The sequence below is a fragment of the Ptychodera flava genome, chromosome 9, assembly GCF_041260155.1.
Source record: "Ptychodera flava strain L36383 chromosome 9, AS_Pfla_20210202, whole genome shotgun sequence".
Classification (NCBI taxonomy): domain Eukaryota; kingdom Metazoa; phylum Hemichordata; class Enteropneusta; family Ptychoderidae; genus Ptychodera; species Ptychodera flava.
This window is the reverse complement of record NC_091936.1, coordinates 20,387,815-20,459,903: the sequence shown is the minus strand read 5'-3', so window position 1 is coordinate 20,459,903 and position 72,089 is coordinate 20,387,815. Positions and strand designations below refer to the sequence as shown.

Sequence of the window (72,089 nt, the reverse complement as noted above, 5' to 3'; positions counted from 1 at the left end):
TAATTTGGCAAATAATCTCCCCATCCAACCTCACAAAGCCTCGAAAAATCCTGCCAGCCTGTCATTTGTGGGTTACATGACTGTCCAGAAACTGAGTAACACATACCTAAACGACATGTGCATCTGTAGCTTGAAGCCGGCATTTACTTTATCATAGATGTTAGGCCCCCCAAAATAAATTGTGCTGCTCCGAAGCAAACAGTAATGTTTTTCTCAATTCCCTTGACCAATACTACCTCCTTATCCACTATAAAAAGAGAAAAGCGTTTCAGTACGCTCTGGATAGATATGAGTTAAACGGATAAACATCCGGCAAGATTTGTAAGAGGTGGTTGTGCAACATACATGTCCAAACGTTGCATTTCTATTGCAAAAATATATCATTCAAATCGACAGGCAGTACGTGGAAATGGCGTACATCATATGTTTTCCTTCTCTGTGTATGAACATTGCAGTCAACGAACAAACGATCAACGTGACTGGTCTAGGAGGGCGGCACTGAGAAAACGCCTGAACATGACAGTAACAGTAGACCCTTCTGTTCATATGATTGTATACATGTAGACTCACGCATTAAATGAAAATACACAAATCATGACCCTTGCAGTGAGAATACAATTTGTGAAGTAAAAGAGGCCTATCATATATACACAAGTATGTAGCGAAAGTCTTAAGAAAGCTTCCTTAAACTGACACCTTGTTAATGGAGATGAACGTCGACAGAACGGCACCGTTGATGAGACACGATACTTATTGAGGCTGTCACAGTGTTATGCATGGGAGTAAATGGAACGTAAATGTCAGCGGGTCAATATATCTGCCGGAAGAATCTTGTTAGTAATGGCTTAAGTACACCGAAAAGGAACTTATTTAGAGATATAGATTATTAGGTTAACTACTCGGGGCCGTATAACTTGCATTTTTCGGTCAATGGGTGGTCAATAAATCTCTTTTTTCCTGACTAATCACATATTACTTTTAGCCTTATTAGGGCTTATTAGGGATACTGTGTCCCGTAGCGCTTTATTTATCACAATGATGTTAAGGTGATATATCCTACAAGGTTGCCTTAAATCGAACGTGGCTTGGAGCGGATCAGGCGTGACAGTATTATTACGATTCTTAATACGTCGGCCCGAAGCTAAGACGTTGTCGATTAAAAACAGATTTCTTTTCCAATGTTTACAGCTTCACTGAACACTGATGGCATGTTTATAAGACGCCTGTAAGCTTAACCAAAAACTCTATTTTGTTCGTCTCGATTCAGTACAATCGATTGATTATCACACTCAAGGATAAGGCAGCCTGATTTTTTTCGGCAGTTTCACGTTGTAAAAGTCACAGTGACTTCACAATGGACATAGTTACTTAAATGCACAATGGTGCCATAAAGAAATACTATGTTAATGGCTCATATGGAATTTCGATCAAAATCACGTATCATTTTTCATACTCAAAAAGTAATGACAGAAGCTTAAGTGTTCTTGATATTGCTCAGTGCCTTTGCTGGAGGTCTGTTTAAGACGTTAATTATTCTGTTTCTGTAAGTATCATACGCAGGCGAACGGATACGATATATCTGTTCATCTTACAATTCCAAATGTTATCAATGACAGTGTACATGAAGCATACCAATTTTTAGCTCACGTGTTCACATACGTGGGCTAATGTCATAGCGATGTCTGTCTGTCTGTCCGTGTCTGTCTGTCTGTCTGTCTGTCTGTCTGTCTGTCTGTTTACATGATAACTCAAAAACGCCTGAACAGATTCAAGTCAGATTTGGTAGAAAGGTACCATATACCTACTTGCAAGAACTGATTAGATTTTTGTTAGTGTGGCTTACATATTAATGAAGTTATGCAATATCATTTTTTTCCGTACAATGGTTTCCCTATGGAGACGGTAATGACAGTGTAGACATGCATCAAGAAATACTGCACAAAATTTCATGAAACCTTTCACAGATGACAATCTCAGAACATCATGATGTCATGTCAATTATTTACTCATTTGCATACTTAATGAACTTTTGTTATTAGTGACATAACTCGGAAACTCCTGCACCAAACTTGATGATACGTACAATAAATATTGATCTGATATATATCTAATTATACTTAGAAGCATTGGGCAGTGTCAAGTTAGTAAATAGCTCATTTGCATATTTTATGAAGTTTTGTAATTAGTCATATAACTCCGATATAACTGCACCAAATGTTATGAAATCTGCTGCAGATACTAATTCGACTGATATCTAACTGTGGTGTAAAGCATTTAGTAGTGTAAAGTTAATTAAGGGTTCATTTGCATATTTAATGGACTTATTAATTAGTGATGTTACTCCAAAATTACAGCATTAAATTTGATGAAACTTGCTCCAGATGTTGATCTGATAGATATCTAATTGTACTGAAAAGCATTGAGCAGTGTCAACTTAATAAATAGCTCATTTGCATATTTTATGAAGTTTTATAATTAGTCATATAACTCCGAAATAACTCCATCAAATGTGATGAAATCTGCTGCATATACTGATCCGACAGATATCTGACTGTTTTGTAAAGCATTTAGTAGTGTGAAGTTAATTAAGGGTTCATTTGAATATTTAATTAACTTTGTAATTAGGTATCTAACTCTGAATTACGGCACCAAATTTGGTGAAACCTGCTTCAGATATTGATCTGATAAATATTTAATTGTGCTATGAAACATTGAACAGTGTCAAGTTAATTAAGGGCTCATATTTAATGAACTTTGTAATTAGTGATATTACTCTAAAATTACACCATTAAATTTAATGAAACGTGCTACAAATGTCTGATGGATATCTAATTATCCCATGACGCATTGAGCAGTGTCAAGTTACATTTCACTTGTAATTTTAGATACATTTTACCATGATAATTGACGATACTACGATCAAATCTAATTGTAGGAGGCACAGCGTCGAATACTTCAGATCGAGCACTGAGATTGTCAGAAATTCCTATTCTTTTTTGCACCTTAACATTCGATCATTGCCAAAACATAACGATGATTATGTATCATTCCTGGATGTCTTACAATATCATTTTTCATTCTTGGGTCTTTAAGAAACATGGTTGAACTCAAACGATACAAATCTTTTCAATTTACCCTCTTATAATTTGCTTACTCGCTACAGAGAAGAGTCTCAAGGTGGAGGGGTAGCACTGTACATTCATGACTCGGTTTCTTACACTTGCATTAACACCTCCAAAATTATGCACTGTGAATCTATCTTTGTTGATAGCCTCATTAATGACAAAAAAGTACTAATAGGTGTTATCTATAGAAAACCAAATACACCCTACAATGAATTTATTGACAGTTTCGAGGCTAGCCTCCACCAGCTGTCAGCCAAAGGTCAGGATTGTGTTATCCTAGGTGATTTGAATATCGATATGTCAGCGGATGCTCCTCCATCTTCTAATTACTTTACACTTGTGAATTCTTATAATTTCTCCCAAATCATCAACACACCAACGAGAGTCACAAATCAAGCCAGTACTATTATTGATCATTTTCTTACCAATATTACAAATTATTTCATTGAATTTGGTACAATTCAAACAGATATTAGTGATCATTATCCAATTTTTGGCGTCCTTAAACAATTTAGTCATGTTTTCAATTCCAACTCAAATACTTATAAATATGACTTCAGGAGTTATAACCAGAACGCATTCTTACACGATTTAAATAATGCTTCTTGGCTGCCCATGTATCATAGCTCAGATCCTAATGAGGCATATGAGATATTTAATAACATTTTTCTCGAAGTCATGAATAAACGTGTTCAAATTAGATTAGTTAAGAACAATTCTAAATCCATCCGCGAGCCCTGGCTTTCTTCTGGCCTAATAAAATCAATAAGGACAAAACGCAATTTATTCACGAAAGTCAAAAACAACCCACAAAATGTCGAATTAAAGCACAAGTATAATATATATAGAAACGTCCTCACAAAACTCCTGAAGTCAGCCAAGAAGAAATATTTTGCAGTTTCAATGATCAATGCCGAAGGGAACACAAATAAAACTTGGGAAGTGATCAGATAAATTCCTAACAAAAGTCAGAAAAAAAATATTCCCCACTACTTTAAATCGCTACGATCCCGACAAAACGCCCCTCTCAAATAGTATTGACATAGCAGAAGAATTTAATGATTATTTCACCAATATTGGTCCAAACCTTGCTGCTAAAATCAAAGCGAATGTTGACTTTCACCACTATTTACATGCAGATTATACAAACTCGTATTTCTTTCAGCCTGTCAGTAAACACGAAATCATCAGCGAAATTGGACGTCTTGACCCCAAAAAATCAATAGGTCATGACAAGATTAACTCAAAAATTTTCAACATGCTGCACCTGTTATTAGTCTCATCCACTCGCTCATATGATCAATTGTTCATTTGGCCATGGAATTTTCCCCGACCAGTTAAAATAGCGAAAGTGATTCCGGTCTACAAAAAACTATCGCCCCTTTTCCATTCTACCCATTTTCAGTAAAATCCTTGAGTCAATTGTTAACATTAGCAGCTCATCAATTACCTTGACAGACATGATATTCTTTCAAAATGTCAATATGGATTCCGTAAGAAACACAACACAAAACTTGCTATAGCAGATCTTATCTCTGATATTGCTGAAAAACTAGACAATGGTCTGATAACCTTCGGTATTTCATTGATCTTCGCAAGGCATTTGACACTTTAAATCACAGCATTCTTCTTCAAAAGCTTGAACACTATGGAATTAGAGGTTTACCACTTCTTTGGTTTAAGAGTTACTTGTCAAATCGTCAGCAAACAGTCTCCATCGGTAACAAGTCCTCCTCGAACAAGCCAATCAAATGCGGAGTCCCACAAGGGTCAATTTTAGGGCCTATTCTTTTCTTGTTGTACATAAATGATATTGTGAATTCAACTAGTAACCTTCACTTTAGACTGTTTGCTGATGACACCAACTTATTTAAATATCTCAACAACTCTGTCATAGACATTGATGATATAGATATTGATTTTCAGAAGGTTTGTAAGTGGTGCAATGCTAATAAGTTAACTATTAACTCAGATTAGACAAATTATATGATAATTACGTGAGCTAGGAAATCTGTACTTAGTGTTGGAAAGTTGAGTGTTGACGGATCCCCAATTCAAGGCGTCTTATCAACCAGCTACTTAGAAGTTTCCATATATCACCACATGACGTGGAAAACACATATTGATAAAGTTAGCAAATCCATCGCGCCCCTTGTAGGTGTTATTTCACAAATTCGTCATTTTGTTCTATGTCAACTCTCATCCTACTTTACAACTCAATGATTCTTCCTCGAATTTGCTATTGCATTGAAATATGGGGAAACACATACTCAACTTTTCTCCAACCCATTCTCAGTTTACAAAAAAAGTTGGTACGACTTATTACCTTTTCAGATTTCCGTACTCATACTGTCCCCCTTTTCCAGAAACTCAACATTCTTGACATCAACAAGCAATGTAAATTAAATACTTGCTTATTAATTTTTGACTTAAAGAAAAATCGCTTTGTTCATGATGAGTATCACTACCTCGACAGATTGCCCCACAATTACCCAACACGGCTTGCAAGGAACGACAATTTCTACATCCCTAAAGTAAACCTCTCTATAAATCAGCACAGTCTCAAATATGCTGCAACTAAGCATTGGAATTCGCTACCTGACTCATTGAAAAAATTGATAATAGAACCTCCTTTAAGATACAATTGAAGCAATATCTTCTTTCTACTTGATCTGTTTATTCATTCTGTTCTGTCACCTTACTTTCACCGTTTTGATGTATATTTATTTATTTCGTATTTAAACTTCAATTGTCAGCCTGATGCAAGTGCAACGCATTTCACGCAGAGCTTCGTTTTGGGGCCACAAGTTCGACTAGTTCATAAGAACTATTTTTGTGGCTCCAGCCAGAATCAGGTTCTTTCTTGAGTTGAAAAGCAAACATTGTGAATGTTTTGTTGTTTCTGGCGAATAAAGATTATTATTATTATTATTATTAATTAACAGCTCATTTGCATATTAAATAAAGTTTTGTAATTAGTGATTAAACTCTGAGAGTACTGTGCGAAGTTGATAAAACCTGCTACATATAGTGATATAACAGATATCTGATTGTTCTGTGAAGCATACTACAATTTAGGAACCTGTTGTAAAACACATGAGCACATTCAGTTCACATTTGATGTGAGCCGATTGCATGTGGGGGTAGTAAAAGCTCAATCTTTTCAAATCACCCGACACCACTTCTTGATTTATATCAATATACATTTCTTTCATGATGGATTTGACTTTTGATCTCGTAAACAATCTCAAATTTCAAAAGTAACACAAAACATAAAGAGTGAAATGATCATGAATGTTGATTTTTATAATTAACATTCTTTCCAAAATTCTTGCAGCAGTCATCGTAGACTTCCATAAAGTCTGTGTGTTTTAGTAATATGTCGTATATTTGTTATGTTCCTATGGAAACGTTTGTGTGCTGTGCACGTAATTGTCCTCAAAGTCGATTATAACTATGGACGGGTTTATCCAGCTGTACCGCGGAGACGCTACTTCAGATTCGTTCCCTGTGCTTTGATGATGAACTGCGAATAAACTTTCGCTCACCAAGGTCAAATAGCTGGAGATGAAAAAGGGAAGACATACGGTAAAACTATTCAAGTGACTTCTTTCCCCTCTATCTATTTGAACATATGGCCTATGTAAACACAGCTTGAAGAACGAGGTACAAGTCACAGCTTGAAGCATGTCTTTACATTTTATTGACATAATTTGCTCCGAAGCATGATAGTATTGCTTCGCAGGGCATGGAAATAACGACACTAAATAGAAGGGCTAGGCGCTGTAATTCTATGGTGGACATTATTGATCGGTAAGACGACGATTGACAAAAGCGGGACTTTTTATTGCACATTATTTGTTCAGAGTTTTCAGCCACAGTGAGACATGAAATGAATGTAGCGCTAACAGTCACGTGGTCGCACAGATATAGGAACTCAAGATTTATTCAACGCCGAGCAGGATTCTTGTACATAGCGAATATTTGCCTGATGTCATAAGGTAATCATATCTTGAGGCACATATCAATTGGGTCATAAATAATTGTACGTACTGTCTGTGGCCGCTATACTTCTTTTATAATATTACGCCGCCGTAGGCTGTATCGCTTACTTCAAGGCGAACTGTCCCAATTTAAAAGTTTTCAAGTTATATTTAATTTCTGATTTTAAGGTCGTGACTTGAACGTTCTTTTGATAAACAAAAAGTAAGGCAAGCATACAAGGTAGGAACTGAAGCAAACTTTATGGCGCCTTGCTTGCAGCGTTGCTTGGATAGTCGATCGAAGCACCCGGGATCGAAGGCCGTAGTGTGAGGCCGAAGGCAACTACCGTTCGTTAGTGGTAACTACCGAGGTTCGGCCTTCGGCCTCACACTACGGCCTTCGATCTCGGGCCTTCGATCGACCATCCAAGCAACACTGCATGCACCTGAGGTTTCGCTGAACATCTGAAACACATTATCTCTTAATAAAGTCTGGAAGATGGAAATATTTTGTATCTTTTTAAAAAAGTCTGTTGGTTGGAAATTCTAGTTTGCCATTCTAAAATGTAGAAGGCCGAGCGTTTTAGTATAACAGACGAGAAAGATAGCACAACCAGAGAGTCGATTTTAGGGGTAAAGTATTTTGTGGGAAATCGCGTTTTAAAGGTCTGAATTTTCCGCGTGATTAGCAGAAACTGGCATTGTAATAGTACTATACGATGTTTTAGATCTGAACACAGCAGTACTCGTGTACACTTTAGTAAATTCTTGTTCAGATTCCTACCCTCAACAAATGCATGCAAAATAATAAACTTTTTGGATAAACATTTTACGTAGCTATATTTCGCACAGCAGCATTCCAACAGCAGGGTTTTTCTTCCAGCCTCTCTCTGAAAACATTATAAATTTAACATAGATACTCACTCGAAACTCGCTCGGAATTAGTGTCCGACTTAAGGTGGTATGCGCCTCAAGAGTGAAATACTTAACTTGCTAAAATTTTCCCAATTGAAACGTCCGATCATTGCCTTACCGATTCAAGAATAAAAAACAGAGGCCATCGTGCAAACTTGGTTACTGGAGAAACAAATTATTACTCCGAAAGCTTTAAAATGAGTGCCCGCAAGCGGTAGACCAGAAAAAAGTACTGAAAATTGATAGGCGCATTGTAACTTTTTGTGTTTCTCTTTGCCTACTTTACATTTTATACGGACGTTCAAGGAGAATATGACGGCAACGCTACTATGAATTTGTGTTGCCCACAAGCTTTGCACCACCATCATCGTACAGTGAGCCTGTTTGCACAGTTTGACTTTGTGTAGAGGTGCATTTCAAGTTTCAGCTGAAATATTTCCCACTTATACTATATCTTTTTTTTTCTGATTTACGAATGGAAATCATTGCAATAGTTTTGAAAGACTTAACTTTTGCTTCAACTTTCCTCAATCGCTCTTTTCTATGACCAAACTTTGCACAAAAGAAACGCATTACCTAACATCTATCGATATTTCAAATTCAAAATGGCTGCCATCCTTCTGTTAACTCTATAGGAAAAGTACATTATCTTTACGTGATGACAACACTCAGTGTGTTGCCCGTTAGCGTTGTACCACCATCATACAGTGAGCCTGTGTTGTTGTTGTTGTTGTTGTTTCTTATTTCCTCCTTTGAAAAGAAGAGTTACAGCAACATAAAATTTACATTTTAAGAGTCATAACAGTTATATCAGAGAGAAAAATGAAACTAATTACGCAAAAATATTGTCTGAAAAAATTCCAGGGAACTTTTTACGAGAAACGTACTTTCCTCAGAGCTGAAATCGTTAATGATATATTCGTTTCCAAGCATTGCTGAAACAAAATAATCATCACTGAGGTCATTAAGGAAAACTGTAAAGTGCACACTTGTGTTGTTAATCAACTTAGACCAAAGATCGATCCTTTGTTGTTCTGTTTCTGTGCAGGCTACAGCAGAATGGATAAGCAAGTTATTCGTGTCTTCCTCACATTTTGGACAATGTATTATTTCGAAATTTGCAAGAATCTGTAAAATATACATCGCAGTATCTTTGAAGAAAGGAAACAATTTTGCAAAGCGCAATAAGAAAAGTGGTTCAATTTTTGGATGAACAGTATGAAAGAAATCAAATTCCCTTTTACTTTCAAGTCTACCCTTCCGCAAGACATTTTCTCTTTCATATACAGTGTCTTTAACTATTAATTTCCAGGTTGCTTTGTTAGGAAAGAATCCTGACAAATAGAATTCTTCCAGAAAACATAACAGGTCATACTTTGCTAAAATACGTAACACATCAGGAATAAAGCCTCTTTGACTTTCAATGACTGATAGTTTGAATTCAAAAAGACGATTTAGGAAGACCTTTTTGCACAAAGCAGAGTTACTAAGACGACACAATGTTCCAAAAAATCTCAATTTACATAAATCTAAGTGTGCTTCCATTGAGTACAGGCCAATCGTACTTATAGCAACGTCCGACGAAGTTCTTGTCGGTAAACCTTGTATTATTTTTGCAGCATATCGCTGGCACCGTTCTAACATTAACATTTCAGTATCAGAGACTGTCCAAAGTTCACATGTGTGGAAAGCTGCAGGCATACACATTTTTTTCCAAACCTCTGCACCAATGATAGGATTAATCCCATTTGGTCCAACACCAGAGCTACGCAGAGAATTAATAATGGATCTGGCTTTTTTACATGCAGAAACTGTCCTATCTAAAGATGACAAAGTACTATTGAATTGCATACCAACAGTGGTAATGAAGTCAGTTTCTTGTATTGCCTCGTTATTTAGAAACACAGCACAATGCATAGGTCTACTTTTATGTTCAGATTTCTTTTCTCCGAAATAATAGACGGCTCTTACTTGTTGAGAGTTTCAGTCTCCAAAGGGAACAAAAATTACTAACAATATTAACATGTTTTTGGCAACTGGAACGAGTAGGTGTCAAAATTGAAATATCATCAGCAAGTGCAGGTGCGCCTACAAACGATGAACCGATAAAACAACCGACTTTACTGGACTCAAGCTCAGTAAATAAATCATTGATGAAATAAGGAATAATGCAGTAGAGAGTACACTACCCTGTTGAATTACGTGCAGTATTGGGAAGTTTTCTGAAGTACATGTACCCACGACAATTTTGCAATGTTGACCATGAAACATAGTACGTAATATCCTCCAAAGTTTCGAGTTAATTCCTACATTAACATATAACTTTGTGAAAAGGCTATTCCACCACACAGAATCGAAGGCTTTGTGAATGTCCAGACTGCACATGTACACTTTGCTATGGCGTTCAATGTGATGAAGGATGGTTTCCTGAATACAAAACGCTGTAGTGATATTACTTAGACCAGGTTGGTAGCCTGAGTGAAGTGGGTGGGAATCTGTCTTTTCAAAAGCCATGGTTGTAAACGTTGAAAGATGCATAATTCAAAGAGCTTTTGTAATGATGGCGTAAGCGAGATCCCCCGGTATTATTAATATCATACTTGTCTTTGTTGCCACCTTTGAAAATCGGGATGAGATAAGCACATTTGAAAGTACAAGGGATATATTCAATATCTATCATTGCATTAAACAGATGTAGCAGACATTTTTGTAGCGTAGGTCCACCGAAAATAATGTGCTCATATGTGATGGAATCTGGGCCTCCAGCTTTTCCACGCTTTAGTTTTTGTATAGCAGAGGTAATTTCATCAAGTGTAAAGTTGGATGACAAAACATACTCACAGTTCAAGGTACTTTCTATGGCTAATCTGTCAATGTCGTCATCAATAGTTAGTTTAAAGTCATTTGAGAAGGAGCGATCTTCTAAAGGTTCATATAAATTCTTATGAGTCCACAACATCTTTAGGATCGCAGATTTTGCGATCGTCAATTTTGAGTGCCAAAATGTAGATTGATCGAGTTCCAACGCAGTTTCGATGAAGTCATACTTTTTCTTGTCATTTTCTTTCTGTTTCTTCCTCAGTTCTCGGCGAAATTCTCGTTTAGCGTCTTTGTATAAACGAAATGTTTCATGTTCCATCCCTTGTGGCCTCCAGACTCTATCCACCGCTTACGGCAATTCCAGGATTTTTGATGAAGTGCTTTGATCTGGGTCCAATAAGGTTTCAAAAATGGCTTGAATTGAGAGGGTGGTACATTTTCATTGGCAGTGTCACGCATTGTGTTAATCAAAATATTTGCATACTGTTCAATGTCAGCTGGACATGATAACGGCTGGTTCATAGATAGGAAGTTTAAGTTATTAGCCAATGAGCACCATACGTCTGTTCAATAACATTTGTTTCTAGTTTTGACCATGCCAGTCGTACCTTGGGCAGAGGGCATTGAAACGTACGAGAAGGAATTCTCAGGGTGCAAGTAATGGGATAATGATCAGACAAATTTAGCGCATCGTCACCGAGTACTTTGCATTCGACGATTGTGTCAACAATGTCACGTGGCAATAATATAACATCAATAGTTGATTGGTTCTGGCCATCTGCTGAACAAAATGTCTCAACAGGCCGGAGCAAATTGAAAGTAGGTTAGCAGGCTGCAAACAGCTTTCGTCAACAAATTGTTGAAAGCATTTTTCTCTTGTTGTGGTTGGTCTAATTTTCCTGCGTTGACCAAATAGGTTAGCATTGAAATCTCCCATCATAATAACATGCCCGACAGGACTATACGTGTGATAAACATCTTCAAGCAGTTTTATGTATTCCATGTACGAATCCACCGTGTAATTCACAGGAGGTAAATATGCACCAAAGACAAATAAATCCACATTGTTTTCACAGGTAAGTTTCAAGCCAATGATGCGGTCATCATTTAGGTCTATATGTTCAATTTGTGGAATCAACGACTGTCTGTATAGGAAAGCGACCCCTCCTTGTCCACGGATTGAGAAGTTGCTAGGATTCAGCTCATAAACCATATCCGATACGCCAAAAGCAGAAAAATCGTTGTTAATTGAATCCAAAAGGGTAGGGTATGAGGGAAAAGCCAGTGTTCAGTGATAACACATACATCGATTCTATCGAGCAAATTTTCGAGATAGGGAACCGTTGACATCACCCTCTGACGTTCCAACAAGCAAATCTTAAATTTTCAATATTAGAACAGTCTTGCACCATCATCAGCAGCAAACAGGCAAATAAATGTGTGACAGGATACTTTAAATTAATCATCATTGAGTGCAGGAATACGAGCGAAGTTTTGACCTTGATGACGTTGTTTTATATGGTCTGCAAATTTCTGCTCACCCATCCAGAGTCTACTGAAGACATTTGGAGGCCATGAATCTCTGTCCAAAGCACGCTGAACATATTCTATAAGCACATTAATTTTTGCAGCGACAGTACCTTTCCGCTTACTAGATATGACTTTGATTGATGTAAAATGAATATCAATTTTCCCAAGATGACGTGCGATCTGATCATGTGTGGTACCTTCTTTGATACCACCAACGTAAATTCGTTTTATTTTCGGGCGCTTTGAGTAAGGTACTCCCTCAAATTCAAAGTCAATCGGACCGCTATGAAGAGCGTTACATGACAAATCATCGGAGACGTGTGGCAATGAGGCAGGCATCGGGTCACTATCAGTTGTAGTTTCCTGTGCATTCGAATTAGCAGCTTGTAGTGAAGACGTCGATGGCATGTTGTTTACTGTAGGGGTAGTTGTACTTACAGTTATTTCTCGATCAGTCGAGTTAGGTCCCTCCAGAAGAGCATAATGTCCTGTCAATTGTTCAGCTGGTTTTGATTTTGCAATGGTATTTTGATCAGTGTTTGAGAAATTCTTTTCGCCATTTCTGGTTGTACAGGCTGAAGATGATAGATCGATAGGCGATTTATTACCACATACAATGTCTGCATACGATTCTCGATTCGACCAACTAGCACTTCGTGATTGGTCTGGGTCTGGTCTTAGGTGATTCCTTTTTGACTTTTGGCTGCGTTCAATATTTTTCAGTTTAATGTTGATTTGTTCATGTGCATCAGATTGCTTCGAAACATCGTCTTCAAGACATTTTACTGTTTGGTTTAGAACTTTAATTGAGTTCTTGAATGTGCATCAAATGTTGATGACTGTGCACGCAACGCATCTATATCCTTGGACAGGGAAGTGACAACAGAGTTCGTGGAATCTAGGTCAGCTCTGAGTTTGCTTGTGCTCTTTTGCAAGATGTCAATTTCTTTATGAAGTTGGCTTATATCTTGTTCATATTGTTGTTTCAACGCCAATACATCAGCCATAATAGTTGCTGTAATATCTTTGAGATTGCTGTCGGTACTATTTTCAGTAACTTCCTCGTCAGATAATTCATCATCTTCAGCATCAGAATGTTGTGTCACTTGACTTACCGACACTCGTGTTTGTTTCAGTAAAGGCGCAATAATTGCTGGATTATCTTCATCAAGGAACTTGCATAAATCAAAGCAATCTTCCAGCAATTTATCTGGAACAGATAACTTTGCATTTCGTCTGTTGACCCGTCGTGCAAGTACACCATCTGGACAATTTGCAGTTTGACGTGCAAGATGAAAAGATCGTTACGTAATTCATGAATTTCTTCAGTATTCCCATTCAACATGGCTCGAAATTTTGAGACCCAATTTTCTCTCGGTATCCTGTCATAGTTGTTCAATGCAACTTTCGTGTGTTTCGATTGATACAAATCTTCATCCATTGAACTAAATTGGTAATCATCTCTCTCTTTGCTGCTGTCAGAGATGTCAGTTTCCATGCAGCAAGCTCGACTTCGTTGAGACTGGTTCGCCATTCATGCAAATTAGCTCCTACCGTTCGTCTCTCCAAGTCTACTTCGTTAGAAAGAAAAATTGTCTAATTTACAGTCAACTGGAGCAGGAGGCAGAAGACAGATCCCGTCCACACAGACTCCATACGTTTAAAACTTGGAATCTTCAGAAAACAATCCAAACTCTCTTCTTTGAACTGTCAAAAAACTGAAAAAAGGAGCACACTGAGGCGACACGTCTTACTCACGCACGCATGTGCAAACTGCAAACTGCATCTTATTCAATGCCTAGTCACTGCAATTGTAAAATTAATGGTAAGATATAAGTAATTATATAATACATGTACCAGTATATTGATGGCGCAAATACAGCGATCTGATTGGTCGAGACACGAAAAGACCCGTGGTATATTCGCGATATACCACGGGTGGCTCACGCACGACCTCTCAGCTTGAGCAAAAATCTTTTTTTTTTTGACGTTCCATACCTGATTTTCAAAATATACTGTTATAATATAATAGCAATAAAGCACACCCAGCGATGGTATACCACTCGATTTTGACCAGTTCACTTCATATATGCACTCGCTATCGCTCATGCATATATGTCGTGAACTGTTCAAAATCTCGTGGTATACCGTCGCTGGGTGTGCTTTATTGCTTAAACATAAGGCTTAGCCTATAATCTTTTGCAGAGATAAGATTGGAAAAGTACATATTTCGATTCAATGACAGTTTACTGTGCGAGCTATCATGTGTTCGGTATAGTCGGACTCTCAAATTTCGACTTTTCTTTTCTGATCTACCGCTTGTGTACAGGAGCTCACTTTAAGGCTCTAGGAGAAAGAAAAACTTTCACCTTCTTATTTTTTCGAAAATCCCAAATTTAATCCCCCTAGTGTTAACATAGGAGTGGCGGCCATTTTGAATTTTAAATATCACCAAATATTGAGTAATTTATTTCGCCAGTTCTAAACTTTACATGGTGACCCCCTAGCTGCAATAATTTTAACCCATGGGCCTTTATTTGCCGTGTTAATGGGCCTTTATTTGCCGTGTTGGCAACACGGCAAATAAAGGCCCATGGGCTACAATTATTGCAGCTAGGTGACCCCCGATTTGGTAAGAGAATGTGTTACACCTTTTGGCTAAAACATTCAATAGAAAAGACTGCGTTGATGTGTTATTTTCAATTCGACGCTGATCAGGAGTTTTGGTGCGTGATACTGCACAATTTTATGAGAGTTGCGTATTGCTCCTTTGGAGTGAAATATTACATCGGCCAAGCAAATTATTCAAGACAGAGTGTGTATCAACCAAAATGAACTCAGAATTATCATATGAACTTTGCTTGTATTGTAGCATTTTACCGGGAACTCGGGAATTATTTCATTGAATTCAGGTATAAGTCCCTGTAAATCATGTATTGATCAATAAGCGATGGTTTTATCTCCCAGTGCTCAGTTGATAATTTCAACATGATATCATTGAGATATCCGATTGAGTGATTTTAACGAGCCGTCGTATTCGCCACGTATATATAGTTGACTTTATCGGCGTTATCAAAATTTTAAGAGAAGATAGGAAATAAGTGTTTCGTTAGTGATACTGTAAAAAAGACGTCCCTAAAGATTCACCAGAAGCAGTAGGTTAAACATGAAAGCAAATTACCACTCATGTGTATAATATCAAACTCTCTTGGGTGATCTCAAAAATAGGTAATGAAAAATAACGCTATAAACAAAGGAAGTGATGCCATGCAAATGCCAATTCTTGATTTACTGATCGAAAGACCGTAAGGCACTCAAGGTCAAGGCCGAGTTTGACATAACTCATCGTTTCAAATTTACGACTTCATTCCGCTGGACGACCATTGGGTGGCAGTACACTTACATCAGTTATTTCATTTCGTTCTTGTACTGGCGATTATTAACCTTGAACTATACGGATTATTGAACCTGTTTTAAATAGATTACTCCGTTAGGCTGCTCTCATTTGGATTTTGGAGCCCAAAATAGAAGGAGGGGTTTTAGCAATGAACAATGTATCACCTAAAACACATGTCAATCAAGAGATCAGTTAATCCCAGAGTTAATGTAAGGTCCATTTTAATTGCGATTAATTGACATGATGTACTGACTGCGGTTCAGCTTAAATCCATGGTACACATTACACTTCTAAGAGATCTGTGTGGATCTTCTATGGCGTGGGAGTTTAAATTGGAAACTTACACGCATCAAATAAAGCCCATCAGGTTATTGTGACATCCATGGCACACATTGCACTTCTTAGTGATCTCTACGACACTTACATGGCAAGGGAGATTAAATTGGCAACTTACACGCATCAAATAAAGCCAAGTCAGGTTACTTTGACATCTGAGGTAGGTCGTTCGCCTAGGGTATCAATATTCTATTCTTGTTGTATTACCGGGACATATGGAAATACTCGGTATTCGATTTTTCAACACATATAGCATGTGGTGTGTGTCACCAGTGTAACTGAGACGATAAAACGTAAGCCTGAACAAAATTACAATCGCCTTACAATGCCTAGTGAACCTTAAGGAGATGCTGATTAGCAAAACATTGTAGTACTGAGAAGGCTAGAAATTGCAGTTGACCCATAGAACAAAAATAATATACTATGTTATTGGTTATAAATTTAATTTGTAGCAATTGAAAATCAATTGTTGAGAGTCACTACAGTCGATACAGAGGTTTAACGGAGCAGTCGAGGTACAATGTAACAGCCCTAAATAGTGTCAGCTTTACTACGAAAACCGCACATGGTAGATAAGGCACGATTTCAATATGGTCAATTCAGGACACACCTATATACATGACATATGCCACTCTACTAACCTGCTTGCGAATAATTCAGTCTAGTATTTGTTGCCCCATGTCTGTCTGTCTATCTGTATCAGTATCTGTCTCTGTCTCTATCTCTGTCTCTCTGTCTCTCGCTATATCTCTGCGTGTCTGTCTGTGTGTCTGTCTGTGTGTCTGTCTGTCTGTCTGTCTGTCTCTTTCTCTGGCGGAAGAGCTACAAGTACATCAAAACGACCCAGTTAATCATTCGCCGAACTCATCACCGCCTCATCATACACGAAAGCGACTGAAATCCCACACACTTTTGAATTTAATCGAAATACGACATTTGCCCGACAGTTTTGACGTTACACGTTTAAAGCCAGAGGATTGCTTTGTAAAAGTACTAGTGACATTTCCCGACGCAGTGCAATATTTCAGAACTCAGATAATCTAAGATCTACTAAAATGATTGGAGCATCGCTCAGAATTGAATCTATACAAGGTATCGTATAGTCCTTTCAGTCGATCGGCTAAATATTATATGTATTAAGTTCCCTCTAAGCCGGTAGATCTGTTAATCCGAAATAGTGATATTTCAGACTTGTAAGTTCCTCAAAGGTATATTGTTGTGAAGCAGTGGAATTTTTGAAATAAGCGGGTGTATTTATCTTAATGTCTCTCATTACTATCGTATTATTGTACTTATCTGAGCCCTAACATAAATATGTTTTGTCATCGTCCGTGAATCTGTATTTCTGCAGTAACATATTCATCTTACCGGTTCCATGATACTTTTTGTGCCAGGGTGAGCAACTTGTGGCGTTTGTGGCCGATGATACCCTGACAGATACATTTATTTTCATAGACAAGGACACTACTGTGGAATCACACACAACATTCATTCACATGACGTCATGTGTTCCTGCCTCTACCTTTCAAATGCCCGATCAATCGACCTTCACCAGCAGCTTGAACAAAACAAATGCGCCGATACATCATATTTAACTCACAAAATGAGACGTCGTCCATAACATGGTCGTTGTTTGCATTATACACAGGCTGCCAATCATCAGAAACTGCCAAAAGTCTATCCCACCGAGGCCGTCTCGTTCGTGAAGTGCGTCAGGTGACATGATAACGTTTATTGTCTATTACTGGTAAGATACAAGTAATCATAGCATAACTGGGTTGCTTGTACTATTTCCAATAAGTAGGCCATAAAGTGAATTCAAGATAGTCGTAGACCGACAAACACGTAATTGCATTTTTATCAAAAAACGTTTGTCTGTTCAAGGTTCTGTGTTCTGTCGCCTGTTATTCTTTTACAGCTTGTATTCACACTGTATTTGTGTGTTAGGAACAGTCTTTGACTTCTACAGAAAGGAAGTTTAATTATTATAATCTAATGGTGTTGTTTTGTAGTCGACACCTTGGTTTGCTGCAATAAGCCACCGTTTCCATCATTAGTTACGCTTGAGTGCCGTGTTAACATTTTACAAAACACATGACAGTAGGATCGTGTGCAAAACTTCAGTCAACGAACGCCCACGATATCATGCAAGGTAATTAATGAATTGGGTATAGATCGCTCACTTAATTCAAAGAAGGCGCCTCCTTTCTGTTGTAAGTTATGAAAAGTTCTTCTAGGTGACCATCGAGCTGATGTACGCATGCGCCGCAGGGCGCAACAACACCAAACTGGTTGGACAGGAGCATATGTAAACATACTGAACGAGAGAGGGCAGATAGCGTCATTTGCATCGGAAGCGTGGAGTCTTCACGTTGATCAGCAGCTACTGTTGTTGATCGCTCGTGCTGTAAATGATCCAGAGTGTAGTGACCACTTGAATGAAGTAACTATGAGTAACACCGATATTGAGTTACTTCGTCTGTTCTTGTTATTTGGTTACAACTGTTCGTGTTCAGAGGAATCCTGCAAGCAGAGCAGTGTCTACTGGCAATTTCGAGACCAACTATGTGGAAATGTGTCTGGCTGGCCGCCAATAGACGGACTGCCCAGCCAGTCAGTAGAATTCGACAACCCGATCTCGCCAACTGGGCAATATGTTCTGATCGCAGCCTATTCGATAGCCATTGCACTCAGCTTGATTGGAAACCTGACTGTGATAGCTGTCTTGTCTCGTAGTCAGCGGTCAAAATCCAATTTGAATATATATTTGATGAATCTGGCTATAGCCGATATTGCCATGGCAATATTCTGCATGCCATTTACATTCATGTCGGTGATGTTACAAGAATGGATCTTTGGTGATTTTATGTGCCCATTCGTGAACTTCATGCAACAGGTAAGCTGACAGGTGAACATGAGTTTTCTATTCTGGTCGGTAGCATTTCTTATCCATTCACAATTGCCATATCCCATCCATGCTAAGACCTATGAATGGTGACAAAACCGAAGTTGAGAAAAGAAACAGCAACATAAAATTGCCCTGACGGAAACTGGTATAGTCATATATGAATTATTCGACGAGCGTGTTTTTAAAATTAAACGAAGTTTCTTTTTGTAAAGACTTTCAATGTTGACCTGGGTTACATTTTAGGTGAAAGAGTTGTAAAACGTTCCCCTCGTTTCAAGATATAACAATCCAAATTCTCTTTTAATTCTGTTAATGATTCGCAGCACGTTGTAAAAGGTTATCACTATTTGCATTTTCTATAACGCAATGAACGATATTTAATCTGGAAAGAGTAAGAGAGTACAGTGAAAGAGTGACGGGGACGTAAATTTAATTTGGCATAAAGGTACGAGATCCTGATTGACCTTTGCAGAATTTGTGAACGAGTTAGAGGAGAACAGAACACTTCCTGTCACAGTAAATCAACAATTTACGGCATCAAAAGTGAGTTGATTTTGGAGCAAAATTGCATCGTACAGTGGTGATGCGTGCCAGTCGTTTCACTTCGTTTCCTAAGACTGACAAACAAACATTTACATATTATGTACCCCATTCCATTATCTCACTAATTAGTATTTCAAGATACCTTAGATTAAGATGGTGTCGAGAAATTAACATTTGAAGACATTTCATATTGATTGCTTGTCAACGATTGTCTCGTATATTTATTATCAGCTTTGTTACAGTTGATGTGGAAATTGCATACGAACATGTTAGAGCGTTACATGAGCGAGTAATTACGGTAGAAACACCTTAAGTAGTAATAATGATATTGTTACAGTGCTCAGTTTGTTTGTAAAAACAAAGTAGCAGATGAGATTTGTAATGCGTAATAATGTTATACAAACACGAACATAAATCGTTAATAGCTTAATAGCATAAATATCACCCGGAAAGAAGCAGACAAAAGAAGCGTGTCACATGTGAACATTACTGAGATCAACAAATGAGACTTACACATGTCGGAAGAAGTTTTAGAAACAGTGGAAATTTCTGAAGGAGCGGCGCTGATACGTAAGAAGACGCATGACGTTCAGTTACGTCCAATATTTCTGGTTTGAATGAATACATATTTTTTTGTCATAACTTTTGAAAATTGGAGATATTGAGAACACCTACATTATGTGCAAACCTAACGCCATTGGATAGTGAATTTGCCACATTCATGAAACAAAATGTTAGTACAATAACACATGTTGCCCAATTCTGAAAAGAAGTTTACAGACAAGACAGAAATACCTGTAGAGTCCTCAACTCCTCTTCCTTTTGTCCATTTTGCTTTGAAATTTCACTACTGTATTATTTTCTATATGTTATACTGCATGTTTTTGTGACACTTAAAACATATAATAACCCTTTTTATTTCCCCAGATTATTATTGTGTGTTAATAAACAATTAATTTAATTTAATTTAACTCAACGAATCGATCTTAAATCCTTTTCGCTTAAAGCATTCCAGACCTCCACAGGAAACTAGTTAAACGTGACCCGTCCCGGTGTAGTGTTGAAGGAAAAAAATCTTGTCAAGCAGATGATTTTTGTGCACGAAATCATGACGGTCACACAAACGGCATTATCGTACTTGATCATTCGAAGACTTTTGATGTTGCAAACCTCGAGATTCTCTTTGAGGAACTGTCAGTTCATGATTTGTCTACCGCATTTATATATTGGTTTTAGTCTTATCTTTGAGATGGTGAGGAAATTGATAGCTATATGAGTAGAATGTCAGAGCGATTTTGTTAATGTAGGAGCCCCAGGAGGCCCCATTTCGATCCGATTTTATTTTATTTACAGTTCTCTTGAGTGGTTCGCCTCTTTCCTTGTATCCTTCTCATTTACATGTGTAGGCAGATGATCAGACTTTGCCTGCAAATGGTGAAACACAGTTTATGATATAAATGGAGCTATAAATAGCGACATTCTATCAATTCTATGCGTTAAAATTTCATGAAAAATAAGTATCGTCTGATTAAAACCTCCTTACAGATGTACTATGTAAACACGATTGGTGCATCATAATCTCCTAATATGGACGGAGCGTCATTTTCTGCGTGCATTTTAATGAAAAGTTCTGATTGTAATCTGCAGTGAAAGAATGTCTTTCTTTGAGAATAACTACATTAATGGTACGTGTACAACAATAAGGAAACGAATCGGTCTCATACGGAGACTGCGTTCTTTTACACCAAATGATTGGCATGTTATTTTATACTATCGACTTACCAGTATCAAAAGTACATCAGATTATGTGGCGCGCCACAATCTTGATAACTTTTCATACTGCGGAATAGAGCTTTGTGTGTACTCTTTATGATTTTCCTGTAGTTGATTTATTCGCTTTGTTTGATTTTATGTCGATAAAACATAGAATTAATTACTCTATTACAATTTTAGATTTCAAATATGTCACTGTAAACGCTGTGCAGTACCTGTCTGATATGTTAACCTACTGAGAAGTAAAGTTCATCGCTACCAAACACTTGTTATACAGAATATGGATTACACCATTTCGAAAATCACGGTATCTACACGCCAAAGAAGTTTATATTAAGATTTTCAATCGTTTTCCAATAATGCTCCAAATGAAATTAACTTCAAGGTAAAATTGAGCGTGCTTGTTAAAGGACAATTTCTCAGCCCCAAGACCCTTATACTTTCGTTCCATCCTTCGTTTGCGCACGTTAATAAATCTGTATGACATATTTCACTTAGTGTCAGACGGTAGCATATATTCCCCCAGTTAAAGCGATGAATTCGTTTCTTCGCTTCGATAAAGTTTGTATGTGTGCGATGTGTGATAGTGAGCATGCGTGCGTTAGTGCTTCACGAACTCTACAACGTGTGGAGGGGTCTCAGTCAGAAAAATGTAACAACTTAGCCGGCTATTGAACCACTCTTTTTTGGGAGTGGAGATTTAGCCGAACGGTTCTCTCTGTGGCCTCTACGCTAGGCGACTGATGCCGTATGTTATGGGTTCGAACCTGATTGAAAACTAGCTGTATATATATATATATATATATATATATATATATATATATATATATATATATATATATATATATATATATATATATAATCAGCTTTGCTTTTAAAAATGTTTTATTATCATTTTCATAAAAACTTTGGCCATTATGTTTCATTGTCGTATATTTATTTTATTACAACAAAAATACATGCCTTCAGCCCTTAAACGGATGACTGATTCGTTTGTTTGAAGAAGTATTTCTGAAATCCTTGACGAGTTAAATTATACTGTCAGAAATTGGTGAAATTCTGATCACTTCCGCCAAAGTACAACAACAACGCTCGATTGCGTTAATTAGCGTAAGAGTCCGCCTTGCCGTGGAAAGACCTCACGCATGCACGCGTCAGGAGCGTGATAGGCACAGCTAAGAAGATCCGCCGTCAAGTTGAATATCGTATAATTGATACATACTGGGTTTCCCATCACTTTTAGGGTTGCTGTGGCTTCGTAGCGTCAACGAAAGATCAATTCTCTGATTATATCCGTTTCTGGAATGAGCAGGAGTAAGCACCCATGGTGATTCTAGAGATTTACCAAGTCAATGACACAATCATCGGGGATTTTCCAGTCTAAACTCTTACCGAAATAAAGCCTTCGGTGACTCTTGTGTTGAAAATTTCACTTAAGACATGAACGAACAAAATCTGACAAACTCAGGCAACAAGAGCAGACTGGCATATTTATTTCATATTAACTCATGATCTAAATGTCAAGTATATTATTGTAGGATTTCAAGGTTTGTTTAAACGGAAATATTGCCATGCATATTATTATAGGATTGAAGAATTGTTTAAATGGAAATATTTGCCCACTAACAAAAGTATATCTTGAATATTGAAAGCAGTTTTCATTTTATAATTAGACAGCACTCTCTTTTTCCTTTTCTATCTTAATTGACTTTGAATTATCAGACGAGGGATGTCATAATATAATCTGCAATCGGACTACTTTTTGAAGTAATTACAAAATCTTATACTAAAAAATGTCAAATGCCTATCAGGTTATTAGGAGCTTAAGTGAACTCTGCCGCAATATAGAAGAACCGATTGTCAGATGAAAAATGCGCAAAATGGCCTTGTAACGCTGGTTGACGCAATGTCTTGAAAGGCTTTTAACATACTTGAAGTACGGTTAATCCATCAATTTGACGATGTACTTTGACATGCAGTCAGGGAATTTTCTTGTTTACCCCGGGGATATTTGCCATTCCAACAAGGGCACATTTTGTCTTTCCTGTATTTTCAGTAATGATCTCTTATGGCGTTGCTGTTAGGAAAATCGTGGAAAAGTAGATGTTAGTCCGCGTATTTTACATACATACATACATACATACATACATACATACATACATACATACATACATACATACATACATACAGGCACGGGGACACACATCCATCCATCTACCAACCAACCATCCATCCCTCCCTCCTTCTTCCCTCCATCAATCCGTTCATCAACCAACCCACCCCTCCATCCATCCAGCCATCCATCATCCATTCCTTCCTTCCTCCCTCCCTCCATCTATCCATTCATCCAACCACTCACAAAACCCACCCACACTCCAAACGATCCACCATGCACCCTCCATCCCTCCCTCCCTTCGCCAAAATGACCCGCCCACCTACCCATCCATCCGTCCGTCCGTCAGTAGTGACAGCTCGTATAACATAAGCCTCCATAGAATAGATGTTGACGTTGAAAACGCTCCCGCTGTATTACCTTGCTGAACTATTAATGCTTTACGCCCAAGCGAATATCCGTTATACAACATGAAAGACAGTCTAAATGACTCAGGCATAGAAGAGAATGTATTTTCGCACGTTCACAAGTGGAAGCTGCAATATGAACACCATTTGTTTGATTCATTGATGAAATCCTACTTTGTCGGAGCAAAATTGGGGATTGTTAATGTCAGAATGACAATTCTTTTTCCATAAGTGTCATCCTTCGCCTTGCGTGACCTTCACCCCCCCCTGACGAACCAATCACTCTGATCGACTTCCCTGACCCTGATCATAACTGTAAACAAGGTCGCAGCGGCGTCAACCCTCTTTTAGCTTGCAGATAATTCCATTACTGTGACGTGTCCCGCCCCGAGTCCATGTTTTCCCTGTGGTGTCAATATCTCATGTTTTCAGGCTTGATGTGGGACTGTTTTAAACTAACCTTTTTCAATTTCACACCCAAAGAGCCTGTAGTTGCAACTTCACTACTCTTGCTTGCGTGTAAAAGTATAAATAACTCCTCAGTGAGAGTTCTCAGGTCTCGAAATACTTCTCTCCGTGGTAATATTGCTATGATGTTGAACAACGAAAATTTGATCAGATCTTGAGTGTACTATTCATCAACGGGTTATCCTCTGTTTTGAAATTCAGACAATTTGCCGATTGCAAGTGAACGAGTGAGCGATAACTAGGCTTGCGCTTATAGCTCTGATAATTAATGTAAGCAGCATCGTAATTTTAAAAAATGTCACAAAATACAGGACAACTCTTCATTATTTGTATTTATTTAAAGCCCTAGTAATGCCAACATTTGATGATAATTTCACCATTTTTATTTTGAATGTGAAACATAATTCCTTATCCCCAATGAATGTTGATATACACAGTATTCAGCTTGTCACCTCCGACCCTATGGTTGTAAACTGCATTTTTATAGTTGAAAAATGACCTCTGGTCCGGACTTCAATTTAAATGTAAACAATAAAAATGCGTTTTACACATTTGAACGATAAGTTGAGAAGTTAAATATTGGGTGTTTTAATTAGGGAGTAGAATAAGAAGTTGCAATTTATTTGTAAAATAAAATAATGAAAAAATCATCGAAAGTTCGCATTACTGGGGCTTTAACAGTGGTGTTAGTGAAGGGTAAGGAAGTTCAATAAACGATAAAAACCTGAGTTCATTCTTAGAGTGAGATTCGATCACAAACACAAAAGCGTTACTTCGTAACTGTTACTATCTCATAGAGCGCCTTTGCGTCAATGTAAAACTTGAGGATTGGAGTTAACATATACCAGTGAGGATGTTGTTTACATGTATGTCTTGCTACTCGAGTTACTAAAAGATATGCTTGTATACATTTGTAAATGAGATTAAAACTGGTAGTTTGGGGTTTTTTTTGGTCTCTCCGTTCAGTGCTTTAAGCAGGCTAAAAGTGGACATTCAGATGCACATTTTACATTTGTATAGCTACTTTTTAAAAGATTTTGCTAGTGTATCTTTTGTTAATTTTTTATATGTTTATCCATGTACAGCGACTTTTAAGGAGCAGGTAAATGGGGCTCAATCACGCGTAGGTAACACTGAAACAAATAAGAAAAAAAAAGATTACAATAAATTTGTTGTCGAACATCGACAAAACGATGCTGAATTGTCTTTGTCATTGAGGATAGCTTAAACAATAGCTTTGTATTATATGATAACATGATTTATTGAGCGAGCGAGAGTTAACAACACATAATGACGTCAGACGTTTCTCTGAGTACAAAGGAGCTCGGCAGACCTTGACTTCGATACATAATTGCGATGTAAAGTGGAAAAAATTTGCACCTATTTGAAACAAGCTTTTAATTATCATCTCTGAACAGAAAGGCGTGAAACCCCTTGAATAGACAAATACAAAGAACACGTTATTACGACTCTGTTTAAGGATTCGTTGAACCATCAAGTGAAAACTAAATAAGCTCACTTGTAATTATACATGTAATCAACATCAGCACTTACAACAATTTGTCATTTTTTCTAATTGTCTTAGATATTAAAAATTAATGACATTAAACATTTAAGCCCCACTAGCTGTGTCTCTTGAAATTTGTTGACCTCAAAATATCTTCCTATTCTCTAATGGTTTTCTCTGAACTCGACCGTCTGAAGGGATATGGGCTTTTAGTGCATTAGGAAACCATTCCTTTGTGAAATATTGGACATGTAAATTCAAATTCTAACGGTCATTTTGATTTCCCGTCATTTTCAAACATTCGTAATATTACAAAGGAAACAGAACATACAATGTCACAGTTGAAAACATTCACCCCTATGCATTACATTGGACTGTTTTGTGTAGTTTAAGTGAAGATTTCAGTGCAGATATGTACACACTCCATGGCTTTTGCTTTTCCGCACCGGACTGCGATTTAATGTTGGTCAAGAATTGTATGCGCATTATAGTCTGGCATCCGTATTTCATACCCATTTTCGTCGCCTTTTTCTTTCAAAAGTTTGTTACCCAAAACCAATGATATTTACTCTAATATGTGAAGCCTGTGTAAATCATTTCAAAAAATGAACAATCCATTAGGTTTTGGAGAGATCGGTCATTTGGCTTTTTTGTTTTGATTTCCGTAAAACAAAATGACGGTTACGGTAGCTCACCTTCATTTCAATGCAGTAAACGACGTTTTTTCACTTTACTAGTCGCCTGATAATAAAATTTTACGACAGGTATCACATGAAATGTGCTGTTATTTTGGTGTGGGGTGGATTGTATTCAAACCGAAATGAAGCCCTACAATTTCAATTACAATTAAAGCTGCAAGCAGCGTTGGCGGGGCCCAAGCGATTAACATGGTTTCCAATTCTTGCACTGATTATATTATATGCAGAATTTTAGCTTGAAAACAGTCAAGTTCTTGTAAAGAAGAATTTTGAACATCATCTCATATTTGTCTGTTTCATGCAAAATACGATATGGGGACAAAACCATGTGACCGTTCCAATTGCCTTTCACAAACTTGAAAGAGCTCTCACTAAGAATGACAAAAGTGGAATTTCACTTCCATCAGTGTTTTGATTCTGGAGAAGAAGATTTTTAGAGATAAATTGCGATTTTTGCGAAATCAAATATGGCGTCTTAAACTGAGCACGGTGACCTACCAAAAATTTGTTTCAAAAGTACAAGACATATATGAAGTAGATGCTACTCAAAATTGACAATACTGGAAGGTTAAAATATTCCATCAAATGAATGTATTCATCTCTGAAATTTAGGCCGTAATAATTGCAAATTTGGTTAAAAATAAATAATGCCATGTAGTCATATATTTTGTCATTTCATCTTTACTGTTCAAAGTTTTACTTTTGTATAATTTTATGACAAGACTATGAAAATTTAGAAATCAACCATGGTGACCCCATCTTTGTCTTTAATATTTGATTATTCTCATATGCCAGAATTCAAAAATTTCCATGTGTTCTTCCTTGTGTTGCTCTCTGGCCTGATCTTGTTTAGGTAATGTTTCACTATCATGAGCGTCATTTGACACAAACTCTTCTTCAACTACCATGTATATCAGAGTCAGAGCTATCTCTGTCACTGCTCACGTATGCAGTGTAACATAACAGTGACACTACAGTAGCAGGGCGGTATCTGATAGTGACAGTTGCCAATAGGCAGTAGCTGTATTAACTTTGATAATTTTGACAATATTTTTGTTCAGTTTATTATACGACTGTGTTCTTGTTCTACTCTCAACAGCATGTTGAACTGTCCAGTATTCAGCTTGCTAGCACAGCCTGTGTATGCAGTGTACCATGCATCAGTGCTGACAACTGACTGTCAGTCTGGACTCTAATTAAACTATCACCTAATACAATTTTATATATACAGGCTTTGTCAACAAGCTGAACATTGTGTGTTTGAGCTGCTGTAGGGAGACCGCAAGAAACTGTAGTTGATATATTGTATAGAGATTGCAAAAATCATCAACGGTTTGCAGCTTCTGCCCTATTACTAGGCTCAAGTTTGATTTTTTTTATGACAATCACACGTTTAGATTTTTTCGAGATAAAAGTCATGGAATGTGACAAAATGGTTGTAGATTCTGTTAAATTATTACTAACATTACAACATTTGAATGACATAAAGATGGTATTCATTTTTCATTAAATTACCTACAAAAAACTTGGAATCGGAAAATGTAAAACATAAAGGACCACTAAATTTTCAAGTGCCCCCTACAGGTAAAGCACAATTTTCAAGCTCCATGAATTTAGCAAGCGATGCTCGGACAGCGAACAGCGTATCGATGACACTTAGGTCAGGGGTCATGACCAAAAACGTCAGTGCGTATTCACGGCCAGCTTGAATCATGCCACGGATCGCGGAAATCACAGATCATAAATCCAAATGTTCATGTCTATTACGTAAACAGAACCCTAAAATATAAAACACATAATGTTTTGATATGGAATAACATCTTTTTGTTTCACTGACGATCAGTTAATAGGCGAGCGGCGAATCAAAAAAAGGGCCTTATTTTAGGAGTTTAATGTACCCACCTTACATACGGCCACATCATACGTCATTTGAAAGCTTATTATCTCTTCTTTAAGAAAATTGACGATGTGGAGCTGCCAAGTAGGGCCATAACCTCCTAATTTGCATAATTAACAAGGGTACCCAATTTGCATAAATGCGATATAATATTTGAAATTTATTGTTAACTTCTCTAACGATACGTTTAAACTATCGAGTGATATATCAAATGAAAGGTCTTTCCATGTAGAATACAAAATGGATATTCAAAGAGATATTGAAATTGATAATACTGAAATATTTTCATGTTTATATGGAAAACAATATTTTCCCCTTTTGAATAACAATATTTTAAAAATTTTAACACATACAGCAACAACACACAGCCACCTCATACGTCATTTGAAAGCTTATTATCTCTACTTCACGAAAATTGACAATTTGGAGCTACCAAATCGGGCCATAACCCCCTAATTTGCATAATAAACACGCATACCCAATTTGCATAAATGCGATATAGTATTATAAATTTATAGTTAACTTTTCTAAACATACGTTTAAACTATCGAGTGATATATCAAATGAAAGGTAGTTACATGTAGAATACAAAATGAATATTCAAAGAGATATTGAAATGGATTTCACTGAAATATTTTCATATTTTATATGGAAAAAATATTTTCCCCTTTAGAATAACAATATTTTAAAAATGTTAACACATAGAGTCCTATCATACAGCCACATCATACGTCATTTGAAAGCTTATTATATCTACTTGAAGAAAATTGACAATGTGGAGCTATCAAGGAAGGCCGTACCCCTTTATGTCCATAAATTACACTGGTAAGCAATTTGCAGAAATGAGATATGAAATTAGAAAATTCATTGTTAACTATTCTAAACACACTTTTACACTATCGAGTGATATATGGTCTGTGGTGATGGTATTTGCATGTAAAACACAAAATTGATATCAAAAGTGATATTTGAATTAATTTACGGAAATATTTTCATATTTCTGTCGAAATAAATATTTCCTCTTTTCAATAATGGTATTTAAAAAAATTAATTTAAGTATCAATGCAACAAAAAGATCCACACGAAAGGCACTATTGTAGTTGTTAAAATGTAGCTTTGTAGCTGAAACAATGTGTCAGAGTAAGCTGCAGTCAAAGTAATGGCATGATTCATGATCCAAATCATTCATGTCATTTCCAGTAAATCTAGTAATTGTAGGAATTCATCATCCTCTTCTTCACCAGCATTGTCATGAGTAAAAGGGTTGCCACAGTTATCGCTGCCTTGGCAGGAACAAAGGTCTGTGCAGGGAAGATTAATTTGACAGCAGACACAATTGGTGACATGTAATAAGAGAAAACAGCTCCGCAAATCGTTCATATCTTAGTTGTTTGAATTTTGTGTACGGTACATGTGTATATTGTAAGTGTATATTATGTTATGTTTGGCCGTTTTATGTATAGTGTTGATTTGCCATGGCGAGACGTAACCCTAATCTACGTGTTCTGCCCCATGGGGTAGCAAGACTAATGTGACACACCGCGATCCTTTGATGCTACCTTTTGAGAGTACTGAGCTGTTTTCATCAGTCCTTCATTTTTTTTGGTGAAACATGTGCACTGATTGAATGATTGTAGGTGTTACCAATCGAGTTGTTCCACTGAAAGTTCAGTTTGTTCAAGTACGGAAGCTAGGATGTCTACTGTTCGTTCAGGCTGTATTTGTGTACGCTCATTTGAATCGGAGATCGGACTGTTGTAGGTTTTGTGAAGTTTGGCATCATCGTAACGCTTATATTTCCGTTTCTTATGTATGTGATTAGGCTACGCTCACAAATAACGGTGAGAGGCAGAGGAATTCGGGTTGGATTCGAAAATTTTGGGAGATTGTAGAGGGGTACTTGGAGATTTTGATCAGCATATAGGGGACCTGAAAATGTTTTGGTTCCCTTTTACTATTTACGATTCCAAGGTTTTGAAATTAATTTAATGAAATTTAATAACATTTAAATGTCATCCGATTGTCCAAAGTTAGTAATAATTTAACAAGATTTAGAATCGTTTGGTCGCATTTCATTACTTTTATCTCGAAAATATCTTGTATTCTCTATTGCCTTGTTGTTGCATGATTGTTCTAATGTATCGTAATGTTTCGCGTTTAACAAGGCCCTTGAATGTTGCCGTTTGGTTTCGTGAACCGCAATGTATCTGTTGGTTTTGTGTGTGTTTTGCAGTCGAGAATGTCCTCTTTGTTCCACCGATGACCTTTATAGATAATGAGGTCTAACGATATGATTTCTTGAGAAGAGCTTTCGAAAATTTGAAAGTATGATGCATTTTTTCATGTTTGATATGAATTCATTAAGCTCGTGTTGAGTTCCAATGAGAATCATACATCGTTTCTGAATCTCAGTCAGAGCGATAATTTGTTCAGTGTGTTGCTGAATTATTCTCATTTTGTCTTGTGAAATGTAATGTCGGGAATTTCTGGTAAAACTGGAGATCTCGTACCGCACCCAAATACATGACGGTAAAGTTCACTGTTGACTTGAAAGTGTTGTTTTTCAAGATTATTTTCAGCATAGCTATCATGTATTTTGTTGTTGGTTGTTTGATTATGCAATCATTTGATGATCTTTCCTGATTTAATGCTCTGTCGACTGATTCCATTGGTTCATTGTGCGTTGTATTAGTGTACATTGAAACAATGTCTAGTGTTACCAATGTCGCATTGGCCGGAACTTTTATTGTCTCAATTTTCCGTGTAAAATCTGTCGTATCTTTGATGTATGTTGTTTATTTCTTCACGATTTGTTTGAGAAGATAGTCAATGCATTCTGATCGGTGAAAGGTTAGACTGCATCATCCACTTATAATTGGGCGGTCCACGAACTTTCCTCGTGGGCGTCATTTTGTTCACTTGTATTTTTAGCATAAGGTACCAACTTGTAAGTGGTGCTAGTGTTTTACTCTTAACTAGAATAATCGCCATGGCTAATTAACACTTTATATAAAACAGCCAAGTATAATATACACTGACAATATACACAATATCCTACACAAAATGCAAACAACGAAGATATGAACGGTGTGTTGAGTTGCTTTTCCTTCATTATATGACAATAAATACGATAAATGAAATATGTGTCCTTCCGTCTACATATTCCACATAACTGAACTGAAAATACAGATGTAACACAGATGTAGTAACCAATGATGTCTCCATCAAACAAGATTTCTAGAGAAATTGAAACAAAAATGACATCAATAATACAAAGGGGTCATTCAACACACAGCTATTTATAAAAAGATTGGAACTAATTTGGGATAATTGGATGGTGAAGTAATGTCGGTTTAATTTGCAAATTTAAGCTCATCTGCTTTTCTTTTTACTTGTAATGTTTTTAAGAGTAACTTGTTATATTTCAACACTCAACTATGGAGCACAAAACACGCTTTAGAAAATTTGCTAAATATGAAGACCCAATTATCCCAAATTAGTTCCAATTGGTTTTATGTATTCTTGTTGTTCAGCTATATGGGAATTAGACAGGAAAATGTTCCAGTTTTCGTATCCTTAATAAACAAAAAATCAATTGCAAAACAAATTCAGATATTTATCCCAAAACTTTAGCATTATTCGTTATTACTACACAATATTTTGAATATTATAAACTAGTCAAAACGTTTACGATTTAATTGAAAATATTCAATAAGATATTTTGAATACACGTTTGGAGTTCATGATTCTATTCTACATGCAAATACCTATCATTTGATATATCACTTGATAGTTGAAAAGTAAGTTTAGAGTACTTTACAATTGATTTTTGTAATTTTATATTGTATTCATAAAAATTAGGTACCCGTTTGCATTATGCAAATTAAATCATTACAGCCCTATTTGTCAGCTGCATATCGTCTTTTTTATGAGGCAGAGATAATAGGCTTTCAAATAACGTTTGATGTGGTTGTGTGATGCGGTTCTATGTGTTAAAATTATTATAATATCGTTATTAAAAAGGGGAAAGTATATTGTTCTACATTAGTACGAAAATATTTTAGAAAAATCATTTTAATATCTCTTTGGATATCCATTTTGTATTCTCCGTGCAAATACCTTTCATTTGATATATCACTCGATAGTTTAAAGTATGTTTATAGTAGTTAATAAATTTCTAATTTTATATCGCATTTATGCAAATAGGGTACCCATGTAAATTATGCAAATTAAGGGCCACGTCCGTACTTGACAGCTCCACATTGTCAATTTTCTTGAAGTAGAGATAGTAAGCTTTTAAATAACGTATGATGATGCTGTAAGATTTGGCTTTTTGTATTAAATTTTTTTAAATATTGTTATTGAAAAGGGGAAAATATTTTTTCAATATAAATATGACAATATTTCAGTAAAATGAATTTAAATATATTTTTGGATGTCTTTTTAGTATTCTACATGCAAATACCTTTCATTTGATATATCACTCGATAGTTTAAAAGTATTTTTCGAGTAGTGAATAATAAATATCTAATATTAATCGCATTTATGCAAATTGGGTACCCGTGGGACTTATGCAAATTAGGGGCTACGGCCGTTCTTGACAACTAAATGTTGTCTATTTTCTTCAAGTAGAGATAGTAAGCTTTCAAATGATGTATAATGTGGCTGTATGATGTGGCTGTATGTGTTCAAATTTTTGAGATATTGTTATTCAAAAGGGTTAAATATTTTTTTCAGTATTAATATGAAAATATTTCAGTAAAACCATTTTTAAATATCTTTTTGGATATCAATTTTGTATTCTACATGCAAATACCTTTCACTTGATATATCACTCAATAGTTTAAAAGTATGTTTAGAGTAGTTAACAATGAATTTCCTAATTTTATTATCACATTTACGCAATTGGGTACCCATGTGAATTATGCAAATTAGGGGGTTATGGCCCTACTTGGCAGCTCCACATCGTCAATTTTCTTGAAGTAGAGATAATAAGCTTTCAAATGATGTATGATGTGGCCGTATGTAAGGTGGGTACATTAAGTGTGAAAAATGGGTGTGCCTGCCGCTCGCCTAAAATGCTCAAATATCGCGACAAGACTTGGGCATTTGCACGACATGAATGTGGAAGTACGTTGACTCGGCAGATGAGCGAGAGCCTTCTTTGAAAACCTGTTTACGATATCATGTCACAGTACACTGAAAATTCTTGCGAATTCATCATTAAGGAAGCCAATTCACACAAGTTTCTAACGTCAGTAGGGATATTTGCTTGTTGGCAGCAATACACCACCAACATTTCGCCGTTCAGGAGTGCCTTACTCGCTCTACGTTGTTAAAAAGCCGTATGCTTTTGCCGTGACCTATCTTTCCAAATTCACGGTAGACTTTCCGCAATAGTCGTTGGAGATCTTGTTCAATATATCATACATGGTGGAAACCGCAATTATCCATAATCACACAGGCCTCTACAGCCAAACACGGATTTCCAAACTTATCCGTAACTTGAACAGCCTCTTCGAAACAGTTCAGTGACTCCAACCTGTTTGGTGGGTCAACGATCACATCAGAATGATCGACACCCGTTGCACTGATACATTGTCATCAAGAAGTTTTCTTATGATTTCGTGTTTCCTTGGCTGCCGCCTTTAATAAAACTTGTCATGTTGTCGACAACTCTGGTGCGTTCTCGCACTGGTCTATCACCGGCTGCCGCCAGGGGGAGGACACAGCGACATTGCACTTTTATAGGATATCCCATAGTTACGGCTAATAGACTATACATTATCGAAGTTAGATTGGCTCGGCAAGATCTATTAGGTGGTGAAATCTCCGATGTAGGATATTTACCTGCGATTAAACAGAATCTAGTATCGCCTAGTGTCGAAGTCAGAGTCAGTCCTTGGGAGTCGGGTTTGACCAGAACAGTAAGTTGGTGAAATCTTCGATATATATCGGATATTTACCCACGATTTGACGGAATCTAGTATCGTCTAGTGTCGATATTAGAGTCCCCAAATCACCGATAAATATCTAGTAAATATCGGCGATTTCACAGACCTTGCGTGCCGAGGCACAGGGCAAGTCATTCTAGTGTCGTCTACTATCGATATAGAGTCCCCAAATTGCCTACAAACATGGAGTAAATATCGGCGAATTCACAGATCTGGCGTAACCGAAGCACAGGGCAAGTCATTCTACTATCGTCTAGTATCGATATTAGAGTCCCCAAATCGTCGATAAATATCGGGTAAATTTCGGCGATTTCACAGACCGGGCGTGCAATGGCAGAAAGCAATTACAGCTTGAGCGGACGTATAGAAATTTGCATAATTCAATAGGCTGCAGAGCCTCGTTCTGAATGTAAACAAGCAATATGTCGGAATACACGTCGTTCGAGCGACTTGGTCGTGAAAATGGGCTCGAAAGCTCACAAATATGATTATTTAATGCGAAATTGAACATGCTATGAGGTAATGTACACTTTTGAGAGTAATTTCATCGTATCTATGCATGATAGAAATAAATACTAATGATAATTGACAACTGAATTCGTACGTTGCAATGATGGTTTATACCTCTCAGCTGTGTGCTATTTTTAGACTGTGACCCGAAAACCACTGATACAGGTCTTGAACAAAAATAATACTTGTTGTGTCAAACCACTTGCTATTGAACAACGCTTGTGACAAGTTTCGTGAATTTCTGACAGTGCGCCTATATTTGCGGCATGATTTCATGATGCCATGTATGCGCTGTTAGTGTTACCGTACAAGGCCGATCGTACAGCCCAGTGTACGCGTGTACAGCGTACAACGCTATGGCACTGAAACTCGCCTTTATGCTATCGGACTTCAGTCAACATTGACGAGTTGAAACATGGTAACTGAACAGTGATATACTACCCGTTACCAGTGAAAAGGAAAACTGTGACAAATCACGGTCACTCAAATCCACTCTTACAACGATATTATTATCTTGAAAGGCTGAGGGGTCAGTAAAATCAGGCGTGGGAATGTCCGACCACCACATCCTGCATCGACTCCAAACAGACAGACACTGACAGTTGACAATGACCGAATACAAGAGAAGTCAGCCAGTACAGTATGCACCCTATTAGAATATATGCTCCATATTAGTGTTTCTTTTTTGAAGTCTCACTTAAGTTATATACGAAAGCGATCTAAATGTCATTCATAAGATGAGCGTATGTTTGCAAACTTCACAGATCACAGTTCAACGCACGTATGATATACACACATTGGGTAAAATTAAAGATGGCGGTGTATCGCGATCGTGGTAGCGAGTTTTGCAGTCTTCGTCATAGTTACACTTGAAGTTCGTTAAAAAGTCATAGGAGATGGCGAAGCAACTTAGTTAAGAGTCATCAAGCCATGAATTTTTACTGAAGAAATGGCATAATGTTTGCCTGAACTTTAATACGGTACGCGCGCGATCTGCAGAAACACGGAGGCAGACCGTACATGTTTTGCAGGGTGGACGTGGGAGCTCTTCGACTTTGAGTTGTTTTCTGAATGTTCGTAGTACCCGGTAGTATTAAACCGACAAAATAACAAAAACTATGGTAGTAAAAAGTTAAAATTGTTTGGCATATTCAACTGTGAAGAGAATGCGTATGCAATCATATTGCTTTGTTGCGAGTGGCAGACTTCTCCTGGCCGAGTCCCACTGCACTGGCCGAGTTGGTCGGCACCATCGGCGCTGGCGATGGCCGAGTTCGCAACTGCCCGACTTCTCCGGTTACCCAATGGAATATTGGTAGCCAATGCCTACGAGGACTACCGCGAAATTGTAACCCAAGCATCAAATATAAATATAACATAAGTTGGATTGACAACAGTAAAATATGTGATATTGTGCAATCTTTGGGCCTAAACAATTTGTAAACGTGAGCAAGACGGCCATCTTGTCTTCTGATGGCGGGACGGTGTACGACCTACGAGGCCAAAGCAGTGATTTGCAGGGCATGAACAAGAATAAAACTAAGTTAGGGGGCTTAAATAATGATTAGACTGTCTAACTATGTAAAAATATTCACAAGAATCAGCTGTGCATGTAGTTGCGGCAGCCCAAAAGTAGGCCTATGTTTAGCGAGCCATAGATCGACAATACACACATAGCACCAAAAGTAAGCCGTAGAAGTTGATAAAAATTCATAGGCACAAACTTAACTGCTTTATATGACCATAGAAACGTCTCTGACATCGTTTGTTGGGAAAAAATGGGCTGAAATTGCCCCCCAAAAAACAGGAAAAATCACACTAAACGGTCAAGTAGAACAGCGCCCTCATCACTTCCATTTGAACGAAATTCTAATATAAATATGCAAATAGGGGTATCTCCGCTCAAGCTGATTACAGTGAAATACGATCAAGCTACAGAACTTCATAAAACAAGGTGCTGTTTTAATCGATGTGTATCAGCGATTTTTACGACATAAACAGCTGGGCTTGATGTGGTCTTGTTTACATCATTTATAATCAGCTACATGCTCTCAGTTACATAACGCACAAGGGCCACTCCATGCATGTCTGATAGATAATCATAAACAAATCACCACACCTTGCAATGTCATGTATCTTTCTTTTTTATTCGTGATGAATAGAGTGAGCGTGCATTCAGACACCTACATATAAAATTACCCGAATAGCTTCATTTATGATCCTTGACACTCACATATCAGCTGTGCGTAGACCCCAGTAATTGTGCCCTGGCAGGACCTTGTCCCGCTCTTATTCAGTTAATCACAGCAGTCGCCACCCTTAAAGCTAGTGGCACACTCCTCTAAGTACTTCCGTGGCAGTATACTTGACAACGTCACCACTATGGCGTACAAAAGCTCTGAAAGCTTGTCGCCAAAGTTGCCTTACACAAGGGGCCGAGATTAGGGTTCGTGTGACTGCTAGCTGAATTTGACAGCGGGCATTGCAGTCTGTTGTGCCGTCTTTGACTTTCAAGTGTACAATATAACATACATCACTGATCGATCTTCTGACTGACGAGGTTTTAAACTGCAGCCTTATGAACATTGAGGCGACTTAACCGATCCAAATACCTTTCGCAAACTTGAAAGTGCTCGTACTAAGAAAGACATGAGTAAAATGTCAGTTGAATCTGTGTGTTGGTTTTTGAGAAGAAGATTTTTAATGATTAAATTGCGATTTTCGCTATATCCAATACGGCGAACAAACCTTCTGACTGACCCAAACGCGCTTTCGGAAATTAAAAAGAACTACCACTAGGGATTATGAGTGTAAAATTTTAGTTCAATCTGTGTATTGGTTCTGGAGGAGAATGTTTTTAAAGATTAAATTACGAGTTTTGCAAAATCAAATATGGCAGCCAAACCATGTGACCGATCCAAACACCTTTCGCAAACTTGAAAGAGATCACACTTTAGATGATATACATAAAATTTCAATTGAATCTGTGTGTTTGTTCTGGAGTAGACAATTTTTAAGAGTAAATTACGATTTTTGCAAAATTCAATATGGCGGCAAAACCAGGTGACCTATCCAAATGCCTTTCACAAACTTGAAAGAGATAACACTATAGATGATGCATGTACAATTTCTGTCGATTCGGTATGTTTGTTCTACAGAAGAAGATTTTTAAAGATGAAATTACGATTTTCGCAAAATCCAATATGGCGGCCAAACCGAGTGACCGATCAAAACGCCTTTCACAAACTTGAAAGAGATCACACTTTAGATGATATATGTAAAATTTTAGTTCAATCGGTGAACCGGTTCTGGAGTAGAAGATTTTTAAAGATTAAATTGTGATTTCACAAAATCAAATATGGCGGCCAAACCACGTGACCGATCGAAATTTTTTTTGCAAACTTGAAAGAGATCACTGTAAGGATGACATGAGTAAAATTTGAGCTTAATCGGTGTTGTGGTTCTGGAGAAAAATATTTTTAAAGATTAAATAACGATTTTTTGCAAAATCCAATATGGCGGCCAAACTACGTGACCGATCCAAACGCATTTTGCAAACTTGAAAGAGATCACACTTTAGATGATAGATGTAAAATTTTAGTTCAATCGGTGAATCGGTTCTGGAGAAGAAGATTTTTAAAGATTAAATTGTGATTTCACAAAATCCAATATGGCGGCCAAACCACGTGACCGATCAAAATGCTTTTTGCAAACTTGAAAGAGATCACTGTTAGGATGACATGAGTAAAATTTCAGCTTAATCGGTGTTTTGGTTCTCGAGGAGAAGATTTTTAAAGATTAAATTACGATTTTTTGCAAAATCCAATATGGCGGCCAAACCACGTGACTGATCCAAACGCCTTTCGCAACTTGAAAGAGATCACACTTCAGATGATATATGTAAAATTTTAGTTCAATCGGTGGATCGGTTCTTGAGAAGAAGATTTTTAAAGATTAAATTGTGATTTCACAAAATCCAATATGGCGGCCAAACCACGTGACCGATCAAAATGCTTTTTGCAAACTTGAAAGAAATCACTGTAAGGATAACATGAGTAAATTTGAGCTCAATGGGTGTCTTGGTTCTGGAGAAGAAGATTTTTAAAGATTGAAATGAGTACTTTAGAATATCCAATATGGCGGCCAAGGTCACGTGACCGCATGCGATTTTATTTGCAAATTCTAAAGACCTTAGGTCATGCTTGCTATACAAAAAATTTCAAATCGACTAGACCCCTACATCTTCTGGAGAAGCCATCTTTAGGTTTTTGGAAAATCCAATATGGCCGCCAGGTCACATGACCAATCAAAATTTCAAGGGTCAGGTGCACGAGTACTAATTGGCTCCTATTAGCCCTGCAAGTTTGAGAAGTTTTCGTTCAGCCGTTCGAGAGATCTAGGTGAGCAAAGAAACGGCAGAAGAAGAAGAAGAGGAAGTCAGTAGAACTTGAGCAATAACAATAGGGTCCCAGCCGGTCGGCTTGGGCCCCTAAACACATACATCTTATCAAACCATAAGGCGCATCGTGACAATGGCGTTTCCCAAGCGGTGTGTGGAGCGACTGTGTCTCATGTCATTAATTTGAATATACGTAAAATAGAAATATATACATTAGAAATCTTGTATGATTTTTGCTAAGGTCAAGTATTACGAAACAGGAGGTGCGATCTACAATGTTATCATTTTATCATTCCTCCCCTCGTCGCTCCCGGTCGCCTATATGTAGACCAGGGAAGTTAAAACCACCGCCGATGAAAATACTGTCAAACAAAATAAACGCTGAATGCAGATATCTATATCTACCTCAATAAATAAATACGATGCGCCGGCTTATCATGCGTGATTACAGATTCTATTTCAATGGCATTAAATAGACGTTAATTTTTAACGAGCAGAACATTTCATGTGCACACGCTGCGAATGAAAGCATTTAATCAACTAAACTTTTATCGGAACTTGTGTATTGAAAATATAGAAATGATTCCGTTTTGGAAAACAAATGTTTGATGAATTCGAAACATTTCTGTTTGAAATATGGTCAGCAATTAGAGCCTCCATACCAGCTTAAAATATGTATTTGTACTTTTTTCTATAAATAAGTTTGGTCGCACATTCAGTAGTATAGAATTTTGCAGGTGTGACATACATTAATATAGGAGTCACCTGTACTACATTGAAAGGGCTAGAGCTATTGTTAAATGTGAAAACTGTGAAGCAACTTATTAGAATATTTCTAAATCATGCAGCATAGATACCGCCTATATCTCAGAGGGAGAGAGAGAGAGAGAGAGAGAGAGAGAGAGAGAGAGAGAGAGAGAGAGAGAGAGAGAGAGAGAGAGGACCTACACAGACAGATAGACAGAGACAGAGAGATTGATAATGAATAGATAAGACGACGTCTATAATTGTTTCGCGACTAGAAATTGATGCATAGAAATGAGATAATGGACGATGATTTCATGCATGGCTTGAGTGCGTAGAATGTACCTTGCAATACATTAACTCAAAAGATATTACAACAACAAAAAATAATGACCGTAAAGGAACTCCGTTAATCGTAAAGTTGTCTGGAAGGAATATATGTTTTGAAGATAACCGAATGTCGAGGTCAACCCTCTGAATATGTGTCGATGGTCTGCATGTCTGAGCGCTGCAGTCTTCGTGATAATTTGCCCTCGATAAGACTCAAGAACTTCAATGCGGATTGAACTAAACGGTGTGGGTACTAAATAGGTCTTTTACGCGGACTGAGCTGAACGGCAAGGGTGCCAAATATTGAGATTGAAATGGACAGGATGACGCTCATATTTAGCGACAGATGTGAAAAGGGCACAGAAAGCAGAATATAACGATATGTTTATAATTCTTCTGACCTTTGCCAAAAATACACAAAATATCAACTTCTAACCTATTTTAGTTTTGGCTGATTCATTGTTTCCTTAATGGTTGTCACGTCAATAATCAACAGGCACAGCCACGGCAGACCAGAGTACGTATGCTTGTACAAATGTAGCCTTTAAATTAGTTTTTAAGCGAACTCTAACGATAAATTCTAAAAATATCGAAACAAGCAAGCTTGCCAAACATGTCGCGGGAGACTGGTAAAGCGAACTGTTATTATCGGCCAGGATTAGTTTTATTTTTGTCGTTAAATGTACATGATTTGTTTATTGCAGGGTCAGGGTAAACGTAACCAATATAACTGAAACTGATGTGACCAGGTAATGGTTACGCCATCAAAATTGACTAATTGTTTATTTGTTGTTTGTTTGTTTGTGTTGGAGTTGTTTTAGATAAATAATGTTTCAATGCAAGAGTTATCTGGACATGATATCATACAAGCCGTCTTTTAGAGCAATCCACGTCACCACTCATACTAACGTTTTGCTCACTGCACGACGTAATGGTCGGCCGAGCTGGCAGACGTTAAATTATTGGGACTTAGTATGACCAGACTTCAAGAGCTATAGTGCAAAAACAGCGTAGAAGGGTTATGTGCAAAAACAGCGCTTAAGGGTTATTTTACTTGGGCTGTGGAAAATGTCACTTTAAAATGACATTTATTGCGAGGAATCATCATTGACAATCTTAATCATTTTACATTAAGCTTTTTTTATTCATTATATCACAGGTTTCTGTCCTTGCCAGTATATTCACCCTGTTAATCATCAGCGTGGGCAGGTATAGAGCGGTTGAAAGCCCCCTGAGGGTCAGGACAAGGTCACCAAGTTATCGTAAAATTCTGATGATTGCTCTAATATGGATACTGGCGATCAACATTTCAGTCATCGAGTTGTTCATCACACGCACGCATACGTCTGTGCGGAACAACGTAACCCGGGTGATATGCGAAGAAATTTGGCCCGGGAGTGCGGCCGCTCCAGTGGTGTATGAACTATGCTACACTTTGATATCATTCGTGTTACCGTTGATAATTATGTGTGCAATGTATGGCAGGATTGCACAGCGTCTGTGGAACAGAAATGTCCCTGACAACGACAACAAATCGAGACATGAACAACAGCTGAAAATGAAGTGGAAGGTATGAAATATTTCAAAAATGTCTTGTCAAATTCCTGAAAGTTAAAATTATTCTTATTTTGTCTAAGATTCATTATTGTTCCTTTTACCATGCTAGCTTTGCACTCCGATTCCGTTTTGTTTTCCTGAAACATTCGGAGTCTACATGGTCAGGACGTATGGAAACATTTCATCTTCTCGTTGTGTGCTATGATTAAATATTCGTATCTGACCATTATTTTTTAACATCGTCAACAGATGTTTACTGAGAACGACATCAAATCCAGATGATTAAGATTAATGTTTTCCAAAAAAATATCGTAAAACCACTTGTATTTTAATGGTTCATGTACCATGATTTTGTTCCTATAAGTAATCTTCCTCCGATTGGTACTCGAGGATATGAAAAATTTACTGTACCAATATTGGCAATATATCTGCCAGGGTACTTAAATCACGATTTGAACTAATTTGGGGGAATTGGATCTTTATATTTTTCAAATTTTCAAAGGTGTTGGGTGCCATATAGCCGAATGCTGCAATATTGCAAATCACTCATAAAAACAAGTGCATTATTTAAAGAGAAAAGCAGATGAGCTTACATTTGCAGATAACACCTACATTACATCATCATCCAATTGTCCCAAATTACTTTCAATAGTGTTTAATAATATGATTGTCGTTTGAATTTAGGACAACATTTAATAATAAAATAACCACGATTAGAACAAGTAAACACATAAAACTGATAGAACTAAGTGACGAATTAATATTTTTGTTTTGCAATACTTTATCTTTTAAGGTTATTCGAATGGTCGTATTGGTAGTGGCCGTGTTTTTCATCTGCTGGCTGCCGTTACATGTCCTACGTATCGCTTACCATGTAAACGAACGATGGGTTGATGAACACAGCAAAAGCGTCGTCAAGATCTTTTTTGTTGTGCACTACATCGCCATGTCAGACAGCTTTCTAAATCCATTCATCTACACTATTCTCAACGAAAACTTCAGGGTATGTTTCTTTGATCTTTGTTTTCAACAAATCACTTTGATTTTGATGTTCACGCCTACCTGTTTATATTTAAAGCTAAAGAGGCGGTGGTTTAGTAAGAGGCAGTGGCTTAATATCTTTTAATTCATGATTATGTGTTTCCAGTTTTCATATAAAATATTCTACGTGTTATGGCTTTTTACAGTAAAACATCGGACGACTAAAGCTTTAAACTTCTTGATGCATTATAGTATCATTACGAAACTTTAGCAGTCATGACAAGATTATGTCTCGTCGTGCTAAGTTTCATATTGATGTCATAAGATTCATCAAAAGTCTGATTATCGCAATCGTATTAATATTAAAGTATACGTTATGAACAGCCTTGGTTTTCTCCTGAGGCGGGTAAGACAGCAGAGATAAGTCATGAAGGACTTGTTATACATTACATTGCTTGAGTTGCAATGTGCCTCGAAGAAAGATATTCAGACTCTTAAACTGTTATGATGCTTTGCTCACGTAACGCTTGTCGGGGCTCATGTTGCAGCTTTTTAAGTACGTAATGTTTTCACAGAGATGTTGGCCATTTTGAATTTGACATAGTGGTAAAGTTTGACCAATTTTTTTCTCTAATACCCGCATTTACACGGTAACCTCCCATCTTTATTCTTGATCTTCAGTACAGTTGAAAGTTTTATATAGAGCAATTGGAGAAAGGCTTGAAGTCTTTGACTTTCGGGGCGCGTACTTTGAGGCATTAAAAATATTTTGTTTACCAGGACCATGCATTATTTCCACCAGGGAGAGACATACATACATACATACATACATACATACATACATACATACATACATACATACATACATACATACACGTACGTACGTACTTATATATGTATATGATATCCCCCGTGATTGTTTTAATTCTTGAGTTATTTTAGTCTATGAAATCCATGTCATTAGGTCTCCATTTGTAGAACTTTACCGCTGTCACTTCTGGGTTTTGTTATCATGATCTACTTCGTCTCTCTTCTTGCTCCCCTAGCTCTGCATTCCTTTTAGCCGAGTTTTTATTAGTCTTTTAAGAGCTGTATAACATCAACACTTTGACACTTTGTATACCCAAACTGTGTAAACCTTAACATTTGTTTCTCTCGTTAATGACCTACATAGAGATCCACATAAACACAGACAGACCGGTTGACTTATAAAACACACTATCACTACACAAAATTACCAGAGTAGGACGATGCAGATATGCTCTGGGTATAATGTGCAAAGAATCTACTGAACAACTCCCCATGGTAACTGTGTTTCCCTAGCTTTGAAGTTTAGGTTTGGATATGGTCGATCTAGGTTTATACAGTTGTCCACTTTTCCCATTTATATGTGATTAGGAATGTTTATTCTTGGCTAATGTTTAATTTGTGAAGTGTTGATAAAGGGCACACTGGGAATTTCGGTGATTTGTACACGATTTGACTTTACAAAGAATCAATGACATCCAACAAATGCCTAATAGCTCACATCTGTAGGTACCGATTGCATTTGCAGGTACGTCGAGACTCTTAAGTGAGGTATTAATAAATAAATGTAATACATGTACACACATTTTCGCTCGCAAGAGTTACAAAAATACAGAGAAGAACGTTAAAAATTGTATGATTTACTTTTAGGTCAAGATTGTATTTAAAAAATAAAACCTCAAAATAGTTCAATTTTGATTCTATTGGCACAAAAGTCAGACACTATTTTGCCTTTTCAGTGCAAGGGTTTACTTCACCGAGTTGGGACATAGAAGGCATGTTCTATTTAAGCTCTATACCTATCAGGTTAGCTTGGCTGAAGATTGAGTTGGTGTACCACAATTGGTTTTAGGAAACTTCAAAATGTATTTGCATGTCTTTGATGTCACACGATCTGCAAGTGCTAACAGGGCATGTATATTCCCCCTTGTTACACTATTTTGCATTTTGCTTCAGGCTACAAAGTCACATTTGCAACTGATGCTCAGCAATTGGAATTCTTTGGTATTGACTTGTATGTCCGCCTTCTACAGTTTCAGAGCATTTCTAAAAATACTTCATGTCTCTCTGTTTTGCTTACAGACAGATTTAAAGCACGTTCTACCATGCAATTTCAAGACGATGGCGGGACGCCAGTACCAATCGTCTCTTTCAAGAACTGAACATACAAGAACGTCATTTATCAGGACTGTGAGCATTCTTTGAGTTCGCTTGATACGCAAATCAGTTCCACATACTGCTTACATTTTAGTAGAGCAATGAATAGCTTTCCTTTTTGATCAAAAGTGAAAAGGTATGTAGGAAAATGATAAAACTCATTGCCTTTGGGGAAACGTAATGAAATAATTAATTTGAATCTAATCATTTGAGTGAGTCAAAGTTATCAAATGTCAAATTAGTACTAGCCTATTTTTATCCGACATGACATTTACTAAAAGCGAATGTTCTAATTATATTACCAGACATACTTTCTGTACGTGTATGAATTATAATTCGTTTACAAATTTGAGGTAAATTTTGTTGCATTAACAATGCAACAAAGGCATATCACGGAAGTTAACTTCTGTTCAGTATTTCTATATAAAGGTCGATATAGGGGCCGATAATTTCTTTGTAGGGGGTTGGCTATATTTCGATTATCGTGCGCAAAAATCGCACTATCTGTTTGTATATCGCAACATCTCTTATATATCGCAAAATATCTTGCAATATTGTTTGGCGTGTACCAGCACAGGGGGAAGAAATAAGTCCCCTGGGATGGGGAGAGAGGGTTTTTTGTGCAACGGTTTACCATATTTGATTTTATTAATTTTGACTGTGATATTTTAAATAAAGAGTTGAACTCTCAACCGCCTGACTGCTTTCTTTATTACTACAAGTAATTTTAGTAATTTTGACTGCGGTATTTCAAATAAAGAGTTCGACTCCACACCGTCTGACTGCTTTATATATTACCGACAAGTCCTTATCTCCCCTCTAACTTGTGTATACACCACTATAATTGTTCCGAAAACATTGCCAACTTGCTAATCCGCTGTCCGTATTAGCGGATTAATTGATTGTGTCAACACCACAGCCGCCTCACACGTAGTAAAGTAAGAAAAATTTAATTACGTGTTGACGGCTGTCTTTATTTGAAATATCACAGTCAAAATTAATAAAATCAAATAAGGTAAACCGTTGCACAAAACACCCTCCCTCCCCACCCTAGGGGACTGATTTCTTCCCCCTGTGGTACCAGGCCAGTCAGTGCGATACAGGCGTTACACCATTTTTTGACCAGCGTACGTGTAAAATAACGTAATAATCATTTTGGGTACGCTGTTTCAATTCAGTTCATTCTATTGGTTTCGTCAATGCGATTTGGCGCTTAACAAAGATTTATTTTAGATTGGATATGCCATATGCCGGGGTGGTGGTAGCGTATGCGTGATTTCATGGCGACGTTAAATTACCGATTGTAGGTATGCCGATACAGATTGAGGCTTGGATTTTCGAACTTCCAAACGTTCGTTTAGAAAGGGACGAAAGACAATTAGTTGCGTTTACCATTCGCATGTTTAATTATCCACGGCCCCTAAGGTCTCATAAAATCACCAATTCTACCTCTACTGTAGGCTTAATTAGCATATTTATCACTGAAAGGGCATGTGATCTTAAAGGATAGAAATTAGATTTGGCAACAACGATATCGTACAAACCGTTCACATGATGTTTAGTACTTTTTGTAATATAATAGTAGAACATTATTATTTCGATTTGTTTTGTTTTTGTTTGACATAATGTTAATTCTTTGGCAGTCATCTTTCTGAGTCGTAACCCTGAATCGAGACGTTTCACAGTACGATGATTTTTGAGATTTCACAATTGCAGTTTTGTGAGGGTAAATGTCAACAAACTGTATCTTTTAGAGCTAGGAACAAAAAGTTTGACTTCAGTGCGCACAACTGCTATAGGTGTAAAGTTTCAAAAGGCGAATACATTTAAAGCATAAATGTAGTTCAACTTTTTATCTTATCAAAATATAAAAATATGTAAAAAATATGGTTTAATTCTCAACACTCGTAAATTTACAAATACATTGACACATAATTAATTCATCACAGTCATCCTTTTTACAGACAAACATCATATTTCAGCTGTCTCTCAACAACGTTTTTATCAATTTTACCAAACGCTCACAATACAATTAGAGTATAACGTCTGGCATTTATTAAATCCACCCAACCGTAAACAATTGACGATCTTTGTATCAGTATCATTCGTTTTGATTAACAAGTATATTCTATGTTTGTATTTATCGCTTGTAACATTTAAAATAGCGATAAATAGATTTCTGTATCTGCAATTCTCAAGAAATATTTCGAATCACCGAATCAATATCAAAGCAAATCTAATAATTCATTAAGGACCAGTCACTCTTTTTTCCTAGACAAGAGTTTCTGTCAGATTATATTTACAATACAATAGCTCGTTATTACCCAAAAAATTTAGGCAATTCTTTGTATTTTTCGCTTGGTTTGGTACTTAGAAGAGCAAAATTAAACGATTGCGTGCGAAGATTCCCTGACACAAACTCTGTAGGCTCGAAATTATTTCCATATGAAAAGATACCTTACTTGAGGTGAACTGTCTGTCAATCGGTGATTGCTCTACAAATATCACGGGTTGTGTCATATTCACAAACATTGTGATCTTTTGTTCTACTTGATCGGTAGTTTATTTACTCTCTGGGGAGTCATAGGCCATTAATTCGGTAACGCGGAATTTTCCGCGTGCAGGGAATTAGCCTGAATACGTGGTTTGTGCAGGCCAATCCCCTCATGTGCGAGTTTAAATCACGAGGTTGCTATTTTGGTGTATGTATCCTTTTAGAAATTATCATACATTATTACCAAAGATTTAAAAAAGTTATGAATTAAAATTATGTGCGAGTGTATGTATTCATTTAACTATTCATGGCTGTATTAATATATTAAGTATTCTACTTGACTTATGTATACAATGTTATATAGACTACTTACATTATATTGCTATGTTCAGCACAAGACAAAACGGATCTTTTATCTTGTAAATGATAGATGAAAGCAGATTTGGCATTGAGAAAACGTTTTAACCAGAGGCTTTCTACATTATACGATTTATTTTCGAAATAAAACCTACATATTTCTCTATTCCCGGAGGGATTGAGTGATTTCGTTCGCTTCTATGCGAACCCAGTTCATCATCATATAACTCTTATATGAGTTATGAGGCAATATTGTTTCGTCTGAAATTAGATTGATACCCAAAGGAAGGTGCAGAAATCATGTTGGCATATCACTTTACTCCTTGTGCGGTCATTTAATAGGCGGGCAACCTGCACCGACACTCTGTCTGGTTGTGACTTTCACTTGCCCCAGCTACAAATTTTGAAACTCTTTACACTGTTTCCTTGACAAATTATTTTATTTAACCAGATTATTAATTTTAAAGTAAATAATTCCTTAATTTCATTTGCCTCACGATCTGTGAGGAGGACACTCGTTAGAGTATAACCTCGCAGTGAAAGAATTTCATATGTTTATAGGGAAGGGGGTTTACTACGGCAAACCGAAATGCCCACTTTCAACAGCAGAAACGGGATCTGAAAAAAGATACATTCGAGCATGATATTGCACCTTAATATCTTATTTTAGCTCTCGGAAGGTTAACGAATGATATGTAATCATTAAAACACAAACCCTTCGTATTTTATTGTCAAAGTACAGTATCAATAATTAGAGACTTTAAGTTGATTTCCTTGCATCGCACGTGGATGCAATTCTATCGAATAAACCAGCTTACAAAACGAGATTATCTAGAGTATCATCAATTTTAATATTGGTATCACAAGAAGACAATAATCGTAATAGGCACCTGATAAATCATTCTAACACATTGTGGTCCGAGTAGAGGCAGTTTTTCTACATCAAATTTAACACTGACTTTTAGTACATTTACAATTTTACAGTGTTTTTAATTTCTTGAGACATTCCACCTTTTCAAAGTATACAATATTGTTGTTCTGACAAAAACGTTTTCAAAAAATAATATGACTGACGAAGAAATATTAGTGCATTTTATCAGTAAAAACAATCATCAAAAAGGTGATTTCATATCACCAGTGCCCTGCTGGTAAACTCTGAACAAAATAAATCTAATGTTTCTTTTTCTAGGATGTTCACACTCTATATTTCTTTGCCGTCACAGGCGATTCACGAAATATTCGATTAACGGTTTCAATGTTTAATATGTAGTATGGATTGATATTTTAAGACATCGATTTAAAGTTAATTATTTTTCCCCTGAAGATGTACAAAATTGTGTCGTTCTGTACAAAAAAGACACATAAATTTTAATTTGACAAACGAAAAAATGTCGGCGCATTTTATCAGCAAAAACACTCATTAAAGGTGACTGCGTATCATCAGTGGTCTGGTTAACTCTGAAATAATCTGATATTTGTTTTTCTGTGAGTACACAATACGTATATCTTTGCAATCTCATGTAATTCACGATGTATTCAATTAACGGTTTCAATATTGGAATTTAAGATGCTGTATGGATTGTAAATTTAAAGACATCGATTGAAAGTTAATTATTTTTCGACTGAATATACTGCTATCTTGATTTGACAAATTAATACGTTTCCTACAGTCCTCGCCTTTTTACTCTCTACTTCATGCCTTGCTGACAGCTTATGGTTTTCCTCTCGGATTGGTAACGTCACGCAAACCCTAAAAATAAATCGACCTTGATACCAACATTATCTGGGATACATTTTGCGCGTGCCGTATAGTGTGCTGGGATGCGAAGTATAATTATATCAAATCCGGTCTAATAAACCAGTATATCATTCAAGGTATGTAATTTCCAGGTCAAGAAACAAATACAAAACGACAATAACAACAGGGTCATCCTAAACATCCGCTTAGTCTTCAAGTTGGCGAAAAGTAGCATGCAGTATTCATCAAAATTGATCTAAACGTGACAAATTTAGTGTAACTCGGCAGGGAAAACCCAAATTACTGTTACGAGTTAAAGCTAGGAATGCTGTTACGTATCATTTGAGAAACTCTATTGAGATCTGAAAAACCTATATGTTTAGTTTTTCATGAAGTTTCATGCCTGGCGGGACGGGGGATACGATAATCACGCTTGATACGATCAAATGACGTTCCGAAAAATCCAACCACATTTCATTTTTGCCGAATGCAAAAGAATCTGACGGCTGCTAAGAAATAAGCTGATAACATTTCACTTCTATGTGAGGGAATGATATCACTGAGCGCAAATATCTGAAATGCCTTCAGGTATACTTCAGGTATAGCAACATATATAGTTCAGAGTTTGCGATGACCTTACGCTGAAAAGGGGGGCAGTACATCGAATCATTAATAACGTGTCTAAAATGTCTAACGTTTACGTCATCTTAGGTTTTCACCATAAGTCATATTCTACAACGACAATCATGCAGGCCTATCGTGTAACGTGCTGACCTATCCTGTACGGACCTAACTTGTCTAAAATGTCTAATGTGCAGACTTTTACTGTTGTGTCATACACGTTTAGCTTACATGTTTGGGTCTATAATGCTAAATCGCATACAATTGCCCATAGCACGTTAGCTTCAAAAATGTGAATCGTACATTTTCAACTACTGGCCATAGCTCAAATATAAATAGAAAAAAAATATTATAAGCCGCAGCCATTCTCAGAACGGAGTAAAGGTTAACATTGGCAAGTCTATTAACAGAATCTACGCTTCGAAATTTTACTCATCTACAATGTATATGAAGTACAGTCGAGTTGATCTCCTCATTTGTTTGCAGGAGAGCATGAGCGTCACCCGAAACATTTATTTTCATCGGGATGAAAATAAAAGTTTCATGAGGGAAAATAAACTTCTGCTAGAATCCGAATGTAGCCAATCAATACGTCTTGTGTGACGCACCTTATCCTATCATCTCACTAAGAAATCGAAAAGTAGCTTTTCTATCTCTAGCTAAGTCGAAGACGATACTGGGCAGACAAAACCGTTATCTTCTGTGTTTTTTAAAGGTAGGGGATTAGAGAAGATTAATTCAGTATCAGCCAATTTCATAGGTTTGCATATAGAAATGCAAGAAGATATCCTCGCAATATTGGGACTTTCTTGAAAGTTTCACAGAAGACTTGGAATGAGTAATTATTTTATTTATTTTGAAAGTTACATGATTCGAGAAATTGGTGTCAAATTCTAGATTTCAAGATACAAAACCACGATTATTCCTTTATATATGTATATATATATTTTTTCAAGATACAAAACCGAGATTATACACACACAGACACACACACAGACACACAGACACACAGAAACACAGACACACACACACACATACACACACACACACACACACACACACACACACCACACACACACACACACACACACACACACATATATATATATATATATATATATATATATATATATATATATATATATATATCTTTGTCATTTATTGAATTTCATCAAGTATTCAGCAATGCCCATTTTTCCATACAACAAGTTTAGTTTTGTTGATTAAACTATCACAAAAAGTGGCAAAACGGGAGCCCGTTTATCGAGTAGAAAAAATGCAGGGTCGCGGCACTTCAGTACTCGCAAACGCAAAAATAAATACGAAATAAAAATATACAAAAAGCAGAAAGATGATGACGATATTCACTAACAAGTTTTGGGCATGCTCTTTGCCGGAATGACAAATAAAGCCTGTTTGTAGTTGAAGAAAGCGGTAGGGGTACATTGGGATCCCTTTAGTCAAAAATTAAGCTGCTAAAATCTCCCTTTTCTTTCTATTTTTGTTGTTGTAATTGCTCAGGGCACAACATATGCAAAGACCGGAAAATGGCAATAATTTTGATTCTGAGTGGGACCCCTTCCCCATCCACATTAAATAACGTTTTAGAATGGGTGCATTTATTAACGGTGCCTTAAAGCTACCAAGCCAGAAGTTGTCCGAACTGATCACTGTTTCTTTATTGAATCTACTATCCACAAGGAGATATCCAAATTAAAGGATGAGGTACCCACTGTTCAAATTATGTGGTAACTCCTGTACCGATTGAAGGATGTGGTACCCACTGTACCAATTAAAGGATAAGGTACCAACTATACCAATTAAAGGATGAGGTACCCACTCTACCAATTAAATGATAAGATACCCACTGTACCAATTTTAGGCTGAGGCACCCACTGTACCAATTAAAGGATTAGGTACCCATTGTACCAATTAAAGGATGATGCATCCAATGTACAAATTAAAGAATGAGGTACCCCCTATACCAATTAAAGGATGAGGTACTCACTGTACCAATTAAAGGATGAGGTACCCACTGTACCGATTAAAGGATGAGGTACCCAATGTACCGATTAAAGGATGAGGTACCCACTGTACCGATTAAAGGATGAGGTACCCACTGTACCAATTAAGGGATGAGGCATCCACTGTACCAATTAAAGGATGATGCACCCACTGTACCAATTAAGGGATGAGGCATCCACTGTACCAATTAAAGGATGAGGTACCCACTGTACCAATTAAGGGATGAGGTACCCACTGTACCAATTAAAGGATGAGGCATCCACTGTACCAATCACTCAGATGAAGCATTAAACAGTTATGTACACATTTCTGGGGAAACAATACCATGCTCGAGTCTAGGACTTACTTTTACCCGATTGTATGTTTTCTACTCTGAACTTACCGAACAATTTTGGCAAACTTGATACTGTCGACTGGTTACTGGCTCTTTGAAATTATCAGCCCAAAAATGAGCATAAAGTAACGAATAAAGACACGTGTTTTGGGCGACGTGTGTTGCTATGGTAACTGTTTAACAACTTGCCGCATGACAGCAGCGGAGAATGTAGAGAACGGTGATTCGCGATGCAAAAGTTCGAGAATAATTTGTCGTTATTAAGTCGAACAGCATTAAAGAACCTTTTCAGATTACTTTTCCTTCTCAACTCGAGTGTTTATCCTCATTTACTCCCTTCGTTTACCTGGCATCATGGACATTATAAGATCTTCAGGGCAATACGAACGTTCACGCAAAAATAACAGTTGTAAAAACTAGATTCACGGATGAAATAACATTTATTTACTGCTACAATAGTGGACGATGTCATTACGTTGAGAAGATACATGTATATAATTCCAGGCGACGGTAACTGCAGCGTCCTGACATTTTCTCTATTCCGACGCTGTTTCAATAATTCAACCTTACGGGAGAAAACATTTGGCATTTCCAGAGCCGAAGAAACCAAACAACACGTAAAGAAATTGAAACTGTGAAACGTTTTGATTTCAGCATGATCATGATGATGTGCTAGACGAATTTTAAGCACTGCTTTCTCGTCATTCAAACGACGGCGCCCATTCAGCGAGCACGTTATGGTGAGGCCAATAAATGCCTCAAAGAGAAACCGATGCCGCAATCAATGACACTACTTTGAAACTTTATTTGCTGTCAGGAAGTCTTGATTCTGCACGTAGATCTCTTTAGTACCTACTCAACATGAACCGTCGTGGCAAATTTAAAGAGTTGTTTTTTATAGTGAAGCAAACGTTCACTAGGGACTTTCATCATAGACTTCTTTATCTACAAACCACAAGACGACGCTGTTTGTTAACTCACGGCAGCCGGCACCAAAATCAATATAATTAAACGAACTTCTGCTGATTCACTACCTTTTTAGTTGAGGCCAAAACGTTAAAAACCAAACACAGTGACAGACTACAGATTGATTCTGGTTTGTGCGGAATCCGTCATGAAGACCATGCCTGTATTCAGTTGCCTTTCCCAATTCGTCGTCACTGACGTGCAACCATCACTTTATCAAATAGTATTGCAATCAGCGCCATTACTGCAATCATCATCATCATCATTATCATCATCATCATCGCAGTCGTCATCTTCAGTGCAGGCGGTGGGGCGGCGATATTGTTTTTATAGTTGACATAAGGTATACAATTTACTGCGCAAAAGCAAATATGCGTCATATTGATACATTCCACTTTCTTCTCTGGTTTGCGGACGAAGTTTATATGCAAGGATATCCATTCACGGTCGGAGGATTGTATATATATATATATATATATATATATATATATATATATATATATATATATATATATATATATATAGATAGATAGATAGATAGATAGATAGATAGATAGATAGATAGATTGATAGATGGAAAGTCAACAAATGCTGTTTATACACTCATTAATAAACAAAGGTGATCAATAAAGAGAGTATAGAACGGACCTTTAAAGTACCGTGCAGGTAGATGTTGAGACATAGCTCGTTCAGAAAACGTTGAGGAAATATCAGACTAAATAATGATGTGTGCAAATTTTAAGAAATCATGAGCTGAAAACAAATGCGTGCATTTTCTTGCGAAACAATTTTTACGAAAATAAAATTAAACTAATGGCTAAGTTGTAAATGAATAACAAGTTACGGCACGAAGTTATGATTACAGTACTAAATCGAGCTATATTTACATGTAAGACGGGTCTGGAACTCCTGTAAACAGGCTATCAAGGAGGTCAGACATGTTCAGTAAAAAAAGACACTGAATAGGAAAATCAGTCTCTCTGTGGCTGATGGCTTGATTCAAGTTCAGTGCGATTCAGATCTATGCAAATTTCTGGAGTGAACTATCAAAAAGTCTAGCTAACTCCCTTTGCCGATCCAGAATTTACAGCTTAAAGCCCCCGCTCAATCATCAAATTTATCTAACATAAATATTGTGTACTTGATGAAATATTCAATGGAAAACAAAAGAATGATAAACTGTTAATGGGCTGTTGACACATTCGCTAATGCGAGAACCTTGGATTGAGAAGGGCGTGCCATTCTGGAACATTCTGGTATTGAAATAATTACATAATAATTCAAGATAATTGTCACTTTCATGCAAACAAAGAACAGTTCAAAAGGGCCCCATTGATTTCAAAAGGGACCCATTGATAGATTAATTACAATGCTAAAAATAATTTACTTGGAGTTTTTATAATGAAACTGTGTAAAATTTAAATATTGCTTTTCTCAATATACAGCTTTCACTGAAATACAAATCGACCTTCAACGGGACAGATTTCAAACACCATACAAAGTCACAAGAATTAAAGGCGATGTGTAAATATGCTGTAGGTTTAGTGTGCAAGCGAAATACTGAAATAAAGTTCAACAACTCTGCATGGAAACTGTATTCCCCAAGCTTTAAACATTACGCCTGAACATGGTTTCGTATACGGTACCGCTAAACGTTACCTGTTCATATGTTGTTACGCCTATCTTTTCTTGTGTATAGGTTGTGAAGTACTTGTAAAGGGCTCACTGGGACTTTCGGTAATTTGTACAGGATGTTATTTAACAGAGAACAAACCTTCACCGCAAAGAGAGAGAAAATAGAGAACAAATGGCATCCAAGGGCCCTATGAAAGTTTAATCTGTAGCTACTACAAGCCTCTTCAATGAGAGTCTCTTATCTCATTGTAAAAATTAATTCAGGACGTACACAGTTGATCTACCTTGCAAGAGTCCGTAGCGTTCTCGAATGCTAATACTTGTTGTTGACGTTTAGGTCAAGATTTTGTTCAAAAACATTCAAACCCCAGTGAGTCATTACTTTTTTATTCTGATGGCATGACATTTATACATTATTATTAAGTAATAAGTAAGCACGGACGTTTGAACATTTGTTCGGTTTTAATAGTTTGCAGAAAGCTGGTTCAAATTTTCTTGGAATTACAGGTACATATTTGCTTTTCCAAGACAAGGTTTACTTCACAGTAAGTCAACAGCAACGTTTTAGGACACAGGGAGTATTTGCTTAACTGTTCAAGGGTTGTTGGATGAATGTTGTGTGGATGTAACATAAATGGGTTTTGAAAGCTGCGTAACTCATATGACTTTCTCTAATGCCTAGAGGCCCTTGATATACAATAGCATTTCCTTGAGGTTACAAAGTCACCTTCCAAAGTGATACTTAGCCATCAGAATTCTTCGGTTCTGCTTCAACTATCCGACTTTTACTAAGTCATAGCTGTACTTAATTTACTTCCTGTCCTTTCATTTTGCTTAAAGCCGATTTAACGCACATTGTACCATGTAATTTTTAGAAGATCGCAGCTTTATATCAACCTTCCTCTATTTCAAGAACTGAATACAAAGGAACGTCTTTTTACAGGACCGTAAGCATTCCTTGAATTCATTTGATACACAAGGCCATATAGCATACTGATTACGTTAGTTTATCATTGAATGGTTTTCCCATACGATCAAAGTGGCAGTGTATGTAGGAGAGTGATAAAAGTAATAATTTATTGCTCTTGGGGGAAATATATTAAGAGAATTAACTTCATTATTTGCATGACTCAACATTGACAAAATTCAATTATTACTATCTGAGTTTAATCGGACCTTACGTCTACTAAAAACGAAGGGTCCGATAAGCATGCATAAGATTCGGATAAGCATGCGTGTTTACGATGCGTGCTAATGACATGGTCCTATGTTGGGGCATGTGACTTTTAAGAGCAGAAACTAGTGAAGTGACGATGATATCTTTGAGACGGCCCTCATGTATAGTATTTTTATTAGGATATCTATGTACTGATTACTAGTGAAACATTATCATGTACATTTCTTGTACATGTATTTGATAAGCATACTTGTTCTTTTTGCTCCTCATTTTCTGATTCACAGCTTTAATTCGTGACGTTATGACGTATGAATTTTTAGCCTTAGCGATTCAAGATCTTACCATTGCAACGTTTGCCGTAGATTTTAAGATTGTAAGGGCTAAAAGGATAAATTAACTTAAAACAAAACCGTAGTTCAGCTTGCTATCCAAAACTCAAATATTAACAATACATGCATATGACAATGTCTTACTCTCGTTTTGGCGATATAACTCGTCAGTTTACATTGGCATCGACACATGATCAAATTTACCAATCTTTACGCATTCGCCCGTCCTACTGGCTAAAATTGTCATTCGCTTTCTTTCATCAATGTCATGTTTTATAAACTATCAAATGTAGACTTTACAGATGCAATGGAGTCAGCGCAGAGATGTCCTACGAACAGAACGACTATTTATTTCGAAATAAAACATTACAAATTTATCGTTTCCTAGAGGGATTATCTGATTTCGTAACCTTCTAAGTGACCCCTCCCAAAACACGTATGCAATTATTAGTGAATTATGTCATTGTATATTCAGTTGATACCTAAATTGTAGTATAGATTAATACCTAAACGAAAGTTCAAATGTGCAGGTATCCATAATACGTATACAAACAGTTGTTGTTTTAAAAGCCATACTGAGTATTCTTCTTAAGGTATCCAATATCTACGTAAGCCGACTGTTCTCTCGGGGCAGCTGAAGCTCATCCGTTTGCCCGATATATGCCAATAAAGATTGGCTTTTTTTCTGAAGGTAATGTTGATTCTCGCAACCTTAAATGACTTTTGTCTTGTGCTACGGGGACAAACTTCATTTTACTGAAATGTCTTGTCGGTAAAAAGTCGACTTCTCAACACAGCAGGAGCTTGACATAGTGATCCTTTAACATAATGTAATCACTGTCATGGCAAAAAGGCTCTGTTTGATCGTAAAACTTGCTGAACCCATCCATCTTTCATCTTTAGGCATTTGTGGCATTACATTCCTGTCTAACCTAAAACTTTACTTTTGCTTCTGTAATCTTATATGCTTTACCTGTAGAAATCCACCATATAGAAAATGTATAAATATTCATGTCAAAGTAAGTATGACATGGATTAGCATCATATAAATTGAAAATATTACACGTATTACAGTATGGATCGTCATGTATTTAAATAATTTGTGAAATGAAGAAAAGTCATAAACTTACGGTGGTTTTTCAGGTGTAACTATCGTCTGGTGGTATATAGGTCGATCACAAAGACATCAACTCTGCGAACGTTGAAACAGTGTCTAGAAGGAGGTCAGACGTAGTCAAAGAAACACCACCAAATCCGCACAAAGGACGCTTGCAAATGATGTGAATGTGTGCTGTTGTTCAGACTATCTTCAGACGCATGTAAACCTACACAAAAATGCAGAGTCTTGCGAAACTAAGGCTTTAACATGAATCTTGTGTGCGTCTTTGTTTGACTGTATATCAAATAACCTTTGTGCGTTATATATTCAACTTTCAAAATATTTTTATTATTCACCCTATAGAGAATCGAGAAGTGAAGTACCTTGCTCGACGGCACAATACTATTCTCGAGTCTCGAACTCACAATTCTCCAATGGTGAGTTCACTACTCTAAGATTATTTAATAGTTTTGGAAACAGGATTTGAAACTGTTGACCGATAACTGGCCCTTGGCATTTATAGGCCCTAAACTGACGCAAGCAAAATGACGCATGTAACCATAGGAAACGAATGAAGATAGAGAAGAAGGATGAGGTGGATCGCAGTTCAACGACTCACTGGCTGACAGTGCCGGCGACATTTTCGGAGAATGTAGCGAAAGATGATTTGTGACAAAAGATTTTGAGAAAGAATGGCCGTTCTTAAAGTGGCACTCCCACTTGGTAACATTTTTAAAGCAAATTTTTTTAATGCCAACGGTCGATATTTAACGTGGCGACTGCGCGCGGATCACGAGATATCGATAAAAACATGTCCTCAAAAAAGTAAAAGTTTGAATTCCGGTGGCCAACCTAAATTCAGCTTCCGAACATCGAACGTTCGGCACTGGGGCTATTGTCAACTGAGCTATGGAGTACGAGTCTACGCTAACGCTGCTGTACGCCACAGTACCACTCGCGTCGGTGATCGGTCATGCTCCCCGGGGGAAAGCCGAGTCTTACTGACTCTGAGAACAAACGGAAAACAAAGTTTGATTCCACCAGAATTCGCATAGGTGACTAGCACAGTTACGTGCGGTTGATACATAGCGGCCGCCGAGTGGTATGCATATAGACGCATACCACGCGCGCGGCGTACTGTGCGGCAGACGACAAAATGTAGTCATCAGAGGCGGCTTATATTTGACACGTAAAAACTGATGTTTATGTGGTATTGGTTAAGAATATAGTACAACTGATTTGGAACAATGAAAACGACAAAAACTAAGGAGAAGTTTTACAAAACTTACCTGAGGTAATGGCATAATCCTGTATATAAAGTTTTTGCAGTGGGAAGTAAATTAATTGCGTCGTTCGAACTTATTGTAGACTCCCTAGAATATCGTCAATCAGCACGACAACAAACCTTCGGGGAATTTCGGGTCAAAATTAGAACGATCGTAAAATTTCGGGACGTGAAAAATACTCTCGGGAAATGACATGTTTTTATCGATATCTCGCGATCCGCGCGCAGTCGCCGAGGCAAATATCGACCGTTGGCATTAAAAAATGTGTTTTAAAAATGTTACCAAGTGGGAGTGCCTCTTTAATGCAAATATTATTGAAGACCCCCGTTTCTTTGTTATTTATCCTTCTCCGCTCTAGTATCCGCTGAATAGCTGACGTCAATAGTCAAATCATAAAACTTTAAAAAGCAAAGAACAGACATTGACGTGAGCACAAAAATTGTAAGAACTAGACAGATGTATAAAATGACGTGTTTGTTACAATAGCGGATCGAGCAATTGCGTTCGTCCTTCCGGCAGGTTTATATGTAAAGCCAATGGAATATCATCATAAAGGTTACAAAGCATCATGATATTATTTGCTATTCCGACGCTGTCTCAGGATACAAGCGTAATTCTTCGACTTTTCCGGAGGCGAAGACACAAAAATATCGGCAGATGTGCATTGAATCGTTGGACTTTTGAATTCAGGATGATCATGGGTGATGTGATGAGTAAAATTTTACCATCGTTCAAACGACGACTTTCATTCTTCGAGCACGTAACAGCAATACCATTCACCGCTCTATTGAGAATTAAATGCCGCGATCCATATAGTACAATATGAAACTCTGTTTTTGTGCCAGGAACTTCCTGTTACGGCATCATGCAGTTCCCATGAATACATAGCCATAATGGACCTCCGTGGCAAATTGAATATAGTACTGTTGTTTAGCCGTCTCTTTCTTGGGTAGGAAAGAGACGGAACTCCCTGCAAAGCCAACGTTTACTAGGGGCACTCATCATACACACTTCACCTACAAATTACACGCCAACGTTATTTGTTAAGTCACGGCAACTGTCTTTAACATTACCTTACCTAACTTAACATCTGGTTCACCACTTCTTGTTTTATTGAGGTAATAACATTTAAATGAAACATGATCACAGACGCAACGGAACTGATTCTGTCGGCACCGTCACTGCAGTCAACTTCATCGTCATCGCAGTCGTCATCATCGGTGCAGGCGGCGGTGACGGCGATGCTGCTTTTATAGTAAGCATAAGACATATGGAACACAATTTACACCACAAACTAGGCAAATACATATTATCATCTTGATAGGTTTCCTTAAGTTTGCAGAGGAACCTTATGGATGCAAGTATATAAATTTACGGCCGGGGGATCGAGACCAGGTTGTGACCAATTTTCGAAAGTGATCCTAGGGATTTAATGGTGTTTCAGACAAACATGTGGTGTACTCTTGAGCAGGACCGTCTAATTCTTATAGGTTTTCCTTTTCGAATTGATAGAGAGTTATTCAAAAAATAACCAAAACTTTTAGTGAGTATCGTCAACATTTTCACGTGACAAAAGACGGCTCAGCATCAAAAAATCATGAATGCTAGGTATGGATAATGAAACAAACGATAACGTAAGCAGAGCAACAAAAATATGGAACTATGATTAATTGTGATATAGAATGCTTACACACGGGTCCTCCTCGGAATTTACGCTTGTACTGCTGTAAAGGTAACATGCCAGTATCAACACGACCATTTTGAGCGTAAAGACGATAGCCAACAAACTGAAACTATGCTGATCAACATACATATTATATTTACTCGAGAGACCTGTTGTGTATAGATAGGATTGATATTTATATAAAACAGATGGTGAAGGTAAGGTTGAGGTCAGTCTTGATAAAGTTGATTAATTATTCTCTTAAATAACCCATGAAATATATCCCATATGTTAAAATAGAGAAATATATAAAGCAAGTAATAGGTAGCATCAATAATTCTTTTTAGGTCCTTGAAATAATTATATGAATAATCATGTTTTTCGTACATAATGAATGCACAGATAATAAAATACATGAATATACAAAGGTATAGGTGCAGTCACTGAGCTATGGAATTACTTTATCAGTAAAACAAGAAGGCAACTTTATTAGTAGTGACAAGCAGATACAGAATTTAACGAAATATTGACACGTTGATTTGGACGCATTCAGTAATTACAATGGATACCATTAGCCTGTCCTAATTCCAAAATGTGACCCCCATCCCCCGCCCCTTCAAAGCTGTGTAACGTGACTCCTCCTGTATGGGGCGTAGGTTTGTATTAAAGTTAAATATGAACAGTCTGTATGCAGGTATTACAGTACGTACACCTATGCTCTCGCAACTGAAGCCTGGAGTTGATGGACGAGTTTAAAGAATGTGGCAAGTTTAGGTTTCAAACCGGTAAAAACTGGCTGAAAATGTGAAACAGTCGCCTTTTTCTCAGCAATAAGAAAACTGCCTGGATGGACGACAAAGACAAGTAGTAAAAAAAACTCCCTAGGATCCTTTACACCCAATTACTGTGCACAAGACTTAGTATGTACTTTATCATTACATCGTCATTGGAAAGTGGGTTATCATTTACTTTGTATTCTACTTTACATCGATAGTCGTTATCTTATTCCGTAAAATTGGCGATAGCAAAAGCCACGCTTCTGCGATTCACCGGTCTTCCCCTGCTTGTAATGACCGACTCCTTCATGTTGGGTGACTTGTTGAGTGGAGTATTTCAGTTCTGTCATAATTTGTCTTTCTCTCATCTGTCATCCATATGAACCAAGAGAAGCGAGTTCCGGTGCTTTGCTTCATTATACATTATCTGATATTGTGCCAATATCAGCTGGCCTTTCTTGATGTAAACGTTTCCCTAGAGAGCTTGATCAGTCGAGAAATAATACGTGAGGAGAAGTAAGACTTTGAGATGCCATTGACGCAATTAACATTTCTTGAATACAAATAAGCTTGAAGGTGGAATAACTTATATGCCGACGTATATCATGAAGTATAAGATCGTCATGAAGATGAATTGCGTTAAGCCTCGGACATTCCCTGAACGTATAAGAGATATACACAAATATACAAAAATAGGAGCCTCCGAAGATGTAATTAATTCAATGGGTACGGGGACATAGAATTTTATGTCGATATATATTATTGCCAAATACGCGAGTTTATAGGCCCAAGAGCTGGTGGCCATTTACCCGACGTAAGATGATATGGTTCTTATTCAGCGCAAAAGAAAATTTTGTAACATCGATCATTATAAAAATAACATGAACAAACAAACGGAAACTTCAAGCACAAGGTACGCAGACATAATTTCGAGTGGCAGTTTTGACTGTTTCTTATTGTGCTAATGACGTCATTGCTTACACAGGGCCTGGAAAACGTCAAAAGGTAGCGATGACATAATCGAGTGGCCAATCTTAACTTGAGAAGACCAACTGGCCCAGCTTTTATAGGGTAACTTCCAGGAGAGTCAACGCCACCGATCAAACGATCGAGATTACGATTTTATAGTCCAGTTTAGTAAAATTCAAGCGACGCGAGGTTCAACAAAGTATAGATTGGATTACGATCCTGTTTTCCATAATATTAGGGTTTAAAAGGTGGCACGACTGTTTGTTACGGGACGATACTATTTCGTATTTTGAATAAACATTGGCACGACTGTTTCTTCCTGTGAGATACTATTTCATGTTTTGAACTAAAATGATTTTTGGACACACAGCTAGAAATTCATAGAACGTTTGATTAATTCTCCAATCAGTCAGTACGTTACGAAAAATGATGGCTTATTCGGCTTGCGATGGCTGCACAGGTTGCAGAGTTGCTGTGAAACAAATAACACTTTAATGTACTAAAGTTTGTTATTATAGTGTCTTTGTGTTGAGGTTCATAACTATTGTATCCAGAGGTTCTTTAAGAAATGTTTTTCTTTGTGGAGAAATTTGATAAAACATTGAAAATCGCACAATTCATGATGTGATGAAGCCGCGACTCATTCATCCCTGAGACAGGAAATTATGAAAATTAAACTCATGCAATGCCAGGAGGATTATTGAGGATAATGTTTTGTACACGAATCACACTATTCTAAATGTCACATGTCGCCTTTAGATATTATTATGTACAATGTGGCCCCCACATGTAGGTGTCTCTTGGCCTCGTTTTGACAGTAACGGTACATTAACACTGATGATCAAGATCAATCTTAATAACACGTAGGCATGTTACTAGACGAGACGGTAATTTCCTTTAGCTGATTGTTTTGAAAACCAGCCGTGCAAAGCGACGCACGTGTGTATTTATGTCTTCAAATGCGTCAACAAGATGAAGTCGATTCTCACACCTGTAAATGAATGACGTGAAAGGAAATGGCTTTCGTCTACGCGTGTTAGAAACAACAATGATGCCAACTAGAAAGTTATTTTAGTTAAAGGGCACGCTTGACGTCCTCTTTTATTTACAGTGTATTTGTCTAGTTTGCAGCAAAGATATATGTGTCAAAAGTCCGTGACACCTGCCTAGAACTTTTCAATATAGAGACAAACCATTGCCTTGTGTACCCTTGATTTATAAGTTTGCAAGAGAGGTAACCGTGTACTCCCTGCAAAGTCACCATACGAACTACCTACTTTCGCCTAATGAATAAGCTGAGATATGTCAACTCCATAGGCTTGTGAGAGTGGAATATTGTTGTCTAAGTGAGGGAAATTGACGACAGTAAAATTGAAATAATCTCTCTTGTCGTACAGTCTTATGGAAAGGTGACCGTTAGAGTCAAAGTCGACAAACACCCAAATATGAAGCAGAAGGAGCTGATTCTGTGATCCCTTTAATCTCCAATTGAGCAGGATAATCAAGTGAGAAAGTCACTGAATCTGGATATACTGATAGCAATGACAATCATACATGTATATGAATGAAAATTTGAAAGCTTTAGCTAAAGATACCTTCCTTTGTGTAACTAAGCTCTGGATGAATTCAGCTTCGTATGAAGTCGGCAATTGAGCAAAGGGGAACAATTGGTACCCATAGGAATTCCTATAGAATATTGGGCATTCATCTAAATGCAGTCCCTTCTTGGACGCTCAATTGTGTCATCAGAGCTTAACGAAACCCATCTAGAAAGCGTAGAATAAGTTCCAGGCAATCCAAGCAATCAAACCCTCGATAAAACATTTCCTATCGAGCAAACATCAAACGTGAAGCGAATACTTTTTGTTCAAAGCAGCGAGGTACAGTTCGTTTGCTCATCGAGTGCTTTTTGTTCATAGTTTGGCCATGAACTTCACAGTCAAAGTTTAGTAAAAAAATGGATGAAAAAGGGGAAATATCGTATTTTCCTGCAAAGGTGAAAAACCTACATTTAAACAGTACAATGACAACTGTGTAAGAATTGCATTTTTGACGTATCTTGAGACAGGTTTGACTTAAGAGATATGTGTTTGGTTTTGTTTTGTTTTATTATTGTTTTGTTTGCTTGTTTCGAAAAACGAAGTACTCAAAAGATAAGAGAAAGTGTCAGGTAGATTAAAATATTCGAATTAAAATTTAACTAATTCATTACTGATTTCTCGAAAATCTTTTAATTTTTGAAGGACTTACTACAGCTGGTGGTGAATTATTTTAAAAAATCACGCAAATAATGTTTTATTGGTATTATTTAACTTATGCAAGGAAACGTCTCGTTTTAAAGTTATATGAAAATGTAAATGTTTCTCCAAAATAAAAAAAATTAACCAATTATATCAGTGGTGGATTCCGAATATTTGGACTCAATGAATAAAGAATAGCTAACAGCGAGTATGTCGAGAAAATGAACAAACAACCATCTCCACGACAAGATTTTAGTGAAAAAGGTTACTATGAGTGTTCTTATCAGGAGACATAATCTTAGATACGGCTTAAACAGGAAGACACGGGAATTAAAATTTGTACTGAATGTTGCCCCTTTTTATCTTGCAATTCACCCATGTTCAGATAGAAACGACGCCGATACTGGTGTAATGCATTTCAATGAGTTCAATTCAGTGCTGTGGAGGAGGTTTTCCTTGACTGGAACTAAATGTATTTTATTTGCCGTAAGGGATATGATCCCTGACTTGAAACAGAAATTATCCTTTTCGGGCAAGCTGAAAATATCTGCTCATTCTGCATGTCATGTTATTAAGAAGATACAAAAGGATTAGGTGATTCCATACAGGAGTCTCATTGCTTATTAAATGTCATTAATATCGATGACGCACGAAAGTAAACGCCACGTTCTTCATTTTTCCATAGACAGCGCTTTGTGTGGACTTTGTCAGAAGATTTTAAGATATGCATTCTATGGTAAGCGTTAAATGGAATTATTATTTTTAATGGATTCAGTTTAAACATGCACTTAAAGTACAAAAGCAGTGAATTTCTTAAATCCCTGCAAATAACCTCACAAAGCTGGGAGCCCTTTGGCAGGGATAGAGAAATTCACTTTTTAACAAGCTTGGTTGGTTTTACTTACATACAATGGTTTAAGAAATAGCATTATCCCTGAGGATTTGTCAGTTAATTGACACTGGGATGGATAATGGCCTATCTTTTCTGATGAAAACTAGTGCACAGAGGATTTGTGTAGTTTGTGTTCAGCGAGGTTTGTTATTCTCAAGACCTTTGGTAATATCTCATTCATTATTGACACGAGATGAAAGTTTGAAACAGCTTCCTGGTTTAGCCGCGAGGTTAGTGCTGTTTTATTTATCTGATCAAATAGCTTTGAAATTGAATTTTTGCTGGTGATTTTGGAGAAAGAAATGTCGATGCTTCTTATTATAGAGTGCCCTAAAGAGATTTCTAGAATCAGGCATCTCAGGTTGAAACATTTATTCAGGCATTATGCTTTCATAAATTGAATCAACAGTTACATAAGTGAAAGTATCAAGTCGAAAATAATGAACAATGAACAAATCATCTACAAGCACAAAACAACAAGTACAGAATAACAACCAAATAGAAACCAGTTACACAGAATTGTGATAAATAACGGAAATTGTAAAACATTTCTAATGAGACGGTGTTTAAAATGGAAAACCAATTGACAATTATATCATCTATTTTGACAGTGTCAACGATGCCATGTATGAGGACCGTAAGGTTCACTGAAAGTTGCAAGTAACCGTAATATCCCTGATCGTCATTTTCAATTAGTATATACTATGCATGGTCTTTAAAACTCTCGCTAAATATCGCCCGGATGATTTCGGCTCACATCATGTACCAAATGGTTAACCCTCTAAACACTGTAAATCAATGGTACTGTGAGTCCTGGGCTCGATTTGACGACTCCCATCATTGGAGATCAACACGTCCTACAATAGGAAGTGTTCAGGAAATGTAATTTACAATGACAAAATACAAGTTCGTAACAGCCTAAACAGTGAACAGACTATTAATAGTTTCTTCAGAAATTATCTCTGTTCGCCATTGATATGGAATCGATCAATGTCCGCAACAAGTAAAGTTTAAAACAGGAGATTTCTTCGCAGAGTTGATTGCTTTCCTTCAAACAGTTTTGCGACACAACGTTTTCTACTTCGTACAATGACCTCACAAGGCATGTCATAAAAGTGACAGAGAAAAATCGTTTAATACGTTTTCTTACTTCCTTAATAATTCCACCATATGTTGCTGATGCTCTAGGCCATGCGAGGGATCAGAAAATTTATTAGCGACACTGCGTCTGGAATTAAGCAGTATAAATACGTACACTACAAGATGACATTCTCTGGATATGACAGAAAGTGCGTCACAAGACCAATAAACAGTATGCTTGATCGTACATCGATGTACTCAACACATAAATCAACATGGTAAATACGCCGTATACAGGGATACAAATGACATGAACAAAAGACATTTGTACCTTAAAGTCACATCATGTATCATAACCGAAGTAATGTCAAAACGGTAAGTAGATCGTGACTTATCAGCCCAGAAACAATTGAAACAAGTTGATTCAGTGAAAGTATTCTTAAAATCACTATACATATAATCTGATGTCGAAATGCGTATCTTTAGCACTTTAAAATGGTTTTTGATTCATTCTTATTGCCCATCGCAATCTTAGAGGGAAAGCAATGCCTTTTATGTATGTTTGAGTGGCAGCTGCTCAGCTACACTTTTTGATTTGATTGATTGTACAAATATTGCTTACCCTATGGGTTCATATTGTAAAAAAGGTTACCGTAACGGTACAGATAAGATCGCGGACTCCTATGCGCATGCCAAATTTCTTAGGTGCTGAGTTGAAAACATTAAAAAAAATGTTCACCGGACACGAGGGTAGTTTGAAAAACCTTACATACAACTGAAGTAATTAATAAATGGGGTTTAAGGTAGAACGCGCCTCGGGGACAGACTGTCGGCCTCTCAAATTTCTACAATTCTTCTCCGATCTACCACTTGTGGGGGCTCATTTTAAAGCTCTTGAAGAAAGAAAGACTTTCACCGTGTTAGTTTTTCAAAAATCCAAAATTTAATTTTTCACCCTTAGAGTTAACACAGGAATGACGGCCATTTTGAATTTCAAATATCGCAAAATGTTGGGTAATTTTTCGCTAGTTCAAAACTTTGCACGGTGACACCTGATTTTTTACTGTTGACTTGTTGCGAGAATGGTTGAAAGTTTCATTGAGGAAAGTTTCAGCAAAAGTTTAAGTCTTTCGAGGCGCATACTACCTTAAATCAACAAAGTGGTGTGTTTTAGCGTAAAATATTCAGTTTTTTTGCCGAAGCAGATTGTATGCGTGCCGCAAAACTAATCTGGAATCCTGCAAACGCATATGTTGTAGTGCGCATGTGCGGGAGTGTACGGTCGTTTAAGCTCTGTTCAGCACTATGAAAATTATCTTTGTATCAATTTTACTCTTAGTTCCGTGTACCTGTAATTATACACGATACAACGCGATGAACCCTTCTTCAAAAGTGCCAATGGTTTGGCACAAAAGTGTCTCGGCATTCAACATTTAGAGAATCTACAAAAATGTATACAGTTCTGCACGAAACATAATTACCGTATGTAATGGATTCAGGCCCCTCGACGAATAAGCTTACGCCGTTCAAGGACCCCTCGTCCGTGCATAAGAGCATAATGCGCAGTCTTGTATGATCTCACTTGAGAGTAATGACTGTAAATCGTTTGATCTAAAGAACCATTAATTAATTCTAATTGAATTCCCGACAAATGAGATTAAACTTTTATAGCTGCGGATTTCTATCATTATTGCGTACACATCCTATCCTGTACGCCCAGGAAGATTGAAGAGTATCGGCAAGCTCGGTATTCAATGTGGAAAAAATAAAGTGTGTGCATCTTATGACTCGATAAACCTTGATGATTTTTATAAAAGTAATTCCAGTATTTTGCACTTCCATGCTATTTCGAATCTGCTGGAAGTCCATCGTCAGCAGTGTCAAAACTGAATCTGAGAAGAGGCCCGGAGGTATATTTTAAGAGCAAGGATTTGGCGCCACCACTAGTGTCAAACAGGCGACAAGACTTCATTGCCAAAGCTAGATTATAATTAAGGTAGAATGCGCCTTGGAGACAAATTGTCGGACTTTGAATTTTTTTGCAATTTTTCACTGATCAGGAATGAGAAAAATTTCGTCAAATTTTTCAACTGCAAAAGTTTTCCCCATTGAGTTAACGCAGGAATGTGAACGCCATTTTGAATTTCAAATATTTTACAAATATTGGTAAATGTCAGGTAATTCGTTTCCCTAATGCCAAACTTTGCACGACAATTCCTGCTTGTCATTCTTATTTGGTGAAAAAAATGGAGAATGTTTCATTAAGGAAAGTTGAAGAATAAAAATTTGCATAAAAATTTGAGTCTTTCTTTTTCGAGGTGCTTACTACCCTATGAAACATATTTTCAGTCACCGTAGGTACACCTCGAATCTGGTGGCAAAGCAATCAATGTAGGAATTAAATTTTGCGTTCCGTTATGATTTATTACTCTATTACAAGCATGTATAAAAATAATACAATAGGGGAATTCGCAAATTAATTTTACTTTTGTCATTCACATTAACAGTTGTAGCGTCTCTGTTTTGATTCATTAGGAAAATGTACAGGTATGAACTACAGACTTTCGTTTCATGTAACAAACCAATGTTGCCAGCATGAGAGATTGCTTCTTAAAAGACATAGCTGTTGATGTTTTCCAGTGTCACTGCCTAATGATCCATCTACACATCTCTTTCTACGTGACACAGGCCATTTCATGCATTTAACTTCCATGGATGTGAGATGTGTAATAACAGGCGTATTACGAAAGGACCGAAACATAAGCTTATGCACTTTGACCGTCGGGCTCGGACACCAATGCAGCGCGACGTACTTTGCGATGCCTAGAGCTTATACCATCCTACATGATTTGCACGTTTTCATAATCACTTCCTATCTTGGTTCATTTGAATTCGAATTCGTTGTAGCCAAGTACTAGTAGCAGCCGTTCTCCGACTTGCGTGAAGCAAGATCCGTATGTTTTTGTGTTGTTACTAATGTATAAACATGCTTCGATATTGAGTCTTCTCGATTTGTAAATACACTGCAGATCATAGACGGTGCTATTTCGTCACAAGCAAAATGCTATCAGTAAGCCTTTAATTCGCTTGAATCAAGGCTTCTACAATATAGTGCATTGCATAGCGTGATCTATGGAGGACAAATTACCCAAATTACTTTTTGTAATAGGTTTATTCCTGGCTCCTTATGCAGTACGGCTGTTGTCCGTCATGCATAAGAAAAGCAAGTGACGCTTTTGCTCAATGCTAATCTGTGCTACTTCATTGCGAATTTCGAAGAGCGCTCCGTGAAAACAATTAAGCCACCGAATGATCTTTTGGGGAAAACGCGAGTAAAATATGTTGTGCATCAAATTAATTCACGAAATATATCGTCAAAATGATCAATTCAGTTATGCTTTTGCATTCCGATAAAATTGATCGGCGCGATGGTGGTCTTGAGAAATCAATGTCTTTAATGTAAAATGCACATCATTGCATCACAGTAAACATCACTGAACATTTCAGGCTAATGTGATTTAGAGGACAGTTAATCTTATAATAAATTATGCTACATTCTATTTCAATAAATGTTGCCTTAACAGTCAGATTCTATCAATTGTATGGAGCATTCTTGTCACCTGTCCTAAATAATTTGAATTTTGCATCATCCATTTGGTTTGTCCCAGTCTATCGCATCTCGTAGTAGCCAAAGGATGCAATGTATATGTAAGTCTCGTTGCATCATAATGATATATAAATACTTTTATCTTTGTTTTTACTAGTCAGTTGTTGGTCGTTCTGTTCACACAAAAGTTATATACTTGTATGCTTTACCAATAAACTCATCGACATGTTATAGTCATTTTCATTCCACCAACAACATCCATCAACACATTGAGCTAATATACATTTGACCAATCATAAACTAAGCTTTATTTCTACATGGTTTCTTAGTTTATAAGGAAATACAGTTGCCTGAAATTCAGTCTGCTCTTGCAGCCAGCGGGGCAATATACTGTTTGTTGAAAACGGTTTGTTATACCTTGCAGACAAAATCCAACATTGACGAGAACATGAACACAGCCAATATTGCATTTAATTTTACAAGTTTCTTTATTTGCGACGGTGAACCAACCCTGAAATATACATGTAAAACGTAATGACAGCCGAGCTAGATTTAACCATGCAACCTATAATTTGTCATTAGGCCGATCTAGAATACATTATAGACCAAACAAGGGACTATGTGCCCGAGGGTAGATGACCATTTGCCCGACGTAAGAAGGGCAGATGGCCTCCTGCCTCGAGGCTATAATGTTTTATTACATGCTTCAATCCAAGTTTTTTGGTTTGCATACAAATGACAATTATATGCTTTATTAGTCCCCGCGGACATCGTCCGGCGAGACTTAAAGTTTTAGTCATGTCCGTATACGTTCACGCAGATATCTTAGAGATGCCTGGATCGATTTCATTCAAATTTGGTACAAGGATTACTCCTATGTCATACATATGCACGTCGATTTGTGTTATGATCCGATCCAATATGGCCGTGTGAAGGCCATTTTATTTAAAAAATGGGGACTATATCATTGACAATGACTTTTTGAAAAAAAATAGCTCTGTTTCTAGGGCAACTGCACTGAATTTGATAAAACTTTGGAAAGAATTTTGTCACACAGAGCTCTGATAGCGAACAGTGAGAAATTTCAGTATTGCATAAATTAATTGCTAATATCCATATTTGATGAATGTTTGTAATGAGGGTGATATGTCTAAAAATACTGCTGCAAATTTGATGAAATTTGATACAGACCTTTAGCACAAAGTCTCATAATAGTGTGCAAAGACACTTAACAGTGTCATGCGAATAAATTGCTTATTTGCATATTAATGAACTTTCCTAATTAGTGGCCTATCTCCGGAAAGACTGCATCAAATTTCATGAAACTGGGTACAGATGTTGAACTCTCAGTACTGTAATACTGTGTGAAGACATTAAGCAGTATCATGTCAAGTAATTTGATTAACGTTCATAATTAGTATGATATGTCTAGGGATGCTTCATCAAATTTGATGAAAAGTGGTACGGATGTTTATCTTTCGGAGGCATCATGGGCCAGTGGCTAGAGCAGTGGACTCACGATCACAGGATGGCGAGTTCGAGCCCTGGCATGGCTATGGTGTTGTATGCTTGAGCAAGGCACTTTATTCCTCATTGCTTCTCCCCAACTAGGAGTGATGGGTACCTGGTAGGACAGTGGTTGTAAAGTGTGTGTTTAGCTCTGCTGCGCTTATTGGCTGCACATGTGAGCTGTTGTTTGCTCCCCAAGGAATTGAGTGGTTT

General features: G+C 37.1%; 1 long non-coding RNA gene across 1 annotated transcript; it reads left to right on the top strand.

Moving 5' to 3' along the window:
- Positions 1–41,668: 41,668 nt before the first annotated feature.
- On the top strand, positions 41,669–47,968 carry LOC139139621 (uncharacterized). Its single transcript, XR_011553842.1, has 3 exons — positions 41,669–41,927; positions 42,708–42,917; positions 45,005–47,968. It is a non-coding gene; the product is annotated as an uncharacterized lncRNA (long non-coding RNA).
- Positions 47,969–72,089: the final 24,121 nt, after the last annotated feature.